The sequence below is a fragment of the Pongo abelii genome, chromosome 22 (assembly GCF_028885655.2).
Source record: "Pongo abelii isolate AG06213 chromosome 22, NHGRI_mPonAbe1-v2.0_pri, whole genome shotgun sequence".
NCBI classification, from domain to species: Eukaryota; Metazoa; Chordata; class Mammalia; order Primates; family Hominidae; genus Pongo; species Pongo abelii.
Genome location: NC_072007.2, coordinates 8,725,565 through 8,797,653, shown reverse-complemented (window position 1 = coordinate 8,797,653; position 72,089 = coordinate 8,725,565).

Genomic DNA, 72,089 nt, shown 5'->3' with positions numbered 1-72,089 from the left:
TTCCACTCCTTTCCACTCCACATTCCAATCCATTCCATGTTCCATTTCTGTTTCCATTCCACATTCTATTCCATTCCATTCCATTCCACTCCACATTCCATTTCATTCCTTTCAACACTCCATTCTATCCCATTCCACATTCCATTCCATTTCATTCCACATTCCATTCCACATTCCATTCCATTCCATTCTACATTCCATTCCACATTCTATTCCATTCCATTCCACATTCTGTTCCACATTCCATTTCACTCCATTCCACACTGCATTCCATTCCATTCCATATTCCTTTCCATTCCATTCCACTTTCCATTCCGTATTCCATTCTATTTAATTACACATTCCATTCCACATTCCATTCAATTCCATTCCACATTCCACTCCATTCCACCTTACATTCCACGTTCCATTACACGTTACATTCGACTTTCCATTCCACGTTCCATTCCATTATATTCCAAATTCCATTGCTTTCCTTTCTACATTCCATTCACTTCCATTCCATTCCATTCTACCACATTCCAATCCATTCCACATAACTTCCCATTCCATTCAACATTCCATTCCATTGCACATTACATACAATTCCATTCTATTCCTCATTCCATTCCTTTCCATTCCATATTCCATTCCATTCCATTTCACATTCCATTCCATTAAACTCCACATTCCATTCCACTCCATTCCACTTTCCATTCCACATTGCATTTCATTCCAGTACAAATTACATACCACATTCCATTCAATTCCCTTCCACATTCCATCCCATTCAATTCCACATTCCATTCCTCATCCCATTCGACATTCCATTCCACATTCCATTCCACATTCCATTCCACATTCCATTCCATTCCATTCCACTTTCCTTTCCACTTTTCATTCCATTCCATTCCACATTCCATTCCACATTCCATTCCACATTCTATTCCATGTTCAATTTCACGTTCCATTCCATTCCATTCCACGTTCCATACCACATTCCAGTAAACTCCTTTCCACTTTCCGTTCAACAATGCATTCCACATTCCATTCCTTTCCGTTCCACATTCCATTTCACTTTCCATAACACATTCAATTACACATTCCATTCCACAATCCATTCCTCATTACATTCCACATTCCATTCCACATTCCATTCCATTCCACTCCATTCCACATTCCATTACATATTTGATTCCACATTCCATTCCTCTTTAAATTCCATTCCGTTTCACATTAAATTCCACATTCCTTACCTTTCCATTCCATTCCACATTCCAATCCAAATTCTATTCCACCTTCCATTTCACCTTCTATCCCATTCCATTCCATTCCACATTGCTTTACCTATTCCATTCCATTCCTTTCCACATTCCATTCCATTCCATTCCACATTCCCCTCCACGTTCCAGTGCATTCCATTCCACATTCCATTCCATTCCATTCCATTCCACCTTCCATTCTACATTCCATTCCATTCGACTCCACATTGCATTCCGCATTCCATTGCACATTCCATTCCATTCCACTCCATTCCACATTCCATTCCACATTTCCTACCACATTCCATTCCTCATTCCATTCCACGTTCCATTCTGCATTCCATCCCATTCCACTCAATTCCACATTCCGTTTCCCATTTCATTTCACATTCCATTCATCTTTCCATTCCATTCCCTTCCACATTGCAATGCACATTCCATTGCACTCTACATTCCATTCCAATCCACATTGCATTCCTCATTTTATTCCATTCCATTCCGTTCCAATTTCCATTCAATTTTATTCCATCCCATATACCATTCAAAAGCGTTGAACTTTCCATTCCATTCCATTGCATTCCATTTCGTTCCATTCCATTCTACATTCCGTTTCATTCCATTCGTTTCCAGATTCCGTTGCATTGCATTCCATTCCACATTCAATGCCATTCCATTCCACATTCCATTCCATTACACATAACATTCCATTCCTTTCACACATTTCACTGGAATATTAAATGGATTGTGGAATTTAAGGGAATGGAATGTGCAATGGAATGGAATGGAATGGAATGTGGAGTGGAATGGAATGGAATTTGGAGTGGAATGGAGTGTAATGGAATGGAAGTGAATGTGGAATGCAATGGAATGGAATTGATTGGAATGTGGAATGGAATGGAAAGTGGAATGGAATGGAATGCAATGTGGAATGCAATGGAATGAAATATAGAATGTAATTGAATGGAAAGTGGAATGGAATGTGGAATGGAAAGGAATGGAATGTTGAATGGAATGGAATGGAATGTGGAAAGGAATGTGGAATGCAATGTGGAATGGAATGTACAATGGAATGTGGAATGGAATGGAACGTGTAATGGAAAATGGAATCGAACGTGTAATGGAACATTGAATGCAACGTGGCATGGAATGGAATGGACTGTGGATTGGAATGGAAGGGAATGTGGAATGGAATGGGACAGAATGAAATGTGGAATGGAATAGAATGGAATGTGCAATGGAATGCACTGTAATGTGGAATGGAATGTGAAATGGATTGTGGAATGGATTGTGTAATGGAATGTGGAGTGGATTGGAATGGAATGTCGAATGGAGTGTGGAAAGCAATGGAATGGAATGGAATGGAATGGAATGTGGAATGGAATGAAGTGGGATGTGGAATGGAATGGAATGGAACCGAATGCAATGTGGAACGGAATGGAATGGAATGTGGAACAGAACAGAATGAATGTGGAATGGAATGGAATGGAAAGTAGAATGGAATGTGGAATGGAATGGAATGAAATGTGGAATGGAATGGAATTGAATGGAATTGAATGTGGATTGGAATAGAATGGAATGTGAAATGGAACGTGGAATGGAATGGAATCAATTGTGGAATGGAATGTCAAACGGAATGGAATGGAATGTGGAGTAGAATGTGGAATGGAATGGAATGTGTAATAGAATGGAATGGAATATAATGTGGAATAGAATTGAATGAAATATGGAATGAAATGTGGAATTGAATGGAAAGTGGAATGGAAAGTAATGGAGTGGAGTGTGGAATGGAAGAGAATGAGGTTTCTAATGGAATGGAATGGGGAATGGAATGGAATGTGAAATGGAATGGAATGATAAGGGGAATAGATGGAATGGAATGGAATGCTGAACAAAAAGTGGAATTGAACGTGGAATGCAGTGGAATGGAATGTGGAATGGAATGTAATGGAATGTGGCATGGAATGGAATGGAAAGTGGAATGGAACGGAAGGGAAGGTGGAATGGAATGGAATCGAATGCAATGTGGAATAGAATGGAATGAAAAGGAATGTGGCAATGGAATGTGGAATGGAATGTAGTGTGGAATACAATGGGATGGAAATGAATGTGGAATGAGATTTATTTTGATGGAATATGGAAAGGAATGTGGAATGGTTTGGAATGCGATGTGCAATGGATTAGAATGGAAGGTGCTGTGGTGCGTGGAATGGAATCGAATGGAATGTGGAATGGAGTGGAATGGAACAGAACGTGGAATGGAGTGGAATGGAATGGAATGGAATGTGGAATGGAATGTGGAAAGGAAAGGAATGGAATTGAATCTGCAATGGAATGGAATGGAAGGGAATGTTTAATGGAATGGAATATGGGTTTAAATGGAGTGGAATGTCAAAAGGAAAGGAATGGAATTTAGAATGGAATGGAATGGAATGTGGAATGGAATGGAATCTAATGTGGAATGGAATAGAATGGAATGTGGAATGGAATGAAATGGAAAATGGAACAGAATGTGGAATGGAATGAAATAGAATGGAATATAGAATGGAACGGAATGGAATGTGGAATGGAATTCAATGGAATGGAATGGAATGGAATGCAATGGAATGTGGAATGGAATGGAAAGGAATGTTGAATGGAATCGATTGTGGAATGGAATCAAATGGAATGGAATGTGAAATGGAATGGAACTGAATGTGGAATGGAATGGAATGGAACATTGAATAAAATGAAATGGAATGGAATGTGGAATGGAATGGAATGTGGAATGGAATGTGGAATGGAATGGAATGTGGACTGTAATGTGGAATTTAATGCAATGATATGTGGACTGTAATGGAATGGAATGAGGAGTGGAAAGGAATGGAACGTGGAATGGAACGCTGAATGAAACGTGGAATGCAACGCGCAATGGAAAGTGGAATGGAATGGAATGGAATGTGGAATGGAAGGGAATGCAATGTGGAATGGAACATGGAATGGAACGTGAAATTCAACGAGGAATGGAATGTAGAATGGAATGTGGAATGGAATGGAATGGATTGTGGAATGGAACGTGGAATGGAATGGAATGGAACGTGGAAGGGAACGTGGAATGGATTGGAATGGAACGTGGAAGGGAACGTGGACTGGAACATGGAATTGAATGTGCGATAGAATGTGGAATGGAATGTTGAATGAAAGGCAATGGAAAATGGAATGGAACGTGGAGTGGAATGTAATGGAATGTGGATTGGAAAGTGAAATTGATTGTGGAATGGAGCGTGGAATGGAACGTGGAAGGGAATGGAATGGAATGTGGAATGGAAGGTGGAATGGAAGGTGGAATGGAATGTGGAATGCAATGGAATGGAACGTGGAAGGGAATGGAATGAAATGTGGAATGGAAAGTGGAATGGAATGTGGAATGGAACGTGGAATGCAATGTTGTATGGAATGGAATGGAATGTCAAACAGAATGGAATGGAATGTGGAATGGAATGGAATGTAGTGGAATTTGGAATGGAATGGAATTGATTGGAATGGAATGCGGAATATAATGGCATGGAATGTGGAATGGACTCCAATGTGGAATGGAATGGAATGGAATGGCATGGAATTGAATGTGGAATATAATGGAATGGAATGTGGAATGGAATGAAATGGAATGGAATGTGGAATAGAAAGGAATGGAGGGGAATGTGGAATGGAATGTGGAATGGAATGGAAAAGAATGTGGAATGGAATGCAATGGAATTTGGAATGGAATGGAATGTAAGGTGAAGTGTAATGTGGAATGGAATGTTAAAAAGAATGCGGAATGGAATGTGGAACGGAATGAAATGAAAGGTGTAATGCAATGGAATGGAATGTGGAATGGAGCATGAAGGGGAAGATAGAATGGAACGAGGAATGGAATTTGTAAAGGAATGTGGAATGGAACGCAATGGAATGGGGAATGGATTGTGGAATAGAATGTGGAATGGAATGGAAAGGAATGTGGAATGGAATGTGGAATGGAATGGAATGGAAAGTGGAATGGAATGTGGAATGGAATGGAATGGAAAGTGGAATGGAATGTGGAATGGAACGTGAAATGGAATGGAATACCACGTGGAATGGAACGTGGTTTGTATCGTGGAATAGAATGTGGAAAGATATGAGGAATAGAATGTGGAATGGAATATGGAAGGGAACGTGATATTGAATGGAATGGAATGTTGAATGGAACCTGGAATGGAATGGAATGGAACGTGGAATGGAATTTGGAATGGAATGTGGAATGGAACATGGAATAGAACGTGGAATGGAATTTAATTCAATGTGAAATGGACTGTGGAATGGAATGGAATGGTATGCAGAATGCAATGTGGAATGGAATGGAACAGAAAGTTGAATGCAATGCGGAATGGAATGGAATGGAATGTGTAATGGAAAGTGGAGTGGAATGTTGAATGGAATATGGAATGGAATTTAATCGAATGTGCTGTGGAATTAGGAATGGAATGTGGAATTGCAATAGGATGTAATGTGGAATGAAATGTGGAATGGAATGTGGAAAGGAAAGTGGAATGTAATGGAATGGAAAGTGGAATGGAACGTGGAATTGAATGGAATCGAACGTGGACAGGAACGTGGGATGGAAAGTAGAATGGAACGAGGAATGAAATGTGAAATGGAATGTGGAAAGGAATGCTGAATGGAATGTGTAAAGGATGGTAGAATGGAATGTGGAATGGAATGTGGAATGGAATGGAATGGAATGGAATGTAAAATGGAATGTGTAATAAAATGGAATGGAATGTGGAATGGAATGGAACGTGGAATGGAATGTGGAATGGAATGTGGAATGGAATGTGGAATGGAATGTAATGCAGTGTGGAATGAAATATAATGGAATGTGGAATGGAATGGAACGTGGAATGGAATGTTGAATAGAATGTAGAATACAATGTGGAATGGAATGCAATGGAAAGAGGAATTGAACGTAATTAGACGTGAAATGTAACGTTTAAAGGAATGTGGAATGGAACGTGTTATGGAACATGAAATGGAATATGGAATGGAATGTGGAATGGAACGTGGAATGGAATTGAGGGTGGAATGGAATGGAATGGAATGAGGAATGGAATGGAATGGTATGGAATGGAATGGAATGGAATGGAATGTGGAATGGAATTGAAAGGAATGTGGAATGGAATGGAAAGGAATGGAATGTGGAATGCAATGTGGAATGGAATGCAATGGAATATGAAATGTAATGTTTATTGGTATGGAATGGAATGCAATGAAATGTGGAAATGAATGGAATGGAATGTGGAATGTAATGGAGTGGAATATGGAATAGGTTGGAATGGAATGTGGAATTGAATTTAATGCAATGGAATATGGAAAGGAATGTAATGGAATGTGGAGGGAAATGCAATGGAATGTGGAATGGAATAGAATGTGGAATGGAATGAAATAGAATGGAATGTAGAATGGAATGGAATGGAATGTGGAATGGAATGTAATGCGGAATGGAATGGAATGGAATGGAATATGGAATGGAATGGAATGGAATGTGGGATTGAATGGAATGGAAGGTGGAATGGAATGAAATGGAATGGAACGTGAAGTAGAATGGAACGGAATGTGGAATGGATGGGAATGGAATGTGGAATGAATAGAATGGAAAGTTGAATAGTATGGGATGGAATGGAATGTGGAATGGAATGGAATGTGGAATGGAATGGAATGGAATTGAATATGGACTGCACTGTGGAATGGAATGGAATGAAATGTGGAATGGAATGGAGTGGAATGAGGAATGAAACATGAAACGGAATGGAATGGCATGTGGAATGGAAAGTGGAATGGATCGTGGAATGGAATAGAATGTAATGTGGAATGCTATGGAATGGAATGTGGAATGGAATGTAATGGAATGTGGAATGGAATGTTGAATGGAAAGGAATTGATTGGAATGCAGAATGGCATGTGGAATGGAATGAATTGCCGAATGGAATGGGGAATGGAATGGAATGGAATGTGGAATGTAATGTGGAATGTAATGGAATGGAATGTAAAGTGGATTTTGGAATGGAATGGAATGGAATGTGGAATACAATGTAATGGAATGTGTAATGGAATGAAATGGAATGTGGAATGCATTGGAATGGAACGTGGAATGGAAAGTGGAAGGCAATGTGAAATGGTATGTGGAATGGAATGGAATGTATAACTGAATGGAATGGAATGGAATGTGGAATGTAGTGGAATGGAATGGAATATAGGATGGATTGGTATATAATGTGGAATGGAATGGAATGTGGAATGCAGTGTGGAATGGAATGCAATGGAATATGAAATGGTATGTGGAATGCAATGGAATGGAATGCAATGAAATGTGGAAAAGAATGGAGTGGAATGTGGAATGGAATGGAATTTAATGGAATGTGGAACGGAAAGGAATGGAATGTGGAATGGAATGTGGAATAGAATGAGGATTCATAGAATCTGCAAGTCGACATTTGGAACGCTTTGAGCCCTATGCTGGAAAAGGAAATATCTTCACATAAAAACTAGATAGAAGCATTCCTAGAAACTTGCTTGTGATTTGTGCATTCAACTCAGAGAGTTGAAGCTTCCTTTTGATATAGCTGTTTTGAAACACTCTTTTAGTAGAATCTTCAAGTGGATATTTGGAGTGTTAAGAGGTCAACACTGGAAAAGAAAATATCTTCATATAAAAACTAGATGGAAGCATTCTCAGAAACTTCCCTGTGCTTTATGCATTCAAGTCACAAAGAGGAACCTTCCTTTTGAAAGCGCAGTTTTGTAACACTCTTTTTGTAGAATTTGCTAGTGGATGTTTGGAGCGATTTGAAGCCTATGCTGGAAAACGAAATATCTTCCAATAAAAACTAGACAGAAGCATTCTCAGAAACTACTTTGTGATGAGTGCATTCAACTCACAGACTTGAACCTTCATTTTGAAAGAGCAGTTTTGAAACACTCTTTTTGTAGAATCTGCAAATGGATATTTGGAGAGTTTTGAGGCCTTTGCTGGGAAATGAAATATCTTCACGTACAAATTACACAGAAGCATTCTCAGAAACTACTTTGCAAAGTGTGCATTCAACTCACAGAGTTGAACCTGCTTTTTGATAGAGCAGTTTGTAAACAGCCTTTTTGTAAAATCTGCGAGTGGATATTTGGAGTGATTTGAGGCCTATGCTGCAAAAGGAAATATCTTCACAGGAATCCTAGACAGAAGCATTCTCAGGAATTTCTGTGTGATGAGTGCATTCAACTCACGGACTTGAACCTTGCTTTTGATAGAACAGTTTTGAAACCCTCCTTTTGTAGAATCTGCAGGTGTTTATTTGGAGCGTCTTGATGCCTATGATGGAAAACGAAATATCTTCACATAAAAACGAGACAGAAGCATTCTCAGAACCTTCTTTGTGATGAGTGCATTCAACTCACACACTTGAACTTTCCTTTTGATAGAGCAGTTTTGAAACACCTTTTTAGTAGCATCTGTAAGTGGATATTTGAAGGGTTTTTATGGCAATGCTGAAAAGGAATTATCATCACATAAAAACTAGGCAGAAGCATTCTCAGAAACTTCTTCATGATGAGTGCATTCAACTCACAGAGTTGAACGTTCCTTTTGATAGAACAGTTTTGAAACACTTTTTCAGTAGAATCTTCAAGTGGATATTTGAAGTGCTAAGAGGCCAACACTGAAAAGGAAATATCTTCACATAAAAACTAGACAGAAGCATTCTCAGACACTTCTCTGTGCTTTCTGCATTCAACCCATAGTTGAACCTTCCTTTTGATAGAAAAGTTTTGAAAATCTCTTTTCGTAGAATCTGCAAGTCGACATTTGGATCGCTTTGAGGCCTATGCTGGAAAAGGAAATATCTTCACATAAAAACTAGATAGAAGCATTCTCAGAAACATGTTTGTGATGTGTGCATTGAACCCACAGAGTTGAAGCTTCCTTGTGATATAGCTGTTTTGAAACACACTTTCAGTTGAATTTTCAAGTGGATATTTGGAATGTTAAGAGGCCAACACTGGAAAAGGAATTATCTTCACATAAAAACTAGATGGAAGCATTCTCAGAAACTTCCCTGTGCTTTATGCATTCAAGTCACAGAGAGGATCCTTCCTTTTGAAAGCGCAGTTTTGAAACACTCTTTTTGTAGAATATGCTGATGGATGTTTGGAGCGATTTCAGGCCTATCCTGGAAAACGAAATATCTTCCCATAAAAACTAGACAGAAGCATTCTCAGAAACTTCTTTGTGCTGTGTGCATTCAACTAACAGATTTGAACCTGCCTTTTGATAGAGTAGTTTGGAAACATCAATTTTGTAAAATCTGCAAGTGGATATTTGGAGCGATTTGAGACCAATGCTGCAAAAAGAAATATCTCCACATAAAACCTAGACAGAAGCATTCTCAGAAACTTTCTTGTTATTTTGGGATTGACCTCACAGAGTTGAACCTTCCTTTTCATAGAGCAGTTCTGGAACACTTTTGTTGTGGAAACTGCAAGTGGATATTTGGTGTGATTGAGGCATATAGTGGAAAAGGAAATACATTCTCATGAAAACTGGATAGAACCGTTCTCAGAAACTTCTTTGTGCTCTGTGCATTCAACTCACAGACTTCAACTTTCCTTTTTAAAGAGCAGTATGGAAAACACTCTTTTTGTAGAATCTGCAAGTGGATGTTTTGAGTGTTTTGAGGTCTTTGCTGGGAAATGAAATATCTTCACCTGAAAACTAGACAGAAGCATTCTCAGAAATTTCTTTGTGATGTGGCATTCAACTCACAGAGTTGAAATTTCCTTTTGAGATAGCTGTTTTGAAACACTCTTTCAGTAGAATCTGCAAGTCGATATTTGGAGGGCTAAGAGGCCAACACTGGAAAAGGAAATATCTTCACATAAAAACAAGATGGAAGCATTCTCAGAAATTTCCCTGTGCTTTATGCATTCAAGTAACAGAGAGAAACCTTCCTTTTGAAAGCACAGTTTTGAAACACTCTTTTGTAGATTTTGCTAGTGGATGTTTGGAGCGATTTGAGGCCTATGCTGGAAAACGAAATATATTCCCATAAAAACTAGACAGAAGCATTCTCAGAAACTTCTTTGTGCTGTGTACATCCAACTCACAGACTTTACCTTTCCTTTTGAAAGAGCAGTTTTGAAAACACTCTTTTTGTAGAATCTGCAAGTGGATATTTTAAGCGTTTTGAGGCCTTTGCTGAGAAATGAAATATCTTCACCTGAAAACTAGACAGAAGCATTCTCAGAAACTTCTTTGTGATGTGGCATTCAACTCACAGAGTTGAAGCTTTCTTTTGATATAGCTGCTTTGAAACACTCTTTCAGTAGAATATGCAAGTGGATATTTGGAGGGCTAAGAGGCCAACACTGGAAAAGGAAATATCTTCACATAAAAACTAGAGGGAAGCATTCTCAGAAACTTCCCTGTGCTTTATGAATTCAAGTCACGGAGAGGAACCTTCCTTTTGAAAGCGCAGTTTTGAAACACTCTTTTTGTAGAATTTGCTAGAGGATGTTTGGAGCGGTTTGAGGCCTATGCTGGAAAACGAAATATCTTCCCATAAAAACTAGATAGAAGCATTCTCAGAAACTTCTTTGTGTTTTGTGCATTCAACTCACAGAGTTGAACCTGCCTTTTGATAGGGTAGTTTGGAAACAGCCTTTTTGTAAAATCTGCAAGTGGATATTTGGAGTGATTTGAGACCTATGCTGCAAAAAGAAATATCTCCACATAAAACCTAGACAGAAGCATTCTCAGAAACCTCTTTGTCATTTGGGGATTGAACTCACAAAGTTGAACCTTCCTTTTCATAGACCAGTTCTGCAACATTCTTGTTGTGGAAACTGCAAGTGGATATTTGGTGCGCTGTGGCATCTAGTGGAAAGGGAAATACATTCAGATGAAAACTAGATAAAACCGTTCTCAGAAACTCCTTTATGATGTGTGCATTCTACTCACAGAGTTGAACATTTCTTTTGATAGAACAGTTTTGAAACACTCTTTTTGTGGAGTCTGCAAGTGGATATTTGGAGCGCTTTGTAGCCTATGCTGGAAAAGGAAACATCTTCACATAAAAAGTAGATAGAAGCATTCTCAGAAACTTCTTTGTGATGTGTGCATTCAACTCACAGATTTGAAGCTTCCTTTTGATACAGCTGTTTTGAAACACTCTTTCAGAAGAAGCTGCAAGTGGATATTTGGAGTGCTAAGAGGCCAACACTGGAAAAGGAAATATCTTCACATAAAAAAGAGATAGAAGCATTCTCAGAACAGTCTGTGTGATGAGTGCATTCAACTCACACACTTGAACTTTCCTTTTGATAAAGCAGTTTTGAAACAGTCTTTTAGCAGCATCTGTAAGTCGATATTTGGAGGGGTCTTATGCCAATGCTGGAAAACGAAATGTCATCACATAAAAACTAGGCAGAAGAATTCTCAGAAACGACTTCATGATGAGTGCATTCAACTCACAGAGTTGAACGTTCCTTTTGATAGAACAGTTTTGAAACACTCCTTTTGTAGGATCTGCAACTGTTTATTTGGAGGGCTTTGAGGCCTATGTTGGAAAAGGAAATATCTTCACATAAAAACTAGACAGAAGCATTCTCAGAGACTTCCCCGTGCTTTCTGCATTCAACTCACATAGTTGAACCTTCCTTTTGATAGAACAGTTTTGAAAAACTCTTTTCATAAAATCTGCACGTCGACATTTGGAACGTTTTGAGGCCTATGCTGGAAAAGGAAATATCTTCACATAAAAACTGCATAGAAGCATTCTCAGAAACTTGCTTGTAATGTGCACATTCAACTCACAGAGTTTAAGCTTCCTTTTTATATAGCTTTTTTGAAGCACTCTTTTAGTAGAATCTTCAAGTGGATATTTGGAGTGTTAAGAAGTCAATACTGGAAAAGAAAATATCATCACATAAAAACTACACGGAAGAATTCTGAGAAACGTCCCTGTGCTTTATGCATTCAAGTCACAGAGAGGAACCTTCCTTTTGAAAGTGCAGTTTTGAAACACTCTTTTCGTAGAATTTGCTAGTGGATGTTTGGAGCGATTTGAGGCCTATCCTGGAAAACGAAATATCTTCCAATAAAAACTAGACAGAAGCATTCTCAGAAACTTCTTTGTGATGAGTGCATTCAAGTCACAGACTTGAACCTTCATTTTGAAAGAACAGTTTTGAAACACTCTTTTTGTAGAATTTGCAAGTGGATATTTGGAGCGTTTTGAGGCCTTTGCTGGGAAAGGAAATATCTTCACCTGCAAACTACACAGAAGCAGTCTCAGAAACTACTTTGTGATGTGTGCATTCAACTCACAGAGTTGAACCGGCTTTTTGATAGAGCAGTTTGGAAATATCCTTTTTGTAAAATCTGCAAGTGGATATTTGGAGCAATTTGAGGCCTACACTGCAAAAGGAAATATCTTCACAGGAAGCCTAGACAGAAGCATTCTCAGTAACTTGTGTGTGATGAGTGCATTCAACTCACACACTTGAACCTCCCTTTTGATAGAACAGTTTTGAAACACTCCTTTTGTACAATCTGCAGGTGTTTAATTGGAGCGCTTTGAGGCCTGTGATGGAAAACGAAATATCTTCACATAAAAACGAGACAGAAGCATTCTCAGAAACTTCTGCATGATGAGTGCATTCAACTCACACACTTGGACTTTCCTTTTGATAGAGCAGTTTTGAAACACTCTTTTAATAGCATCTGTAAGTGGATATTTAAAGGGTTTTTATGGCAATGCTGGAAAAGGAAATATCATCACATGAAAACTAGGCAGAAGCATTCTCAGAAACTTCTTTGTGTTGAGTGCTTTCAGCTCACAGAGTTGAACATTCCTTTTCATAGAGCAGTTTTGAAACACTCTTTCAATAGAATCTGCAAGTGGATATTTGGAGTGCAAAGAGGCCAACACTGGAAAAGGAAATATCTTCACATAAAAACTAGACAGAGGCATTCTCAGAAACATCCCTGTGCTTTCTGCATTCAATCCACATAGTTGAACCTTCCTTTTGATAGAAAAGTTTTGAAAATCTCTTTTCGTAGGATCTGCAAGTCGACATTTGGAACTCTTTGAGGCCTATGCTGGAAAAGGAAATATCTTCACATAAAAACTAGATAGAAGCATTCTCAGAAACTACCCTGTGCTTTATGCATTCAAGTCACAAAGAGGAACCTTAATTTTGAAAGCACAGTTTTGAAACACTCTTTTTGTAGTATTTGCTAGTGGATGTTTGGAGTGCATTGATCAGTGCATTCAACTCGAAGACTTGAACGTTCCTTTTGATAGAACAGTTTTGTAACACTCCTTTTGTACAATCTGCAAATGTTTATTCGGAGCGCTTTGAGGCCTATGTTGGAAAAGGAAATATCTTCACATAAAAACTAGACAGAAGCATTCTCGGAAACTTATTTGTGATGAGTGCATTCAACTCACAGACTTGAACCTACCAATTGATAGAGAAGTTTCAAAACACTCTTTTTGTAGAATCTGCAAGTGGATATTTGGAGTGCTTTGAGACCTATGCTGGAAAAGGAAATATCTTCACATAAAAATTAGACAGAAGCATTCTCAGACACTTCTCTGTGATGAGTGCATTCAACTCACAGAGTTCAACCTTCCTTTTGGTAGAAGAGTTTTGAATCACTCTCTTTGTAGAATCTACAATAGATTATTTGGAGCGCATTGAGGCCTATGATGGAAAAGGGAATATCTTCCCATACAAACTAAGCAGAATCATTCTCAGTAACATTTTTGTGATGAGTGCATTCAACTCAGAGACTTGAACATTCCTTTTGATACAGCAGTTTTGAAACACTCTTTTTATAGAATCTACAAGTGGATATCTAGAGCAATTTGAGGCCTATGCTGGAAAAGGGAATATCTTCACATAAAAACTAGACAGAAGCATTCCTAGAAATTTCTTTGTGACGAGTGCATTCAACTCACAGGGTTGAACTTTCCTTTTGATAGAACAATTTTGAAACACTCTGTTTGTAAAATTTGCAAGTGGATATTTGGAGCAATTTGAGGCCTATGCTGCAAAAAGGGAATATCTGAACATAAGAACTAGACAGAAGCATTCTCAGAGACTTCCTTGTGCCTTATGCATTCAACTCACAGGCTTGAACCTTCCTTTTGATAGGGCAGTTTTGAAACACCCTTTTTGTAGACTCTGCAAGTGCATATTTGGAGCGATTTGAGGCCTATGCTGCAAAAAGGGAATATCGTCACATAAAAACCAGACAGAAGAATTCTCAGAAACTTCCCCATGCTTTATGCATTCAACTCACAGACTTGAACCTTCCTTTTGATTGAGCAGTTTTGAAACACTCTTTTTGTAGTATCTGCAAGTGGATATTTGAAGAGATTTGAGGCCTATGATGAAAAAGGAAATATCTTCACCTAAAAACTAGACAGAAGCATTCTCAGAAACTTCTCTGTGATGAGTGCATTCAATTCACAGAGGTGAACCTTCCTTTTGATAGACCGGTTTTGAAACACTCTCTTTATAGAATCTGAAAGTGGATACTTGGAGTGCTTTGAGGCCTATGCTGGAAATGGAAATATGTTCTCATAAAAACTAAGCAGAAGCATTCTCACAAAGTTCTTATTGATGAGTGAATTCAATTCACAAACTTAAACCTTCCTTTTGATAGAGCAGTTTTGATACACTCTTTTTGTAGAATCTGCAAGTGGATATTTGGAGCGCTATGAGGCCTACACTGGAAAAGGAAATATTTTCGCCTAAAAACTATACAGAAGCATTCTCTGAAACATCTCTATGATGAGTGCAATGTACTCACAGACTTGAACCTTCCTTTTGACAGAGAAGTTTTGAAACACACTTTTTGTAGATCCGCAAGTGGATATTTTGTGTGCTTTGTGGCCTAAGTTGGAAAAGGAAATATCTTCAGATAAAAACTAGACAGAAGCATTCTCTGAAACTTCTTTGTGATGCGTGCATTCATCTAACAGAGCAAAACTTTCCTTTTGATAGCACAGTTTTGAAACACCCTTTTTGTAGAATCTTCAAGTGGATATTTGGAGCAATTTGAAGCCTATGCTTTAAAAGGGAATATCTTCACATAAAAACTAGACGGAAGCATTCTCAGAAACTTCCCTGTGCTTTATGCATTCAACCCACAGACTTGAACCTTCCTTTTGAAAGAGGAGATTTAAAACACTCTTTTTGTAGAAACTGCAAGTGGATATTTGGAGTGGTTTGAAAAACTGGACAGAGGCCTTCTCAGAAATTTTTTTGTGATGAATGCATTCAGCTCACAGTGTTGAACCTTCCTTTTGACAGAACAGTTGTGAAACACTATTTTTGTAGAATCTGAAAGTGGATATTTGGAGCTCTTTGAGGCTTACGATGGAAAAGGAAATATCTACACATAAAATCTAAATGGAAGTGTTCTCAGAAACTTCTTTGTGATAAGTGCATTCAATTCACAGAGTTGAAACATCCTTTTGATTGAACAGTTTTGAAACACTCTTTTTGTAGAATCTTCAAGTGGATATTTGGAAGGCTCTGAGGCCTATACTCGAAAAGGAAATATCTTCATATAAAAACTAGACGGAAGCATCCTCAGCGACTTCTTTGTGATGACTACATTAAACTAACAGAGTAGAACCTTCCTTTTGATAGAGCAGTTTTGAAACACCCTTTTTATAGAATCCGCAAGTGGACATTTGGAGAGATTTGAGGCCTATGCTGGAAAAAGGAATGTCTTCACATAAAAACTAGGCAGAAGAATTCTGAGAAACTTCCCTGCACTTTATGCATTCAACTCACAGGCTTGAACCTTCCTTTTGAAAGAGCAGATTTGAAACACTCTTTTTGCAGTATCTGCAAGTAGATATTTGGAGGGCTTTGAAGCCTATGCTGGAAAAGGAAATATCCTCATGTAAAAACTAGACAAAAGCATTCTCAGAAACTTCTTTGTGATGAGTGCATTCAACTCACAGAGATGAACTTTCCTTTTGATAGAACAGTTTTGAAACACTCTTTTTGTAGAATCTGCAAGTGGATATTTCAGCGCTTTCAGGCCTACGCTGGAAAAGGAAATATCTTCACATAAAAACTAGACGGAAGCATTCTCAGACACTTCTCTTTGATGATTGCATTCAACTCACAGGGATCAACATACTTTTTCATAGAACAGTTTTGAAGCACTCTCCTTGTAGAGTCTACAAGAGATTATTTGGAGTGCTTTGAGGCCTGTGCTGGAAAAGGAAATATCTTCCCATAAAAACTAAGCAGAACCATTCTCAGAAACATTTTGTGATGAGTGGATTCACCTCACGGACTTGAACCTTCCTTTTGAAAGAGCAGTTTTGAAACACTCTTTTTGTAGAATCTGCAAGTGGATATTTGGAGAGCTTTGAGGCCTATGATGGAAAAGAAAATATCTTTACATAAAAACTAGACAGAACCATGCTCAGAAACTTCTCTGTGATGAGTGCATTGAAGTCAAAGTGTTGAACCTTCCTTTTGATAGAGCAGTTTTGAAACACCCTTTTTGTAGAATCTGCTAGTGAATATTTGGAGCTCATTGAGGCCTATGCTGGAAAAGGAAATACCTTCACATAAAAACTAAACAAAAGGATTCTCAGAAAATTCTTTGTGATGTGTGCATTCAATTCACAGAGTTGAACAGTATTTTTGATGGAGCAGTTTTGAAACACCCTTTTTTCAGAATCAGCAAGTGGATATTTTGAGCACTTTGAGGCCTATGCTGGAAAAGAAAATATCATCTTCACATAAAAACTAGACTGAAGCATTCTCAGAAACTTCTTAGTGATGAGTGCATTCAACTCATGGATTTGAACCTTTGTTTTGATAAAGCGGTTTTGAAGCACACTTTTTGTAAAATCTGCAGGTGGATATTTGGAGTGATTTGAGGCCTTCACTGGAAAAAGGAATATCTTCACATAAGAACTTGACAGAAGCATTCTGAGAAACTTCCCCGTGCTTTATGCATTCAAATCAAAGAGTTGAACCTTACCTTTGACAGCGCAGGTTTGAAACACTCTTTTTGTAGAATCTACAGATGAATATTTTGAGCACTTTGAGGTCTATCCTGGAAAAGGAAATAACTTCACATAAAAACTAGACTGATGCATTCTCAGAAACTTCTTTGTAATGTGAGCATTCAACTCACAGAATCGACCATTCCTTTTGACAGAGCAGTTTTGAAACACCCTTTTTGTAGAAACTGCAAGTGGATATATGTAGCCCTTTGAGGCCTAGGCTGGAAAAGGAAATATCTTCACATAAAAACTAGACAGAAGCATTCTCAGAACCTTCTTTGTCATGATTGCATTGAACTCACTAAGTTGAAACTTTCTTTTGATAGGACAGTTTTGAAACACTCTTTTTTGTAGAATCTGCAAGTGGATATTTGGAGCACTTTGAGGCCTACCCTGGAAAAGGAAATATCTTCACATAAAAACTAGACAGAAGAATTCTCAGAAACATCTCTATGATGAGTGCATTCAATTCACGGAATTGAACTTTCCTTTTGATAGAGCAGTTTGAAATACTCTTTTAATGGAATCTGAAAGTGGATATTTGGAGTGCTATGAGGCATTTGCTGGAAAAGGAAATATCTTCACATAAAAACCAGACAGAAGCTTTCTCAGAAACTTGTTTATGATGGGCGCATTCAACTCACAGAGTTGAAACTTCCTTTTGAAATGGCAGTTTTGAAACACACTTTTAGTAGAATCTGCAAGGGGATATTTGGAATGCTTTGAGGTCTATGCTGGAAAAGGAAATGTCTTCACAAAAAAACTAAACAGAAGCATTCTCAGAAACTTCTTTATGATGTGGGCATTAAACTCTCAGATTTGGACCTTCCTATTGATAGGACAGTTTTGCATCACTGTTTTTACAGAATCTGCAAGTGTATATTTGGAGCGCTTTGAGGCTTATGCGGTAAAAGGAAATAACTTCACATAAAAACGAAACAGAAGCATCCTCACCAACTTCTTTGTGATGTGTGCATTCTACTCACAGAGTTGAACCATACTTTTCATAGAGCAGTTTTGAAACACCCTTTTGGTAGGCTCTGCAAGTCGGTATTTTCAGTGCTTTGAGGCCTATACTGGAAAAGTAAATATCTTCACATAAAAAATAGATGGAAGCATTCTCAGAAACTTCTTTGTGATGAGTGAGTTGAACTCACAAAGTTTAACTTTCCTTTTTAAGAGCAGTTTTGAAACACCCCTTTTATAAAATCTGCAAGTGGATATTTGGAGTGCTTTGATGCCAATGATGGAAAAGGAAATATCTTCACATAAAAATCAGACAGAAGCATTCTGATAAACTTCTATGTGATGAGTGCATTCAAATCTCAGAATTGAACCTTCCTTTTGAAAGAACAGTTTTGAAACACTCTTTTTGTAGAATCTGCAGTTGGATATTTGGAGCAATATGTGGCCTATCCTGGAAAGGGTTATATCTTTTTAAAAAACTAGACAGTAGCATGCTCAGAAACTTCTTTGTGATGAGCACATTCATCTCACAGAGGTGAGACTTCCTTTAAATAGAGCAGTTGTGAAACACTCTTTTTGTAGAATCTACAAGTGTATATTTGGAGTGCTTTGAGGCCAATGCTGGTTAAAGAAATATCTTCACACAAAAATTAGACAGAATCATTCTCAGAAACTTCTTTGTGATGAGTGCATTCACCTCACAGAGTTAAGCCTTCCTTTTGATAGAGAAATTTTGAAACACTCTTCTTGTCGGATCTGCAAGTGGATATTTGGGGCACTATCAGGCCTACACTGGAAAAGGAAATATCTTCACATAGAAACAAGACAGAAGCATTCACGAAAATTTCTTTTTTATGAGTGCATTCAACTCACAGAGTTGAACCTTCCTTTTCATAGACAGTTTTGAAACACTCTTTTTGTGGAATCTGCAAGTGGATATTAGGAGCGTTTTGAGGCCTATGATGGAAAAGGAAATATCTTCACATAATAACTAGAGAGAAGTATTCTCAGAAACTTCTCTGTGATGAGTGCACTGAACACCCTGAGATGAAACTTTCTTTTTATAGAACAGTTTAGAAACATTTTTTTGTAGAATCTACAAGTGGATATTTGGAGCCCTTTGAGGCCTATGCTGGAAAAGGAAATATCTTCACATAAAAATTAGACAGAAGAATACTCAGAAATATTTTTGTGTTGAGTGCATTCAACTCACAGACTTGAACTTTCCTTTTGACAGAGCAGTTTTGAAAAATTCTTTTGGTAGAATCTCAAAGTGGATATTTGGAGTGCTATGAGGCTTATGCCAGAAAATTGAATATCTTCACATAAAAACTAGACAGAAGCATTCTCAGAAACTTCTTTTGGATGTGTGCATTCAACTCCCAGAGTTGAACCTTACTTTTGAAACAGCCGTTTTGAAACACACTTTTAGTAGAATCTGCAAGTGGATGTTTGGAATGCTTTGAGTCCTATACTCGAAAAGTAAATATCTTCTCATAAAAAATAGACAGATGCATTCTCAGAAAGTACTCTGTGATGAGTGCTTTCAACCCACAGAGTTGAGCTTTCCTTTTGATAGAATAGTTTTCAAACACACTTTTTGTAGAATCTGCAGGTGGATATTTGGAGCGGTTTGAGGCCTATGATGGAAAAGGAAATATTTTCTCATGAAAACAAAACAGAAGCATTTCAGAAACTTCTTTGTTATATGTGCATTCAACTCACAGAGGTGAACCATACTTTTGATAGAGCAGTTTTGAAACACCCTTTTTGTTGTATCTGCTAGTGGATATTTGGAGCGCTTGGAGGCCTATACTGGAAAATTAAATATCTTCAAATAAAAACTAGACAGAAGCATTATGAGTAACTTCTTTGTGATGAGTGCATTCAACTCACAGAGTTTAAAATTCCTTTTCATAGAGCAGCTTTGAAACACCCTTTCTGTAAAATCTGCAAGTGGATATTTGGAGCTCTTTGAGGCCTATGCTGGAAATGGAAACATCTTCACATGAAAACTAAACAGAAGGATTCTGGGAAACTTCCATGTGATGAGTCCATTCAAGTCTCAGAGTTGAACCCTCCTTTTGATAGGACAGTGTTGAAACACTCTGTTTCAATAATCTTCAAGTGGATATTTGGAGCATTTTGAGGTCTATGCTGGAAAAGGAAATATCTTCACATTAAAGCTAGACAGTAGCATTCTCAGAAACTTCTTTGTGATGAGTGCATTCAACTCACCAATTTGAGTCTTCCTTTTGATAGAGCAGTTTTGAAACCCTCTTTTTGTAGAATCTGCAAGTGGATATTTGGAGCACTTTGAGGCCTATGCTGGAAACGGAAATATCTTCACATAAAAACTAGACAGAAGAATCCTCAGAAACTTCTTTGTGATGAGCACATTCAATTTACAGAGGTGAGAATTCCTTTTGAAAGAGCAGTTTTGAAACATTCTTTTTGTAGAATCTGCAGGTGGATATTTGGAGTGCTTTGAGGCCTATTCTTGAAAAGGAAATATCTTCACATAAAAACTAGACAGCAGTATTCTCAGAAACTTTTCTATGATGAGTGCATTGAACTACCTTAGTTGAACCTTTCTTTTGGTAGAACAGTTTTGAAACACTCTTTTTGTAGGATCTGCAAGTGGATATTTTGAGCGCTTTGAGACCTAAGCTGGAAAAGGAAATATGTTCACAAAAAACTAGATTGAAGAATTCACAGAAACATCTTTATGATGAATGCGTTTAACTCACAGACTTGAACTTTCTTTTAGTAGAGCAGTTTTGAAACACTCTTTTGGCAGAATCTGAAGGTGGATATTTGGAGCGCTATGAGGCCTATGCAAGAAAAGGAAATATCTTCACATAAAAAGTAGACAGAAGCATTCTCAGAAACTTCTTTGTGATGTGTGCATTCAACTCACAGAGTTGAAACTTCGTGTTGAAACAGCAGTTTTGAAACACACTTTTTATAGAATCTGCAAGTGGATATTTGGAATGTTTTGAGGCCTATGCTGGAAAAGGAAATATCTTCACATAAAAACTAAACAGAAGCATTCTAAGAAACTTCTTTGTGATGTGTGCATTCAACTCACAGGGTTGAACCTTACTTTTGATAGAGCAGTTTCGAAACACCCTTTTTGTAGTATCTGCAAGTGGATATTTGGAGCGCTTTGAGGCCTATGCTGGAAAAGGAAATATCATGACATAAAAACTAGACGGAAGCATTCTCAGAAACTTCTATGTGATGAGTGCATTCAACTAAAGGAGTTGAACTTTCCATTTGATATAGCAGTTTTGAAACACAATTTTTGTGGAATCTGCAAGTGGATATTTGGAGTGCTTTGAGACCTATGCTGGAAAAGGAAATATCTTCACATAAAAACTAGAGAGAAGCATTCTCAGAAACTTCCCTCTGCTTTATGCATTCAACTCACAGACTTGAACTTTCCTTTTGATGCAGCAGTTTTAAAACACTCTGTTTGTAGAATCTACACATGGATATTTGGAGTGCTTCGAGGCCTATGATAGAAAGGAAAATATCTTCACATAAAAACTCGATGGAAGCATTTTAAGAAACTTCTTTGTGATGACTGAATTCAATTGACAGACTTGAACCATACTTTTGATAGAGGAAATTTGAAACACTGTTTTTTTAGAATCTTCAAGTGGATACTTGGAGCACTTTGAGGCTTATGATTGAAAAGGAAATATTTTCACATAAAAACTAGACAGAAGCATTTTCAGAATCTTCTCTGTGATGAGTGCATTCACCTTACAGAGTTGTACTTTTCTTTCCATGCAACAATTTTGAAACACTCTTTTTTAGAATCTGCAAATGGACACTTTTAGTGATTTTGGGCTATGGTGGAAAAGGAAATATCATAAAATAAAAACTACACAGAAGCATACTCAGAAACTTCTTTGTGATGTGTGCATTCAACTCTTAGAATTGTACATATCTTTTCATAGAGCAGCTTTGAAACTGTCTTTTTGTGGAATCTGCAAGTGAATACTTGGAATGCTTTGTGGCCTTCTTTGGCAACGGGAGTACCTGCACATAAAAACAAGAAAGAAGAATTCTCAGAATTTTTTTGTGATGTGTGCATTCAACTGACAGAGTTGATCCTTCCTTTTGATTGAGGAGTTTTGAGACACTGTTTTTGCAGATTCTGCAAGGGGATAGACCGATTTGAGGCCTTCATTGGAATCCGGAATAGCTTCACATAAAAACTAGACAGAAGGATTCTGAGAAACGATTTTGTGATGTGTGCATTCAACTCACAGAGGTGAACCTTCCTTTTCATAGAGCAGTTTTGAAACACTCTTTTTGTAGAATCTGCAAGTGGAAATTTGTTCCGCTTTGAGGCCTTTGTTGGAAACGGGAATATCTTCACTTAAAAATTAGACAGAAGCATTCTCAGAGATTTCTTTGTGATGTGTGCTTTTAACCCACAGAGTTGAACCTTCCTCTTGATAGAACACTTTTGAAACACTCTTTTCCTAGAATCTGCAATGGGATATTTGGACCATTTTGAAGCCTTCATCAGAAACAGGATTATCTTCACATAAAAGTACACAGAAGCATTCTCAGAAACTATTTTGTTATGTGAGCGTTCAACTCACCGAGTTGAATCTTCCTTTTCATAGAAAAGTTTTAAAAAACTTTTTTTGCAAAATCTGCAAGAGGACATTTGGAGTGCTTTGAGGCCTTCAGTTTAAAAGGAAATATCTATATATAAAAACTACACAGAAGTATTCCAAGAAACTTCTTTGTGATGTGTGCATTCGACTCACAGAGTTGAACATAACGATTCATCGAGCCGTTTTGAAACACTCTTTTTGTACAATCTGCAAGTGGATATGTGGAGTGCTTTGAAGCTTTCATTGGAAACGGGTATATCTTGAAATAAAATCTAGATAGAAGAATTTTCAGAAACTAATTTTTGGTGTGTGCATTCAACTCACGGAGTTGAGCCTTCCTTTTGATAGAGCAGTTTTGAAACACTCTTTTTGTAGAATCTGCAAGTGGATATTTGCAGTGCTTTGAGGCGTATGGTAGAAAAGGAAGTATCTTCACATAAAAACTAGACAAAGCATTCTCAGAAACTTCTTTGTGATGTTTGCATTGAACTCACAGAGGTGAACAAATCTTTTCATAGAGCAGTTTGTGAAACATGCTTTCTAAGAACCTGCAAGTGGATATTTTGACCGAATTGAGGCCTTCTTTGGAAATGGGTATATCTTCACATAAAAACTAGACAGAAGCAGTGTCAGAAACATCTTTGAGATGTGTGCATTCCACTCACAGAATTGAAAATAATGTTTCATAGAGCAGTTTTGGAACACTCTTTTTCTAGGATCTGCAAGTGGATATTTGGAGTGCTTTGAGGCCTATGGAAGAAAAGGAAATATCTTCTCATAAAAACTAGACGGAAGCATTCTCAGAAACTTCTTTTTGATGTGTGCATTCAACTCACAGAATTGAAACTTCCTTCTGATAGAGCACTTTTAAAGCACTCTTTTTGTAGAATCTGCAAGTGGATATTAGGAGTGCTTTGAAGCATTCTTTGGAATCGTGAGTATTTTCAAATAAAAACTAGACAGATTCATTTTCAGAAACTACTTTGTGATGTGTGCATTCAACTCACAGTGTACAGCCTTCTTTTTGATAGAACAGTTTTAACCAATCTTTTTGTGGAATTTACAAGTGAATACTCGGAGCGTTTCGAGGATTATGGTGGAAAAGGAAATGTCTTCAAATAAAAACAAGACAGAAGCGTTCTCAGAAACTTCTTTGTGATGTGTGCATTCAACTCACAGTGTTGAACCTTCCTTTAGATACAGCAGTTTTGAAAAACTCTTTTCGTAGATTCTGCAAGGGGATATTTAGACCTATTTGAAGCCTTCCTTGGAAACGAGTAGATCTTCACATAAAAACTAGACAGAAACATTCTCAGAAACTGCTTTGTGATGTGTGCATTCAACTCATAGATTTGAACATAACTTTTCATAGAGCAGTTTTGAAACACTCTTTTTGTAGAATCTGTAAGTGGACAATTGGAGCACTTTTAGGAATTCGGTGGAATATGAAATATCCACATAAAAAGTAGACAGAAGCATTATCAGAAACTTCTTTGTGATGTGTGCATTTAACTCCCAGAGTTCAACATAATTTTTAATAGAGCAGCTTCGAAACACTCTTTTTGTAGAATCTGCAAGTGGACATTTGTAGCACTTTGAGGCGTTCAGTGGAACAGGAAATATCTTCACATAAACACTAGACAGAAGCATTCTCAGAAACCCCTTTGTGATGTGTGCATTCAATTTACTGAGCTGCAACTTTCTTTTGATAGAGCAGGCTTGAAAATCTCTGTTTGTAGAATCTGCAAGTGGTTATTTGGAGCACTTTGAATCGTTCCTTGGAAACGGGAATATCTTCAAATATAAACTAGACAGAAGCATTCTCAAAAACTGCATTGTGATGTGTGCATTCTTCTCACAGAGTTAAACTTTCCTTTTGATAGAGCAGTTATGAAACACTCTTTTTGTATAAACTGCAGGATGATGTTTGCACCATTTTGAGGCCTTCATTCGAAACGCATATACATTCACATAAAAACTAGACAGAAGCATTCTCAGAAACTTCTTTGTGATGTGTGCATTCAACTCACAGATTTTAACATTCCTTTTGATAGAGCAGTTTCAAAAAACTTCGTTTGTAGAATCTTCAAGTGGACATTTGGAGCACTTTGAGGCCTTCTGTGGAAAAGGGCATATCTTCACATAAGAACTAGACAGAAGCATTCTCAGAAACTTATTTGTGATGTGTGCATTCTGCTCACAGAGTTGAACATACCTTTTCATAGAGTAGTTTTGAAACACTCTTTTTGTAGAGTCCGCAAAGGGATATGTGGACCGATTTGAGGCCTTTTTTGGTGAAGAGAATTTCTTCACATAAAAAATTGAGGGAAGCATTCTCAGAAACTGCTGTGTGAAATGCGTATTCTACTCACAGAGTTTTACCTTCCTTTTGATACAGCAGTTTTGAAACCCCCTTTTTGTAGAATCTGCAAGTGGATATTTTGAACGCTATGGTTCCTTCGTTGGAATCCGGAATATCTTCAAATAAAAAATAGACAGAAGCATTCTCATAAACTACTTTGTGATGTCTGCATTCAACTCACAGAGTTGAACCTTTCTTTTCATAGAGCAGTTTCGAAAAACTCTTTTTACAGAATCTGCATGTGAACAATTGTAGCGCTTTGAGGGCTATGGTGGGATAGGAAATATCTTCAAATTAAAACTAGACAGAAATATTCTAAGAAACTTCTTTGTGATTTTTGCATTGAATTCACAGAGTTGAAGATTCCTCTTCATAGAGCAGTTGTGAAACACTGTTTTTGAGGAACCTGCAACTGTATACTTGGACCAATTTGAGGCCCTCATTGGAAACGCGAATATCTTCACATAAAAACTGACAGAAGCATTCTCAGAAATGTCTTTGTGATGTGGGCATTCAACTCACAGAGTTGAACCTGCCTTTTGATAGAGCAGTTTTGAGACACTGTTTTTGTAGAATCTGCAAAGCGATATTTGGACCGATTGTGTTCCTTCATTGGAAAGGGGAATATCTTCACAAAAATCTAAGCAGAAACATTCTCACGAAGTCCTTTGTGATGTGTGCATTCAACTCACAGAGTTGAGAATACCTTTTCGTGGAGCAGTTGTGAAACACGCTTTTTGAAGTACCTGAAAGTGGATATTTGGGCCAATTTGAGGCCCTCATTGGAAACGGGAATATCTTCAAACAAATACTAGACAGAAGCATTCTCAGAAATGTCTTTGTGATGTGTGCATTCAACTCACAGAGTTGAAGCTTCCTTTTGATAAATAAGTTTTGAGACACTGTTTTTGTAGAATCTGCAAAGTGATATTTGGACCGGTTGCATTCCTTCATTGGAAACGGAAATATCTTCATAAAAATCTAAGCAGAAACATTCTCACAAACTCCTTTGTGATGTGTGCATTCAACTCACAGAATTGAGAATACCTTTTCGTAGAGCAGTTGTAAAACATGCTTTTTGAAGAACCTGCAAGTGGATATTTGGGCCAATTTGAGGACTTCATTGGAAACGGGTATATCTTCACATAAAAACTAGACAGAAGCATTCTGAGAAACTTCTTTGTGATATGTGCATTCAACTCACAGAGTTGAAACTTCCGTTTGATAGAGCAGTTTTTAAACACTCTTTTTGTATAATCTGCAAGGGGATATTTGAACCGATTTGAGACCTTCGTTGAAAACGGGAATATCTGCACATAAAAACTGAACAGAAATATTCTCAGAAACATCTTTCTGATGACGTCATTCAACTCACCGATTTGAACCTTCCTTTTGATAGAGCAGTTTTGAAACAATTTTTTGTAGAACCTGCCAGTGGACATTCGGAATGCTTTGAGGACTTCAATGGAAAAAGAAATATCTTCATATAAAAATTAGACAGAAGCATTCTTTGAAACTACTTTTTGATGTGTGCATTCAACTCACAGAGTTAAACATTCCTTTTGTTACAGCAGTTTTGAAACACTCTTTTTGTACAATCTGCAAGTGGACATTTGGAGCGGTTTGAAGCCTTCTTTTGTATCACGAATATCTTCAAATAAAAAGTAGACAGAAGCATTCTCAGAAAGCCCTTTGTAGTTTGTACATTCAACTTACAGAGTTGAGCTTTCCTTTTATAGAGCAGTTTTGAAACAATGTTTTTGTAGAATCTACAAGTGGATATTTGGAGCGCTTTGAGGCCTGTGTTAGTAAAGGAAATAACTTCACATAAAAACTAGACAGAAACATTCTCAGAAACTTCGTTGAGATGTGTGCATTCAACTCACAGGGTTAAATATAACTTTTCATAGAACATTTGTGAAACACTGTTTTTGAAGGACCTGCAAGTGGATATTTGGTCCGATTTGAGGCTCTCATTGGAAACAGAAATATCTACACCTAAAAATTCCCCAAAAGCATTCTCAGAAACTTCTTTGTGATGTGTGCATTCAACTCACAGAGTTGAACATAGGTTTTCATAAAGCAGTTTTGAAACACTCTTTTTGTAGAATCTGCAAGTGGATATTTGCACTCCTTTGAGGCCTTCATTGGAGACGGGAATATGTGCACATAAAAACTAGAGAGACACATTCTCAGAAACTTCTTTGTGGTGTGTGCATTCAATTCACAGAGTTCAACCTTACTTTTGATAGAGCAGATTGAAACACTCTTTTTGTAGAATCTGCAAGGGGATATTTGGATCGTTTTGAGGCCTTTGTTGGAAAGGGGAATATCTTCACATAAGTACTAGACAGAAGCATTCTCAGAAACCTCTTTGTGATGTGCGCATTCAACTCACAGAATTGAACCTTCCATTTTATAGAGCAGTTTTGAAACACTTTTTGTGTAGAATCTGCTAGTGGATGTTTGCAGTGCTTAGAGACATTCGGTGGAAACAGAAATATCTCCACATAAAAACTACAAAATAGCATTCTCAGAAACTTCTTTGTGATGTGTGCATTGAACTCACAGAGTTGAATCTTCCTTTTGATAGAGCAGCTTTGAAACTTTCTTTTTGTAGAATCTGCAATTGGACATTTGCAGCACTTTGAAACCTTCATTGGAAACGGGAATATCTTCCACTAAAAACAAGACAGAACCATTCTCAAAAACTGCTTTTTGATGTGCTCATTCAACTTACATAGCTCAACATTACCTTTCATAGATCAGTTTTGATACACTCTTTTTGTCAAATCTGCAAATGGACATTTGTAGCGCTTCGTGGGCTATGGTGGAAAATGAAATATCTTCAAAGAAAATTAAACAGAAATATTCTCAGAAACTTCTTTGTGATATGTGCATTCAGCTCACAGAGTTGAACATAACTTTTCATAGAGCAGCTTTGAAACCATTTTTTGTAGAATCTGCAAGTGTACATTTGATCACTTTGAGGCCTTCAGTGGAAAAGGAAATATCTTCACATAAAAACTGGACTGAAGCAGTCACAGAAACTTCTTTGTGTTGTGGGCATTCAACTGACAGAGTTGAACCTTCCTTTAGATAGAGCTGTTTTGAAACACTGTTATTGTAGAATCTGCAAGTGGATATTTGGAGGACTTTGAGTCCTATGCTGGAAAAGGAAATATCCTCACATAAAAACTAGACAGAAGCATTCTCAGAAACTGCTTTGTGATGTGCGCATTCAACTCACAGAATTGAACCTTCCTTTTGATAGAGCGGTTTTGAAACACTCTTTTTGTAGAATCTGAAAGTGGATATTTGGAGAGCTTTGTGGCCTATGCTAGAAAATGAAATATGTTCACATAAAAACTAGACAGAAGTGTTCTCAGAAACTTATTTGTGATGTGTGCATTCAACTTACAGAGTTGAACTTTCCTTTAGGTAGGGTAGTTTTGAAACACTGTTTTTGTAAAATCTGCAACTGGATATTTGGCAGGCTTTGAGGCCTTTCCTGAAAAAAGAAATATCTTCACATAAAAACTGGACAGAAGGGTTCTCAGAAACTTCTTTCTGATGTGTGCATTCAACTCACGAGTTGAATCTTACTTTTGATAGAGCAGTATCAAAACACACTTTTGGTAGAATTTGCAAGTGGATTCTTAGAGCACTTTGAGTCCTGTGATAGAAAAGGAAATATCCTCACATAAAAACTAGACAGAAGCATTCTCAGAAACTTCTTTGTGATGTGTGCATTAAACTCATTGAGTTGAACTTAACGTTTCATAGAGCAGTTTTGAATCACTCTTTTTGTAGAATCTTCAAGTGGACATTTAGATGACTTTGAGGCCTTCGTTGGAAAAGGGAATATCTGCAGATAAAAACTTGACAGAAGCATTCTCAGAAACTTCTTTTTGATGTGTGCATTCAACTCACAGATTTGAAGCTTCCTTTTGATAGAGCAGTTTTGAAACACTCTTTTTGTCTAATCTGCATGGGGATATTTTGACCGTTTTGAGGCTTTCAATTTAAACGGGAATACCTTCACATAAAAACTAGAGAGAAGCATTCTTAGAAACATCTTTGTGATGTGTGTATTCAACTCACAGAGTTGAACTTTTGTTTTGATAGAGCAATTTTGTAACACATTTTTGGTAGAATCTGCAAGAGGACATTTCGAGCCCTTTGAGACCTTTGGTACAAAAGGAAATATCTTCACACAAATACTAGACAGAAGCATTGTCAGAAACTTTTTTGTGATGTGTGCATTCAAACTCACAGTGATGAGCCTTCCTTTTGATAGAGCAGCTTTGAAAGACTCTTATTGTAGAATCTCCAAGTGGATATTTGGAGCACTTTGAATCCTTCATTGGAAACGGGAATATCTTCAAATAAAAACTAGACAGAAGCATTCTCCAAAACTACTTTGTGATGTACACATTCAATTCATGGAGTTGAGCCTTTCTTTTGATAGAGCAGTTTTGAAAACTTTTTTTGTAGAATCTGCAAATGGATATTTGGACTGCTTTGGGGCCTATGGTAGAAAAGGGAATACCTTCCCATACAAACTAGACAGAAGCAGTCTCAGAAACATTTTTGTGATGTCCGCCTTCAACTTATAGAGTTGAACATTTGTTTTGATACAGCACGTTTGAAACACTTTTTTTGCAGAATCTGCAATTGGACATTTGGAGTGCTTTGTGACCATTGGTGGAAAAGGAAACATCTTCACATAAAAAGTAGATAGAAGCATTCTCAGAAACTTCTTTGTTATGTGTACATTCAACTCATGGAGTTGAACCTTCCTTTTGATAGAGCAGTTTTTTAACACTTTTTTTTTAGAATCTGCCAGTGGACATTTGGAGTGCTTTGAGGCCCTTGGTGGTGAGGGAAATCTCTTCACATAAAAACTACTCAGAAGCATTCTCAGAAACTTCTTTGTGATGTGTGCCTTCAACTCACAGAGTTGAACTTTCCTTTTGGTAGAGCAGTTTTGAAACACTCTTTTTGTACAATCTGCAAATGGCTATTTTGAGCGCTTTGAAGCCTTTCTTGCAAATGGGAATTTCTTCAAAAAAAACTCGACAGAAGCATTCTCAGAAACTGTTTTGTGTTGTGTGCATTCAACTCACAGTGTTGAATATTTCTTTTGACAGGGAAGTTTTGAAACAGTTTTTGTAGAATCTGCATATAGAGATTTGTAACGCTTTGAGAGCTATGGTGGAAAAGTAAATATCTTCAAATAAAAACTACAGAGAAGCATTATCTGAAACTTCTTTGTGATGTGTGTATTCAACTCACAGAATTTAAACTTTCTTTTGATGGAGCAGGTTTGAAACACTCATTCTGTAGTATCTGCAAGTGTATATTTGGAGTGCTTTGAAGACTTCATTGGAAATGGGAATATCTTCAAATAAAAACTAGACAGAAGCATTCTCAGCAACAAGTTTGTGATGTGTGTATTCAACTCACAGAGTTGAACATAACTTTTTATAGAGGAGATTTGAAAATCTCTATTTGCACTATCTGAAAGGGGATATTTGGACCATATTGAGGCCTTCATTGGAAACAGGAATCTCTTCCCATAAAAACTAGACAGAAGCATTCTCAGAAACTACTTCGTGATGTGTACATTCAACTCACACAGTTGAAGCTTCCTTTTGATACAGCAGTTTTGAAACCGTCTTTTTGAAGAATCGGCAAGTGGATATTTGGAGCACTTTGAATCCTTCATTGGAAACGGGAATATCTTCAAATAAAAACCAGACAGAAGCATTCTCAGAAACTTCTTGTGATGGGTGCATTCAACTCACAGAATTGAACTTTCCTTTTGATAGAGCAGTTTAGAAACACTCTTTGTGTAGAATTCAAAGGTAGATATTTGAACCGATTTGAGGCCTTGGTTGGAAACGGGATTAAATTCACATAAAAACTAGACAGAAGCATTCTCAGAAACTTCTTTGTGATGAGTGGATTCAACTCACAGAGATGAAACTTCCTTTTGGTAGAGCAGTATTGAAACACTCTTTTGTAGAATCTGCAAGTGGACATTTGGAGCACTTTGAGGCCTTTGGCAAAAAAGGAAATATCTTCACATAAAAACAAGACAGAAACTCTCAGAAACTTCTTTGTGATGTGTGCATTCAACTCACAGAGATAAACCTTACTTTTGATAGTGCAGATTTGAAACACTCTTTTTTTAGGATCTGCAATTGGATAATTGGAGCGCTTTGAAGCCTTTGTTGGAAACGGGAATACCATCAACTAAAAAATAGAAAGTAGCATTCCAAGAATCTACTTTGTGATGTGTGCATCCAACTCATAGAGTTGAATACACCTTTTCATAGAGAAGTTGTGCATCATTCTATTTGAAAAACATGCAAGTGGATATTCCTGGAATTAAATGTGGAATGCAATGGAATGTAGAATGGAATGTGTAATGCAATGGAATGGACCATGGAATGGAACGTGGAATGGAACGTGGAATGGAACGTGGAACGGAATGGATTGGAATGTGGATTGGAAATGAATGGAACATGGAATGGAATGGAATGGAATATTGAATGGAATGGAACGGAATGTAAAATGGAATGGAATGGAACTTGGAAGGGAATGGGATGGAATTTAATGTGAACTGGAAAGGAATGGAATGGAATGGAAAGTGGAATGGAATGGAATTTAATGTGGAATGAAATGTGGAAAGGCATGGAATGGAATATGGAATGGAGTGGAATGGAATGTGGAATGCAATGAAAAGGAATGTGGAATGAATCGGAAGGGAATGTGGGAATGGAAAGTGGAATGGAATGGAACATAATGGAAAGTGGAATGGAATGGAATGGAATGTGCAACGGGATGGAATGGAATGGAACATGGAATATAATGAAATGGAAAGCAGAATGGAATGAAATGCAACGTGGAATGTAATGAAATGGAATTTGGAATGGAATGTAACGAATGTGGAATGGAATGGAATGGAATGCGGAATGGAATGCAATGGAATGTGTAATGGAATGTGGAATGGAAAGGAATGTAATATGAAACGGAATGGAATGGAATGGAAGGAGGAATATAATGGAATGGAATCTGGAATGGAAAGGAATGGAAAGTGGAATGTAATGGAATGGTACTTGTACAGGAATGCAATGGAATGTGGAATTGGAATGGAATGGAAAGTGGAATGGAATGGAATGGAATGTGGAGTGGAATGGAATGTAATGTGGAATGGAATGGAATGGAATGTGGAATGGAATGGAATGGAATTTGGAATGGAAAAGAATGAGTAATGGAATGGAATAGTATGCGTAATGAAATGGAATGGAAGAAAATGTGGAACGGAACACAACGGAATGGTGTGTGGACTGGAATTGAATGGAATGGAATGTGGAATGGAATTTAGAATGGAATGGAGAGGAAAGGGTAATGGAATGTGGAATGAAATGGAATGGAATGTGGAAGGGAATGGAATGGAAAGTGGAATGGAATGGGATGGATGGTGCAATGGAATGGAATGGAACGTGGAATGGAATGGAATGGAACGTGGAACGGAACGTGGAATGGAATGTGGCATGCAACGTGGATTGGCACATGGAAGGAAATGCAATGTAAAGTGGAAGAGAATGGAATGGAACGTGGAATGGAATGGAATGGTACGTGAAATGGAATGGAGTGTAATGTGGAATGGAATGGAATGGAAAGAAATGTGGATTGGAATGGAATAGAATGTGGAATGGAATGTGAAATAGCATGGAATGGAATGTGGAAAGCAATGTGCAAAGGAATGGAAAGGAATGTGAAATGGAATGTCAGGTGGAATGGAATGAGGAATGGAATGTGGAATGGAATGGAATGGAATGTGGGATGAAAGGATACCAGAGTGGAATAGAATGTGGAAAGGAATGGAATGTAACATTGAATGGATTTTGTAATGGAATGGAAAGTAATGTGGAATGGAAAGTGGAATGGAATGTGGAATGGATTGCAATGTAATGTGGAGTGGAATGGAATGGAAATGGAATCGAATTGAATGGATTGTGCAATGGAATTGAATGGATTTTGGAAAGGAATTGAATCGAATGTGGAATGGAATGACGAATGGAAAAAAATGGAATGTAGACAAGAATGTGGAAAGGAATGGAAAAGAATGGAATGGAATAGAAGGTGAATAGAGTGGAATGGAATGGAATGGGGAATGGAATGGAACGGAATGTGGAATGCAATGGAATGGAATGTGGAATGGAATGGAATGGAATGTGGAATGGAATGGAATGAAAGGTGGAATGGAATGGGATTGAATGAAAGTTGGAATGGAATGGAATGGAATTTGGAATGGAATGGAAGGAAAAGTGGAATGGAATGGGATTGAACGAAAGTTGTAATGGAATGGAGTGAAATATGGAATGGAATGGGGAATGGAATGGAATGGAATCTGGAATGGAATGGAACAGAATGCAATAGAATGCAATGTGGAATGAAATGGAATGGAATGTCGAATGGAATGTATTGGAAATTGGAATAGAATTTTGATTGGAATGGAATGGAATCTGGAATCGAATGGAATGGAATGGATTGTGTAATAGAACATGGAATGGCACGTGGAATTGAACCTGTTATGGAAAGTGGTATGGAAAGTGAAATGGAATGTGGAATGGAATGTGGAATGGAATGGAATGGAAAGTGGAATGGAATGGAATGGAATTTGGAATGGAATGGAATGTGTAATGGAATTGAATAGTACGTGTAATGAAATTGATTGGAAGGAAATGTGGAATGGAATGGAATGGAATGGTGTGTGGACTGAAATGGAATGGAAAGGAATGTGGAATGGAAATTAGAATGGAAAGGAAAGGAAAGGGGAATGGAATGTGGAATGAAATGGAATGGAATGTGGAATGGAATGTGGAATGGAATGCAGTGGAAAGTGGAATGGAATGTGGAATGGAATGGAATGGAATGTGGAATGGAATGGAATGGAAGGTGGAATGGAATAGAATGCAACGTCGAATGAATTGGAAGGGAATGTGGGAATGGAACGTGGAGTGTAATGGATTGGAATGGAATGGAATGTGGAATGGAATGGAATCTGGAATGGAGTAGAATGTGGAATGGAAAGGAATGGAATGTGGAATGCAATGAGGAATGGAATGGAACGGAATTTGGAATGGAATGTTGAATGGAATGGAATGTGGAGTGGAATGGAATGGAAAGTGGAATGGAATGTAGAATGGAATGTGGAATGGAATGTGGAATGGAATGCAATGGAATTGAACGGAATGTGGAATGGAATGGAACGGAATGTGGAAAACAATAGAATTGAATGGAGTGTGAAATTGAATGGAAAAGAATGTGGAATGGAATGGAGTATGGAATACAATGTGGAATGGTGTGGAATGGAAAGTCGAATGGAAGGGAAGGGAATGTGCAATGCGAAGTAGAAAGGAATGGAATGGAATGTGGAACGGAATGTGAAAGGGAATATAATGGAATGTGGAATGGAATGGAATGGAATGGAATGTGGAATGGAATGGAATGGAATGTAACAGCATGTGGAACGGAATGGAATGAAAGGGAAAGCGGAATGGAATGGAATGGAATTGAAAGTGGAATTCAATGGAAAGGAATGTGGAAAGCAATGGATTGGAAATTGGAACGCAATGTGGAATGGAATGGAATGGAATGTGGAATGGAATTCAATGTGGAATTGAATGGAACAGAATGTGGAATAGAATGGAATGGAATGGAATGGGAAATGGAAATAGAATGGAATGTTTAAATGAATGGAAGGGAATGTGGAATGGAATGGAACGGAATGTGGAATGGAATGGAATGGAATCTGGAATAGAATGTGGAATGTAGAGGAATGCAATGTGGAATGGATTGGAATGGAATGAGTAATGTAAAGTGAAATGGATTCTGCAAAGCAATGGAATGTGGAATGGAATGGAATTGAAGGGAATGGAACGTAGAATTGAACGGAATGGTATGTAATGTTGAATGTAATGGAAAGTGGAATCGAATGGAATGCAATTTGGATTGAGACGGATTTCAATGTGGAATGGAATGGAACGGAAAGTGGAATGGAATTGTATAGAATGTGGAATCAAATGTGGAATGGAATGGAATGGAATATGGAAAAGAATTTGGATTGGAATGTGGAATGGAATTTGGAATGGAACGTGATATGGAATGGAATGTGGAATGTAATGTGGAATGGAAATGAATGGAATGTGGACTGGTATGTGGAATGAATTGGAATGGAATGTGGAATGGAATGTGGAATGGAATGGAATAGAATTTTGGACTGTAATGTGGAATGGAATGGAATGGAATGGAATCGAATGGAATGTGGAATGGAAAGGAATAAAATATGGAATGGAAAGGAATGGAATGCAATGTGGAATGGAATGTGGAATGGAATGTAATGGAACATGGAATGGAATGGAAAGAAATGAGGACAGGAACGTGGTATGGAATGGAATGTGGAACGCAATGTGGAATGGAATGGAAAGGAATGTGGTATGGAATGTAATGGAATGTGGAATGGAACGTGGAATGGAATGTGGAATGGAAATTGTAACGGAATGGAATGGAATGTGGAATGGAATGCGGAATGGAACGTGGTATGGAATGGAACGTGGAATGGAGTGGAATGGAATGCAATCTGTAATGGAATGGAATGGAATGTGGGGATGGAATGAAATGGAATAGAATGGAATGTGGAATGGAATGGAATGGAATGTGGACTGTAACGTGGAATGGAATGGAATGGAATGTGGATAGGAATGGAATGGAATGTGGAATTGAATGTTATGGAATGTGGAATGGAATGGAATGAAATATGCAATGGAACGGAATGCAATGTGGAATGGAACGTGGAATGGAATGGAATGGAATGTGGAATGGAATGTAAGGGAATAGAATGTTGAATGGAGTAGAACCGAATGTGGAATGGAATAGAATGTTATGTGGAAATGAATGGAATGGAATAGAATGTTATGTGGAAATGAATGGAATAGAATGGAATGGAATGTGGAATGGAATGTAAAATGGAATATCAAATGCAATGTGGACTTGAATGGAATGGAATTTGGAATTGAATGAGCAATTGAATGGAAAGCGAAGTGGAATGCAATGTTGAATGGTATGGAATGGAATATGGAAAAGAATGTGCAGTCAAATGGAATGGAACGTGGAATGGAATGGAATGGAAAGGAATGTGGAATTGAATGTGGAATGCAATGGAATGTAATGTGGAACAGAATGGAATGGAATTGAATAGAATGTGGAATAGAATGGAATGTGGAATGGAATGTGGAATGGATTGGAGTGGAATGTGGAATGGAAGGTGTAGCGGAATGGAATGCATTGTGCAAAGGAATGGAATATAATGGTAAGCAACGTGGAATGGAATGGAATGGAATGCTGTGTGGAAAGCAAATTGGAATGGAATGGAATGGAATGTGGAATGGAATGTGGAATGGAAAGGAATGGAATGCCAAATGGAATGTGGAATGGAATGGAATATAATGTGGAATGGAATAGAAGGGAAAGTGGAATGGAATGGAATGGAATGTGCAATGGAAAGTGGAAATTAATGGAATGGAATGTGCAATGGAATGTGGAATTGAACGGAATGTAATGTTTAAAGGAAAGTGGATTGGAAGGTGGAATGAAATCTAATGCAAAGTGGAATGGAACACGCAATGGAACGTAGAATGTAATGGAAAGTAACATGAAATAGAAAGTGGAATGTAACGTGTAATTTAATGGAATGGAATGTGGAATGGCATGGAATGTAGAATGAACTGAGGAATGGAATGGAATGGAATGGAATGGAATGGAATGGAATGTGGAATGGAATGGAATGGAATGTGCAATGGTATAGAATGGAATGTGGAATGGAATGTGGAATGGAATGTGGAATGGAACGGAATGGAATGGAATGAAATGCAATGTGGAATGCAAGGGAAAGGAATATGGAATGGAATGTGGAATGGACTAGAATAGAATGTTGAATGCAATGGATTGGAATGTGGAATGGGATGACTAATACAATGTGGAATGGAATGTGGAATGGAATGGAATGGAATGGAATGGAATGTGGAATGGAATGGAATGAAATGTAGAATGGAATGTGGAATGCAATGTGGAATGGAATGTCGAATGTAATTTGCAATGGAAAGTGGAATGGAATGTGGAATTTAATGGAATGGAATTTGGAATGGAATGTGGAAATACATGGAATGTAATGTGGAATGGAATGTGGAATGGAATGCAATGGAATGTGGAAAGCAATACAATGCAATGTGGAATGGAATGGAATGGCATATGGAATTGAATGGAATGGAACGTGGAATGGACTGGAATTTAACACGGAATGGAACGTGGGATGAAACGTGGAATGGAATGTGGAATGGAAAATGGAACGGAACTTGGAATGGAAAGTGGGATGGAACTTGGAATGGAACGTCGAATAGAACGTCGAAGGAAATGGAATGGAATGTGGAATGGAATGGAACGGAATGTGGAATGGAATTGATTTGAATGCAATGGAATGTGGAATGAAGGGGATTGGAAAAGAGGGTGGAATGTGGAATGGAAAGGAATGGAATGTGGAATGGAATGTGGAATGGAAAGTGGAATGGAATGGAGTGGTATGGAATGGAATGTGTAATGGACTTTAATGGAATGTGGAAAGGAATGGAATGGAATGGAAAGTGGAATGGAATGGAGTTGAATACAGAATGGATTGGAAAGGAATGTGGAATAGAATTGAATGGAATGAGGAATGGAAAGGAATGGAATGGAATGGAATGGAAAGGAACGTGGAATGGAATGTGGAACGGAAAGTGGAATGTAATGAAGTGGAATTAAATGGAATGTGAAATGGAATGGAATGGAATGTGGAATGGTATGGAATGGAATGTGGAATGGAATGGAAAGTGGAATGGAATGGATTGTGGAATGGAATGAAATGGAATGGAATTTGAAATGGAATGGTATAGAATGTGGATCGGAATGGAACGGAATGTGGAATGGAAAGTGAAATGGAATATAATGGAATGTGGAATGGAATACGAAATGGAATGGAATGAATGCAATCTTGAATGGAATGTGGAATAGAATTTGGAATGGAATTTGGAATGGAATGTGGAATGGAATGTGAATGGAATGGAATTTAATTTGGAATGGAATGTTTAATGGAATGGAATGGAAAGTGGAATAGAATGTTGAATGGAATGGAATGGAATGGGATGTGGAAAGCAATGCAATGCAATGTGGAATGGAGTGGAATGGAATATTGAATGGAATGGAGTGGAATACGGAATGGACTGGAATTGAACATGGAATGGATCATGGGATGGAACTTGGAATGGAATGGGGAAAGGAAACTGGAATGTAAAGTGGAATGGAAGGTGGGATGGAACGTGGAATGGAACGTGGAAAAGAACGTGGAATGGAACGTTGAAGGGAATGGAATGGAAGGTGCAATAGAATGAAATGGAATGTGGAATGAAATTGAAATGAAAGTAATGGAAATTGGAATGGAATGGACTGGAAAGTAGGGTGGAATGTGGAATGGAAAGGAATGGAATGTGGAATGGAATGTGGAATGGAAAGTGGAATGGAATGGAGTGGTATGGAATGGAATGTGTAATGGACTTTAATGGAATGTGGAAAGGAATGGAATGGAATGGAAAGTGGAATGGAATGGAGTTGAATACAGAATGGATTGGGAAGGAATGTGGAATAGAATTGAATGGAATGAGGAATGGAAAGGAATGGAATGGAATGGAATGGAATGGAATGGAATGGAAAGGAACGTGAAATGGAATGGAATGTGGAACGGAAAGTGGAATGTAATGAAGTGGAAATAAATGGAATGTGAAATGGAATGGAATGGAATGTGGAATGGTATGGAATGGAATGTGGAATGGAATGGAAAGTGGAATGGAATGGATTGTGGAATGGAATGAAATGGAATGGAATTTGAAATGGAATGGAATAGAAGGTGGATCGGAATGGAACGGAATGTGGAATGGAAAGTGAAATGGAATATAATGGAATGTGGAATGGAATACGAAATGGAATGGAATGAATGCAATCTGGAATGGAATGTGGAATAGAATTTGGAAAGGAATTTGGAATGGAATGTGGAATGGAATGTGAATGGAATGTAATGGAATTTGGAATGGAATGTTTAATGGAATGGAATGGAAAGTGGAATGGAATGTTGAATGGAATGGAATGGAATGGGATGTGGAAAGCAATGCAATGTAATGTGGAATGGAGTGGAATGGAATATTGAATGGAATGGAGTGGAATATGGAATGGACTGGAATTGAACATGGAATGGATCATGGGATGGAACTTGGAATGGAATGGGGAAAGGAAACTGGAATGTAAAGTGGAATGGAAGGTGGGATGGAACGTGGAATGGAACGTGGAATGGAACGTGGAATGGAACGTTGAAGGGAATGGAATGGAAGGTGCAATAGAATGAAATGGAATGTGGAATGAAATTGAAATGAAAGTAATGGAAACTGGAATGGAATGGACTGGAATGTAGGGTGGAATGTGGAATGGAATGGAATGGAATGCGGAATGGAATGTGGAATGGAATCTGGAATGGAATGGGATGGTATGGAATGGAATGTGGAATGGAAAGGAATGGAGTGAATGCAATCTGGAATGGAATGAGGAATGGAATTTGGAATGGAGTGTGGAATGGAATGCGGAATGGAATGGAATGGAATTTGGATTGGAATGCGGAATGGAATGGAATGGAATGTGGAATGGAATGTGGAATGGACTGGAATGGAATGGAATGTGGAAAGCAATGCAATCCTATGTGGAATGGAGTGGAATGGGATATGGAATGGAACAGAATGGAATGTGGAATGGACTGGATTTGAACATGGAATGGAAAATGGGATGGAACTTGGAATGGAATGGGGAAAGGGAAATGTAATGCAAAGTGGAATCGAAAGTGGGATGGGAAGTGGAATGGAACGTGGAATGGAACGTGGAAGGGAAGGGAATCAATGGTGGAATGGAATGGAAAGGAATGTGGAATGGAATGGAAATGAATGGAATGGAAATTGGAATTGAATGGACTGGAATGTAGGGTGGAATGTGTAATGGAAAGGAATGAAATGTGGAATGGAATGTGGAAGGGAATCTGGAATGGAATGGAATTGTATGGAATGGAATGTGGAATGGAATGAAATGGAATGTGGAAAGAAATGGCATAGAATGGAATGTGGAATCGAATGTAATGGAATTTGGAACAGAATGGAAAGGAACGTGGAATAGAATGGAATGGATTGTGGCATGGAATGGAATGGAATGGAATGGAACGGAATCGAACGTGAAATGGAATGCAATGGAATGTGGAATGGAATGTGGAATGGAATGGATTGGAGTGGAATGGAATGGATTGGAATGGAATGGAATAGATTGGAAAGGAATGTGGAAGGGAATGGAATGGAATGGAATGGAATGGAAGGGAATATGAAATGGTATGGAATGGAATGGAACGGAATGGAACGAAATGGAATGGAAAGGAATGGAATGGGGAATGGAACGAAATGGTATTTGGAATGGAATGAAATGGAATATGGAATGGAATGTGGAATTGAATGGAAAGGAATGTGAAATGGAATGGAATGGAATGCAGTGGAATGTGTAATAGAATGGAATGGATTGTGGAATGGAATGAAATGGAATGTGGAATGGAATGTGGAATGGAATGGATTGTTAAACGGAATGGAATGGAATGTGGAATGGAATGGAATGGATTGTGGAATGGAATGAAATGGAATGTGGATTGGAAAGTCGAATGGAAAGGAATGTGCAATGGAATGGAATGGAATCTAGAATGGAATGCAGAATGGAATGGAATTGAATGTGGAATGGCATGTGGAATGGAATGGAATGGAATATGCAATGGAACAGAATGGATTGTGGAATGGAATTGAATGGAATGGTTTAGAATGTGGATGGAATGTGGAATGGAATGTGGAATGCACTGGAATTGAACATGGAATGGAACGCGGGGTGGAAGGTGGAATGGGACTTGGAATGGAAAGTGCAATGGAAAGTGAAAAGGAACGTGGGATGGAAGCTGGAATGGAACGTGGAAGAGAATGGAATGGAAGGTGGAATGGAATGGAATGGAATGTGGAATGGAATGGAATGGCATTTGGAATGGAATGTGGAATGGAATGAAGTGGAATGTGGAATGGAAAGTGGTTTGGAATGGAATGGAAAGTGGAAAGCAATGCAATACAATGTGGAATGGAATAGAAAGGAATATGGAATGGAGAGGAATGGAATGTGGAATGGACTGGAATTGAACATGAAGTGGAACGTGGGAGTGAATGTGGAATGGAACGTGGAACGCAACATGTAATGGAACGTGGAAGAGAATGGAATGGAGCGTGGAATGAAATGGAATGGAGTTTGGAATGGAAGGGAAAGGAATGGAATGGAATGTGGAATGGAGTGGAATGCGGAATGGAATGGATTGCAATGTAGAGTGGAATGTGGAATTTAATGGAATGGAATGTGGAATGGAATGTGGAATGGAATGGAGTTGTCTGCAATGGAATGTTTAATGAAAAGAAATGGAATGTGGAAAGGAATGGAACGGAATGGAATGCTGTATGGATTGGAATGGAATACTGAATGGAATGGAACGGAATGGAATGGAATGTGAAATGGAATACAATGGAATTTGGAACGGAATGTAGAATGGAATGGAATGGAATGGAATGGAATGGAATGGAATGTGGAATGGAATGGAATGGAATGGGGAATGGTATGTGGAATGGAATGGAATGGAATGTGGAATGGCCCAGAATTGAAAATGGATTGGAATGTGGGAGGGAATGTGGAATGCAACGAGGAATGGAAAATGGAATGGAAAGTGTAATGGATAGTGGCATGGAACTTGGAATGGAACGTGGAACGGAAGGTGGAAGAGAATGAAATGGAAGGTGGAAAGAAACTGTATGGAATGTGGAATGGAATGGAAAGGAATGCAATGGAATGTGGAATGTAATGGATTGGAATGTAGAGTGGATTGTGAAATGCAATCGAATGGAAAATGGAATGCAATGTGGAAAGGAATGTTTAATGGAAAGGAATCGTCCGCAATGGATTGTGGAATGGAAAGTAGTGGAATGTGAAAAGGAATGGAGTAGAATGGAATGTGGAAAGAAATGGAGTGGATTGTGGAATGAAATGGAATGGAATGTAAAATGGAATGGAAAGGAATGTGGAACAGAATGTAAAATGGAATGGAATGGGATGTGGAATGCAATGTGGAATGGAATGGAATGGAATCTGGAATGGAAAGGAATGGAATGTTGAAAGGTATGGAATGTAATGTGGAATGCAATGGAATGTGGAATGGAATGCAAAGGAATGTGGAATGGAATGCCGAATGGAATGTGGAATGGAATGTAATGGAATTAGGAATGCAATGTGGAATCAAAAGTGAAACGGAATGTAATGGAATTTGTAATGGCATATGCAATGTAATAGAATGGAATGTGGAATGCAATGGAATGGAATGTATAATGGAATGAGTAATAGAATGTGGAATGGAATGTGGAATGGAATGGAATGGCAATGAATGTGGAATGGAATGGAATGGAATGTAGAATGGAATGTGGAATGGAAATTGGAATGGAATGTGAAATGGAATCTGCAATGGAATGGAAAGGAATGTGGAATGGAAAGGGAATGGAATGTAATGGAATGTGGAAAGCAATGCAATGCAAAGCGGAATGGAATGGAATGGGATATGGAATGGAATGGAGTGGAATGTGGAATGGACTGGAATTGGAATTGGAATGGAACGTGGGATGCAACGTGGACAGGAATGTGGAATGGAAAATGGAATGTAACGTGGAATGGAAAGTGGGATGGAACGTGGAATGGAACGTGGAATGGAAAATCGAAGCGGATGGAATGGAAGGAGGACAGGAATGGAATGGAATGTGGAAAGGAATGGAAATGAATGGAATGGAATGTGTAATGGAATGGATTGGAATATATGGTGGAATGTGTAATGGAATGTAATGGAATCTGGAATAGAATGTGGATTGGAAAATGGAATTGAATGGAGTGGTATAGAATGGAATGTGGAATGGAATGAAATGGAATGTGTAAAGTAATGGAATTGAATAGAATGTGGAATGCAACGGAATTGAATTCGGAATGGAATGTAATGGAATGTGGAATAGAATGGAATGGAATGGAATGTGGAATAGAATGGAATGGATTGTGGAATGGAATGGAATGAAATGGAAAGGAACGTGAAATGGAAAGGAATGGAATGGGGAACGGAGTGTGGAATGTAATGAAATGGAATGAAATGGAATGTGGAATGGAAAGGAATGGAATGCAGAATGGAATGGAATGGAATTTGGATTGGAATGCGGAATGGAATGGAATGGAATGTGGAATGCAATGTGGAATGGACTGGAATGGAATGGAATGTGGAAAGCAATGCAATCCTATGTGGAATGGAGTGGAATGGAATATGGAATGAAACGGAATGGAATGTGGAATGGACTGGATTTGAACATGGAATGGAAAATGGGATGGAACTTGGAATGGAATGGGGAAAGGGAAATGTAATGCAACGTGGAATGGAAAGTGGGATGGGAAGTGGAATGGAACATGGAATGGAACGTGGAAGGGAATGGAATGGATGGTGGAATGGAATGGAAAGGAATGTGGAATGGAAGGGAAATGAATGGAATGGAAATTGGAACTGAATGGACTGGAATGTAGGGTGGAATGTGTAATGGAATGGAATGGAATGTGGAATGGAATGTGGAATGGAATGTGGAATGGAATCTGGAATGGAATGGAATGGTATGGAATGGAATGTGGAATGGAATGAAATGGAATGTGGAAAGAAATGGCATAGAATGGAATGTGGACTCGAATGTAATGGAATTTGGAACAGAATGGAATGGAACGTGGAATAGAATGGAATGGATTGTGGAATGGAATGGAATGGAATGGAATGGAATCGAACGTGAAATGGAATGGAATGGAATGTGGAATGGAATGTGGAATGGAATGGAATGGAATCGAACGTGAAATGGAATGGAATGGAATGTGGAATGGAATGTGGAATGGAAAGGATTGGAATGGAATGGAATGGAATGGAAAGGAATGTGGAATGGAATGGAATGGAAAGGAATGGAAGGGAATAAGAAATGGTATGGAATGGAACGGAACGGAATGGAACGAAATGGAATGGAAAGTAATGGAATGTGGAATGGAACGAAATGGTATTTGGAATGGAATGAAATGGAATATGGAATGGAATGTGGAATTGAATGGAAAGGAATGTGAAATGGAATGGAATGGAATGGAATGGAATGCAGTGGAATGTGAAATAGAATGGAATGGATTGTGGAATGGAATGAAATGGAATGTGGAATGGAATGCGGAATGGAATGGATTGTTAAACGGAATGGAATGGAATGTGGAATGGAATGAAATGGAATGTGGATTGGAAAGTCGAATGGAAAGGAATGTGCAATGGAATGGAATGGAATCTAGAATGGAATGCAGAATGGAATGGAATTGAAAGTGGAATGGCATGTGGTATGGAATGGAATGGAATATGCAACGGAACGGAATGGATTGTGGAATGGAATTGAATGGAATGGTTTAGAATGTGGATGGAATGTGGAATGGAATGTGGAATGGACTGGAATTGAACATGGAATGGAACGTGGAGTCGAACGTGGAATGGGACTTGGAATGGAAAGTGCAATGGAAAGTGAAATGGAACGTGGGATGGAAGCTGGAATGGAACGTGGAAGGGAATGGAATGGAAGGCGGAATGGAATGGAATGGAATGTGGAATGGAATGGAATGGCATTTGGAATGGAATATGGAATGGAATGAATTGGAATGTGGAACAGATAGTGGTTTGGAATGGAATGGAAAGTGGAAAGCAATGCAATGCAATGTGGAATGGAATCGAATGGAATATGGAATGGAGAGGAATGGAATGTGGAATGGACTGGAATTGAACAGGAAGTGGAATGTGGGAGTGAATGTGGAATGGAACGTGGAACGGAACGTGTAATGGAACGTGGAAAAGAATGGAATGGAGGGTGGAATGGAATGGAATGGAGTTTGGAATGGAAGGGAAAGGAATGGAATGGAATGTGGAATGGAATGGAAAACGGAATGGAAAGGATTGCAATGTAGAGTGGAATGTGGAATGGAATGGAATGGAATGTGGAATGAAAAGAAATGGAATGTGGAAAGGAATGGAACGGAATGGAATTTTGAATGGATTGGAATGGAATACTGAATGGAATGGAATGGAATGGAATGGAATGTGAAATGGAATACAATGGAATTTGGAACGGAATGTAGAATGGAATGGAATGGAATGGAATGGAATGCGGAATGGAATGTGGAATGGAATGTGGAATGGAATGGAATGGAATGGAATGTGGAATGGACCAGAATTGAAAATGGATTGGAATGTGGGAGGGAATGTGGAATGCAACGAGGAATGGAAAAGGGAATGGAAAGTGTAATGGAAAGTCGCATGGAACTTGGAGTGCAACATGGAACGGAACGTGCAAGAGAATGAAACGGAAGGTGGAAAGAAATTGTATGGAATGTGGAATGGAATGGAAAGAAATGCAATGGAATGTGGAATGTAATGGATTGGAATGTAGAGTGGATTGTGAAATGCAATCGAATGGAAAGTGGAATGCAATGTGGAAAGGAATGTTTAATGGAATGGAATGGTCCGCAATGGATTGTGGAATGGAAAGTAATGGAATGTGAAAAGGAATGGAATAGAATGGAATGTGGAAAGAAATGGAATGGATTGTGGAATGAAATGGAATGGAATGTAAAATGGAATGGAAAGGAATGTGGAACAGAATGTGAAATGGAATGGAATGGGATGTGGAATGCAATGTGGAATGGAATGGAATGGAAACTGGAATGGAAAGGAATGGAATGTTGAAAGGTATGGAATGTAATGTGGAATGCAAAGGAATGTGGAATGGAATGCAAAGGAATGTGGAATGGAATGCCGAATGGAATGTGGAATGGAATGTAATGGAATTAGGAATACAATGTGGAATCGAAAGTGAAACGGAATGTAATGGAATTTGTAATGGAATATGGAATGTAATAGAATGGAATGTGGAATGCAATGGAATGGAATGTATAATGGAATGAGTAATGGAATGTGGAATGGAATGTGGAATGGAATGGAATGGCATTGAATGTGGAAAGGAATGGAATGGAATGTAGAATGGAATGTAGAATGGAAAGTGGAATGGAAATTGGAATGGAATGTGGAATGGAATCTGCAACGGAATGGAAAGGAATGTGAAATGGAAAGGGGAATGGAATGTAATGGAATGTGGAAAGCAATGCAATGCAATGCGGAATGGAATGGAATGGGATATGGAATGGAAAGGAGTGGAATGTGGAATGGACTGGAATTGAAATTGGAATGGAATGTGGGATGCAACGTGGACAGGAATGTGGAATGGAAAATGGAATGGAACGTGGAATGGAAAGTGGGATGGAACGTGGAATGGAACATCGAAGGGGATGGAATGGAAGGAGGACAGGAATGGAATGGAATGTGGAATGGAATGGAAATGAATGGAATGGAATGTGGAATGGAATGGATTGGAATATATGGTGGAATGTGTAATGGAATCTAATGGAATGTGGAAGAGAATGTGGATTGGAAAGTGGAATTGAATGGAGTGGTATAGAAAGGAATGTGGAACGGAATGAAATGGAATGTGTAAAGTAATGGAATGGAATAGAATGTGGAATGCAACGGGATTGAATTCGGAATGGAAAGGAATGGAATGTGGAATAGAATGGAATGGATTGTGGAATGGAACGGAATGGAATGGAAAGGAACGTGAAATGGAAAGGAATGGAATGTGGAACGGAGTGTGGAATGTAATGAAATGGAATGAAATAGAATGTGGAATGGAAAGGAATGGAATGTGGAATGGTATGGAATGGAATGTGGAATGGAATGGAAAGTGAAATGGAATGGAATGTGGAATGGAATGAAATGGAACGGAATTTGAAATGGAGTAGAATAGAACATGGAAAGGAATGGAATGGAATGTGGAATGGAAAGTGAAATGGAATATAATGGAATGTGGAATGGAATATGAAATGGAATGGAATGAATGTATTCGGAAATGGAATGTGGAATGGAATTTGGAACGGAATGTTGAATGGAATGTGGAATGGAATGGAATGGAATTTGGAATAGAATGTGGAATGGAATGGAATGAAATGTGGAATGGAAAGTTGAATGGAATGGAATGGAATGGAATGTGGAAGGCAATGCAATGCAATGTGGAATAGAGTGGAATGGAATATGGAATCGAATGGAATGGAATGTGGAATGGACTGGAATTGAACATGGAATGGGACGTGTGATGGAATGTGGAATGGAATGGGGAATGGAAAATTGAATGGAAAGTGGAATGGAAAGTGGGATGGAAAGTGGAATGGAACGTGGAATGGAACATGGAAGGGAATGTAATGAAAGGTGCAATGGAATGGAATGGAATGTGGAATGGAACGCAAATGAATGAAATGGAATGTGGAATGGAATGGATTGGAATGTAGGGTGGAATGTTGAATGGAATGTAAAGGAATGTGGAATGGCATTTGGAATGTAATGTGGAATGCAATGGAATGGTATGGAATAGAATGTGGAATGGAATAAAATGGAATGTGAAAGGAATGGCATAGAATTGAATGTGGAATGGAACGGAATGGAATTTGGAATAGAATGGAATGGAATGTGAAATAGAATGGAATGGATTTTGGAATGGGATGGAATGGAATGGAACTTGGAATGGGATGGAATGGAACGTGAAAGTGAATGGAATGGAAATTGGAATGGAATAGAATGGAACGTGGAATGGAATGGAATAGAATGGAACGTGGAATGGAATGGAAGGCAATGGAATGTGGAATGTGATGGAATTGAAAGAGGAATGCAAGGGAATGGAATGAGGAATGGAATGGAATGGCATGGAATCTGAAATGGAATGTGCAATGGATTGGCATGCAATGCGGAATGGAATGGAATGGAATGTGGAATGGAATGGAAACGATTGTGGAATCAAATGTGGAATGGAATGGAATGGAATTTGGAATGGAAAGTGGAATGGAATGCAATGGAATGTAGAATGGAATAGATTGGAATTTGGAATGGAAAGTGGATTGGAATGGAATGGAATGTGGAATGGAATGGAATGGAACGGAACGTGAAATGGAATGTGGAATTTAACGTGGAATGGAAACTGAAATGGAACGTGCAATGGAAAGCTGAATGGAATGGAATGGAATCTGGAATGAAATGTGTAATATAATGGATTGGAATGTGGAATGCAATGTGGAATGGAATGGAATGGAACGTGGAATGGAACGGAAAGGAATGTGGAATGGAATGGAAGGGAATGTGGAATGGAATTTGGAATGGAAAGGAATGGAATGTGGAATTGAATGTGGAATGGAAAGGAATGGAACGTGGAATGCAATGAAATGGAATGTGGAATGAGATGGAACGGAAAGTGGAATGGAATGTGGAACGGAATGGAATGGTATGTGGAGTGCAATGTGGAATGGAATGGAATTTGAAATAGAATCGAATGGAATGTTAAACGCAATGGAATGGAAAGTGGAATGGAATGGTAAGGAATGTGGAATGGAATAGAATGTAATATGGGATGGAACGTGGAAAGGAATGGAATGTGGAATGGAAAGGAATGGAATGGAATACGCAATGGAATTGAATATGGAATGGAAGGCAATGGAATGTGGAATGAAATGTGGAATAGAATGGAATGGAATGTGAACTGCAATGGAATGGAATGTCGAAAGGAATTGAATGCAATGTAGAATGGAATGTGGAATGGAATGTAAAGGATTGTGCAATGGAATGGAATGGAATGTGGAATGGAATGTAGAATGGAATTGAATGGAATGCGGAAAGGAATGGAAAGGAATCTGGAATGGAATGGAATGGAATGTGGAATGGAACGTGGAATGAAATCGAATGGAATATGGAATGGAATTTGGAATGGAAAAGAATGGAATGTGGAATTGAATGTGGAATGGAAAGGAATGGTATTTGGAACGGAATGTGGAATGTAATGAAATGGAATGTGGAATGAGATGCAGTGGAATGTGGAATGGAATGTGGAACGGAATGCAGTGGCATGTGGAATGGAATGTGGAATACTTGGAATTTAATGTGGAATGGAATGGAATGTAATTAGAATGGAATGTGGAATGCAAAGTAATGGAAAGTGTAATGGAATATGGAATGGGATGGAATGGAATGTGGAATGGAAAGTGGAATGGAATGGAATGGAATGCAAAATGGAATGTGGAATTGAATGGAATGGAATTTGGAATGGAATGTGTTATGGAATGGAATGGAATGTTGAATGGTATGTGGAATGGAACGTGAAATGCAACGGAATGGAATGTGGAATGGAATGGAATGGAATATGTAATGGTATAGAATGGAATGTGGAATGGAACGTGTACTGGAATGGAATGTGGAATGGAATGGAATGGAATGGAATGGTATACGGAATGGAATTGAATGGTATACGGAATGGAATTGAATGTGGAATGGAATGGAATGGAATGTGGAATGGAATGTGGAATTGAATGGAATGCAATATGTACTGCAAAGGAATGGAATGTCGAAAGGAATGGAATGGAATGTGGGATGGAATGTGAAATGGGATGGAAAGGAATGGGTAATGGAATGTTGAATGGAATGGAATGGACTGCAGAATGGAATGTGGAATTGAATGTAATGGAATGTGGAATGGAATGTGGAAGTGGATGGAATGGAATGTGGAATGGTATGTGGAAGGGAACGTGGAATGAAGTGGAATGGAATGAGGAATGGAATGGAATGGAAAGCTGAATGGAATGTGGAATGGAAAGGAATGGAATGCAATGTGGAATGGGATGGAATGGAATGGAATGAAATGTGAAATGGAACGTGGAATGGAATGGAATGGAACATGGAATAGAATGGAATGGAAGGTGAAATGGAATGGAATGGAACGTCGAATGGAATGGAACGGAATTTGGAATTGAATGCAATGGAATGGGGAATGTAATGGAAATGAAAGTAGAATTCAAAGGAATAGAATGTGGAATGGAATTGAATGGAATGTGGATTGGAATGTAATGGAATGCGGAAAGGAATGTGGAATGAAATGGAATGGAATGTTGATGCAATGGAAAGAATGTGGAATGGAATGTGGAATGTGATGAATTGGAATGTGGAATGGAATGGAATGGAATGTGTAATTGAATGTGGAAAGGAAAGGAATGGAATATGGAATGGAATGTGTAAAGCTTGGAAAAGAATGTGGAATGGAATGGAATGGAATGTGGAATAGAATGTGGAATGGAATGGAATATAGTGTGGAATGGAATCTCGAATGCCTTGTAATGGAATGTGGAATTGAATATGGAATGGAATGGAGTGTAATGGAATGGAATGTGGAATGGAATGCAGCGGAATTGAATGGAAGCAAATGTGGAATGGAACATGGAATGGAATGGAGTGGAATGGAATGGAATCAAATATGCAATGGAACGTGGAATGGAATGGAGTGCAATGGAACGCAATGTGGAATGGAAAGGAATGGACTGTGGAATGGAATATAATGTGAAATGTGATGTGGAATGCAATGGAATAAAATGTGGAAAGGAATGTGGAATGGAATGTGGAATGGAATGTGGAATGGAATGGAATGGAATGTGGATTGGAATATGGAATGGAATGGAATGTGGAATGGAATGGAATGGAATGGAATGCAATGTGGAATGGAATGGAATGGAATGTGGAAAGGAATGGAATTGAAAGTGGAATGGAATGGAATGGAACGTAGAATGGAATGGAATGGAACACGGAATGGAATTGAATGGAATCGAATGTGGAATAGAATGGAGTGGAAGTTGGAATGGAAGGGAATGGAATTGAATGGAATGTGAAATGGAATTAAATTGAATGTGGAATGGAAGAGAATGGAATGGAAAGGTATGTGGAAAGGAACGGAATAGAATATGGAATGGAATGTGGAAACGAATGGAATGGTATTTGCAATGAAATGTGGAATGGAAGAGAATGGAATGGAAAGATATGTGGAAAGGAACGGAATGGAATATGGAATGGAATGTGGAAACGAATGGAATGGTATTTGGAATGCAATGTGGAATGGAATGGAAAGACACGTGGAATGAAATGGAACAGAATGTGTAATGAAATGAGGAATGGAACGTGGAATAGAATGGAATGGAATGTGGAATATAATGGAATGGAATGTGGAATGGAAAGGAATGGAATGGAATTTGGAATGGAAGGGTATGAAACGTGGAATGGTATGGAATGCAATGTGGAATGGAATGGAATGAGGAATGGAATTGAATGGAATGGAATGTGAAATGGAATGTAATGGAATGTGAAACGTAATGGAATGGAATACAATGTAGAATGGAATAGAATGGAATGTAAAGGAATGTAGAAAGGAAAGGAATGTAAAGTGGAATGGAATGTGTAATGGAAAGTGGAATGGAATAGAATGGAACGTGGAATGGAAAGTGGAATAGAATGGAGTGGATTCTGGAGTGGAATTGAATGGCTTGTGGAATGGAATGGAATGGAAAGGAATGTCTAAAGGAAAGCATAATTAAATGGAATGGAATATGGATTAGAATGGAATGGAATATGGAATTGAACGTGGAATGGAATGGAAAGGAAATGAATGGAATCTGGAACGGAATGTGGAATGCAATGGAAAGGAATGGAATGGAATCTGGAAAGGAAGGTGGAATGGAATGGAATGGAATGTGGAATGGAATGTGGAATGCAATGCGGAATGGAATGGAATGGAATGTGGAATGGAATGGAATGGAACGTGGAATGGAATGTGGAGTGGAATGGAATGGAATTTGGAATGGATTGTAATGGAATGTGGAATGGAATGTGTTATGTAATGGAATAGAATATGAAATGGAGTGGAATGGAAAGTGGGATGGAATGCAGAATGGAATGGAGAGGAATGTGGAATGCAATGGAATGTAATGGACTGTGAAATGGAAACAGAATGGATTGTTTAATTGAATGGAATGGAACGTGGAATGGAAAGGAATGGAAAGGAATGGAATGGAATGTGGAATGCAATGTGGAATGGATGGTGGAATGGAACGTGGGATAGAACGTGGAATGGAACGTGGAAAGGAATGTGGAATGGAATGTGGAATGGAATGGAATGGAATGGGTAATGGAATCCAATGGAATGGAATGTGGAATGGAATGGAATGGAATGGAATGTGGAATGGAATGGAAAGGAACCTCGGATTGAATGTGGAATAGAATGGAATGGAACGCAGAATGGTATATGAAAAGGAATGGAATAAAATGTTGAATAGAAGATGGAATGGAACGTGGAATGGAAAGTGGAATGCAACGTAGAGTGGCACGTGGAATGGAATGTGGAATGGAATGGAATGGAATGTTAATGGAATGTGGAATGGAATTGAATGGAATGTGGAATGGAATGGATTGCAACGTTGAATTGAATGTGGATAGGAATGGAGTGGACTGTGGAATTGATTGGAATTGAATGTGGAATGGAATGTGGAATGGTATGGAATGTGGGATGGTAAGTGGAATGGAATGCAATGGAATGTGGAATGGAATGGAATGGAATGGAATGTGGAATGGAAAGATGAATGGAATGGAATGGAATGGAATGTGCAATGGAATGTGGAATGGAATGGAATGGAATGGAAAGTGGAATGGAATGTGGAATAGAATGGAAAGGAATGGAATGTGGAATGGAATGGAATGGAATTTGGAATGGAATGTGGAATCTAAGAGAATGGAATGTGGAATGAAAAGCAAAGGAATGTTTAATGGAATGGAAAGGAATGTGGAATGCGCTCTGGAATGGAATGGAATGGAATGTGGAATGAAACGTGGAATGGAATGGAATGGAATGTAATATGGATTTGAATGTGGAACAGAAAGGAGTGGAATGTGGAAAGGAATGGATTGGAATCGAATAGAATTTGAAATCGACTGGAATGGAATGTGGAATGGAATCAATAGAATTTGGAATTGAATGTGGAATGGAATGGAGTGGAATGTGGAATGCTATATCAAATGGAATGGAATGGAATGTGGAATGGAATGGAATTTGGAATGGAATGGAATGGAATGTGGAATGCAATGTGGAATGCAATGTAGTGGAACGTGGAATGGAATGTGTAATGGAATGGAGTGGAATGTGTAAAGGAACGTGGAATATAGCCTGGCATGGAACGGGGAATGGAATGTGGAATGTAATGGAATGGAATGTGAAATGGAACGTTAAATGGAACGTGGAATGGAACCTGGAATGGAATGGAATGTGCAATGGAATGTGGAATGGAACGTGGAATGGAACGTGGAATGGAACCTGGAACGGAATGTGGAATGGAACGTGGAATGGAATGTGGAATGGATGGTGGAATGAAACATTGGATGGAACTTGGAATGGAATGTGGAAAGGAATGTGGAATGGAATGTGGAATGGAATGGAATGGAATGTGGAATGCAATGGAATGGAATATGGAATGGAATGTGGAAAGGGATGGAATGGAATGTGGTATTGATTGGAACGGAATGGAATGTGGAATGGAATGGAATATAATGTGTAACGGAATGTGGAATGGAAAGGAATGAAACGTGGAATGGAGGGTGGAATTGAATGAGAACTGGAACTTGGAAAGGATCGTGGAATGGAAAGAGGAATGGAACATGGAATGGAATGTGGAATGGAATGTGGAATGGAATGCAATGGATCGTGGAATGGAATGGAATGGAATGTGCCGTGGAATGTGGAAAGGAATGGAATGGAATGTGCAATGCTATGTGGAATGGGGTGGAATGGAACCTGGAAAGGAACGTGGAATGGCACGTGGAAAGGAATGGAATGGCATGGAATGGAATGTGGAATGGAATGATATCGAATGGAACGAGGAATGAAATGGAATGGAAAGTGGAATGGAATGGAATGGAACCTGGTATTGAAAGTGGAATGGAACGGAATGGAACGTGGAAAAGTATGTGAAATGGAATGGAATAAAATATGGAATAGAACGTGGAATGGAACGTGGAATGAAAGTGGAATGGAACGTGGAGTGGCACGTGGATTGGAATGGAACGTGGAATAGAATGTGGAATGGAAAGTGTAATGGAATAGAATGGAATGTGGAATGAGATGGAATGGATAGTGGAGTGGAATTGCATGGCTTGTGGAAAGGAATGGAATGGAAAGGAATGTGGAATGGAAAGCGGAATGAAATGCAATGGAATGTGGAATCGAAAAGAATGGAAGGTGGAATACAACGTGGAATGGAATGGAACAGAATATGGAATGGAACTTGGAATGGAATGGCGAATGTGTCGTGGAATGGAATGGAATGTTGAACGGAATGTGGACCAGAATGTGGAATGGAATGGAATGGAATGTGGAATGGAAAGTGGAATGAAATGGAATGCAATGTGGAAAGGAAAGGAAAGGAATGTGGAATTGATTGGAATGAAATGTGGAATGGAAAGGAATACAAAGTGGAATGGAAAGTGGAATGGCACATGGAATGGAAAGTGCAGTGGAACGAGGAGTGGAACATGGAAAGAACTGTGGAATGGAATTGAATGGAATGTGGAATGGAATGTTAAATGGAATGTGGATTGGAATAGAATGGAATGTGGAATGGAATGTGAAATGGAATGGAAGAGAATGTGGAGTGGAATGGAATGGATTGTGGAATGGAATGGAATGTAGAATGGAATGGAATGTGGAATGGAAGGGAATGCAATGTGGAAACCAATGTATTGGAATGTGGAACGCAATGTGGAATGGAATGGAATGGAATGTGGAACGAAATGTGGAATGGAATGCAATGTGGAATGGAATGGAATGGAATGAAATGAAATGTGGAAAGGAGTGGAATGCAATGGAATATGAAATGGAAATTGAATGGAAAGTTTAATGGAATGGAATGGAATGTGGAATGAAATGGAATGGAATGTGGAATGGAAAGGAATGTGGAATGGAATGTGGAATGGATTGTGGAATGGAATGGAATGGAATTTGGAATGGATTGTAATGGAATATATAATGGAATGTGTCATGTAATGGAATGGAATGTGAAATGGAATAGAATGGAAAGTGGGATTGAATGCAGAAAGGAATGGAACGGAATGGAGTGGAACGTGGAATGCAATGGAATGTAATGGAATGTGAAATGGAAATAGAATGAAATATTTAATGAAATGGAATGGAACGTGGATTGGAATGTGGAAAGGAATGGAATGGAATGGAATGGAATGGAATGCGGATTTCAAAGGAATGGAACGGAATGCGGAATGCAATGGAATGGAACCGAATGAAATGTGGAATGCAATGGAAAGTGGAAAGTAATGTAATGAAACAAGGAATCGAATGGAATGGAATGTGGAATGGAATGTGGAATGGAAGTGAGTGTGTAATGGAATGTGGAATGGAACGTGCAATGGAATGTAGTGGAATGGAATGTGGAATGCAATGCAATGGAATGGAAGATTTAATAGATTGGAATGGAATGGAATCGAATACGGTATGGAATGGAATGGAATTCAATGTGGTATGAAATGTAATGGAATGTATAATGGAACGCGGAATGGAATGGAAAAGACTGTGGAATGGAATGGATTGGAATGTGAAATGGAACGTGGAATGGAATGTAATGGAATGCGAAATGGAATGGAATGGAACTTGGAATGGATTGCAATGGAAAGTGGAATGGATTGGAAAGGATTGTGGAATGCAATGGAATGGAATGCGGAATGGAATGGAACTGACCCTGGAATTCAATGGAATTAAATGTGGAATGGAATGGAATGGCACAGAATGCGGAATGGAATGTGGAATGGAATGGCATGGAATGTGCAATGCATTGTGGAAAGGAATGGAATGGAAAGTGGAATAGAATGGAATGGAACGTGGAATGGAATGGAATGGAATGGAATGTGCAATGGAAAGGAATGGAATGGCGAATTGAATGGAATGGAATGTGGAATGGAATGAAATGGAATGGAATGTTTAATGGAATGGAATGGAATGTGGAGTGGAATGGATTATGGAATGGAATTTGCAGTGGAATGTGGAATGGAATGGAATGGAATGCAGAATGGAATGTAATGGAATTTGGAAATGATTGGAATGGAATTGAATGAGGAAAGGAATGTGAAATGAAATGTGGAATGTAATGGAATGGAATGTGTAATGGAATGGAAAGGAATGTGGAATGGAACGTGGAATGGAATGTGGAATGGAATGTGGAATGGAATGTGGAATGGAAAGGAATGGAATGTGGATTGGAATGCAACGGAATGTGGAATAAAATGAATTGGAATGGAATGTGGAATGGAATGTGGAATGGAATGGAATAGAATGTGGAACAGAAAGGAGTGGAATGGAATGTGGAATGGAATGTCGAATGGAATGGAATAAAATGTGGAATAGAGCAGAATGGAGTGGAATGTGGAATGGAATGTGAAATGGAGTGGAATAGAATGTGAAATGGAATGTGGATTGGAATTTGGAAGGGTAAGTGGAATGCAACGTGGAATGGGAAGTGGAATGGAATGGAATGGAACGTGTAATGGAATGTGGAATAGAATAGAAAGAAATGTGGAATGGAATGGAATGCAATGCGGAATGGAATGGAATTTAATGTGGAATGGAATGTGGAAAGGAAACTGGAATGGAAAGGAATGGAATGTGGAATGGAACGTGGAATGTAATTGATTGGACCTTGGAATGGATCATTGAATGGAACGTGGAATGGAATGGAAAGTAATAGGGAATGGAATGGAACGGAATGTGGAATGGAATGGAAAGAGGAATTGAATGGAATGGAATGTGAAATGGAATGTGGAACAGAATGTGAAACTGAATGGAATGGAATGTGGAATGGAATGTTGTAAGAAATGAGGAATGGAATATGGAAAGGAATGGGGAAAGAAAAGTGAAATGGAACGGAATGGAATGTGAAATGGAATGTGGAATGCAATGGAATGGAATGTGAGATGGATTGGAATGGAATGTGGAACGGAATGTAGAACCGAATGTGAAAAGGAATGTTCAATGGAATGTGGAAAGGAATCTGGAATTTAACGGAATGGAATGTGAAATGGAATGTAATGTGAAACGGAATGGAATGGAATGTTTAATGGAATGTATAATGAAATGCAATGGAATGTGGAATGGAATGTGGAAAGGAATGTGGAACGAAACCGAAAGGAATGTGGAATCGGATGTGGAATGGAGTGTGGAATGGAATGGAACGGAATGTGGAATGGAATGGATTATAATGTTGATTGGAATGGGGAATGGAATGTGGAAGGGAATGTGGAATGGAATGTGGAAGGGAATGAGGAATGGAATGGAACGGAATGTGAAATGGAATGGAATGGAATTTGGAATGGTATGTGGTATGGAATGGAATGGAATGTGGAATGGAATATGGAAAGGAATGTGAAATGGAACGGAATGGAATGTGGAATGGAATGTGGAATGCAGTGTGGAATGGAATGTGGAATGGAGTGTGGAATGCAATGTTGAAAGGAATGGAATGGATTGTGGAAGAGAAGGTGGAATGGAATATGGAATGGAATGAAATGGAATGCAGAATGGAATGGAATGGAATGTGGAATGGAATTGAATGGAATGGTGAAAAGAATGGAATGGAAAGAAGTGTGGAATAGAATGGAATGGAATGTGGAATGGAACGGAAAGGAGTGTGGAATGGAATGGAATGGAATGGAATGTGAATTGAAATGTGGAATGTAAAGTGGAACGGCATGAAATGGAACCTGGAACGGAATGGAATCGAACGTGGAATAGAATGGAATGGAACGTGGAATGGAATGCAGAATGGAATGGAATGTAACGTGGAATATAACATGGAATGGAATAGAATGGAACGTGGAATGAATGTGGAATGGAACTTGGAATGGAATGGAATGGAACGTGGAATGGAACGTGGAATGGTATGGAATGGAAAGTGGAATGGAACGTGGAATGGAACGGTTATTGGAAAGTGGAATGGAACGGAATGGAATGTGGAATTCAATGTAGAATGGAATGGAATGGAATGTTGAATGGATGGTGGAATGGAATGGAATGGAATGTGGCATGAAATTTGGAATGGACTGTGGAATAGAATGTGGAATGAAATGAATGTAATGTGGAATGGAATGTGAAATGAAACGTGGAAGGGAATGGAATGGAATGTGGAATGGAATGAAATGTAATGTGGAACGGAATGGAATGGAATACGGAATGGAATGGAATGGAATGGAATGTGGAATGGAAAGGAATGGAATTGAATGGAAAGGAAAGTGGAATTGAATGGAAAGGAAAGTGGAATGGAATGCAATGTAACGTGGAAAGGAATGGATTGGAATGTGGAATGGAATGTGGTATGGAATGGAATGGAATGGAATGTGGAATGGAAGGAACGAAATGAAATGGAATGTGGAATGGAACGTAATGGAATGGAATGGAATGTTTAATTGATTGGAAAGGAATGTGGAATGGAATGTGGAATGGAATGGGATGGAATGTGGAATGGAATCTGGAATGTAATGGAATGAAATGGAATATGGAATGGAATGGAATGGAGTGGAATGGAAAGTCGAACGGAATGGAATGGAATGTGGAACGGAATGGAATGGAATGTAGAATGGAATGGAATCTGCTATGGAATGTGGATTGGTATGGAATGGAATGTTGAATGGAATGTGAAATGGAATGGGATGGAATGTAGAATGGAATGTGGAATGCGATGGAATTGAATGGAATGTGGAATGCTATATAATGTGGAACGGAATGGATTGGAATGTGGAAAGGGGTGTGGAGTGGAAAGGGGTGTGGAATGGAAAGGAATGGAACGTGAAATGGATTGTGGAACGGAACGTGGAACGGAACGTGTAAGGGAATGCAATGGAATACAACGTGGAATTGAATGCAATGTTATGTGGAGTGGAATGGATTGGAATGTGGAACGGACTGTGAAATGGAATGGAATGGCACGTGAAATGGATAGTGGAACGGAACGTGGAACGGAATGTGTAATGGAATGCAACGTGGAATGGTATGGAATGTGCAATGGATAGGAATGGAATCTTGAATGGAAAAGAATGGAATCGAATGGAATTTGGAATGGAATCGAATGGAATGGAATGTGGAATGGAATGGAAGGGAATGTGGAATGGAATATGGAATGGATTGGGATGAAAAGTTGAATGGAATGTTGAATGGAATGGAATGCAATGTGGAATGGAATGTCGAATGTAAGGTAATGTAATGGGGAATGGATTGTTGAATGGAATGGAATGGAATGTGTAAAGGAATAGTATGGAAAGTGGAATGGACTGCAATGGAATTGAATGGAATGTGAAATGCAATATGGAATGGAATGGAATGGAATGCGGAATGGAATGGAATGTAAAGTGGAATGGAAAGGAATGGAATGGAATGGAATTTGGCATTGAATGTAATGGAATGTAGAAAGGAATGGAATGGAAAATGGAACAGAATGTATAATGGAATGGAATAGAATGTGGAATGGAATGTGGAGTGGAATGGAATGGAATGCAGAATGGAATGTGGAATGGAATGGAATGGAATGTTTAATGGCGTGGAATGGAATGTGGTATGGAAGTCAATGAAATTTGTAATGGAATAGAGTGGAATGTGGAATGTAATGTAATGGAAGGGAATGGAATGTGGAATGGAATATGCAATAGAAAGCGGAATAGAATGGAATGGAATGTGGAATGCAATGGGATGGAATGTGGAATGGAATGGAATTGAATGGAATACGGAATGGAAAGTGGAATGGAATGGAATGGAATGTGGAATTGAATGGAACGGAATGTCGAGTGTAATTTGGAATGGAATGGAAAGGAATTCAGAACGGAATGGAAAGGAATGGAATGGAATGTAGTGGAAAAGATCGTGGAATGGAACCTGCAGAGGAACGTGGAATGGAATGTGGAATAGAATCGTATGCAATGTGGAATGGAATGTGGAATGGAATGGAATGGAATTTGGAATGGAATGTGGAATGGAATTGAATGGAACGTGGAATGGAATGGAATGCAGAGGAATGTGGAATGGAATGGAGAGGAATGGAATGGAATGGAATGTGCAATGGAATGGAATGGAATAGAATGGAATGTGGAATGGAATGGAATGGAATTTAGAATGGAATGTGGAATGGAATGGGATGTAGAATGGAAAGTGGAATGGAAAGGGATGGAAAGTGGAATGGAATCTGAATGTAATGGAATGGAATGGAATGTGGAATGGAATGGAATGGAATTGAATTTGGGTCGGAATGGAATGGAATTTGGAATGGAATGGAATGGAATGTGGAATGGAATATGGAATTGAATGGAATGTGGAATGTAACATAATGGAATGTGTAATGGAATGGAATGGAATGCGGAATGGTGAGGAATGGAATGTGGAATGGTGAGGAATGGAATATGGAATGGAATGGAATGCAATGTGGAATGCAATTGAATGGGTTGAAATGGAAAGAGGAATGGAATTGAATGGAATGTGGAATGGAATGTGGAATGGAAAGTGGAACAATGTTGAATGCAATGTGGAATCGAATGTGGTAAACAATGGAGTGGAATGTGGAATGGCATGGAATGGAATGTGAAATGGAATGGAATTGAAGGGAATGAAATGTGGAATGGAGTGGGATGGAATGTGGAATGGAATGGAATGCAATACGGAATGGAATGAAAAGGAATGGAATGTGGAATAAAATGGAATGTAATGGAATGGACTGGAATGGGGAATGGAATGGAAATTAATGCGGAATGGAATGGAATGAAATGTTGATGAAATTTGGAATGGAAAGTGATGGAATGTGGAATGGAATGTGGAATGGAAACGAATAGTATGGAATGTGGAATGGAGTGGAATATAATGGAATATGGAACCGAATGGAATTGAATGTGGAACGGAATGGAATGGAATGTGGAATGGAATTGAATGTGGAACGCAATGGAATGGAATGTGGAATGGAATGGAATCTGGATTGGAAAGTGAAATTGAATGTGTAATTCAATGGAATGTAATGGAGTGTGGAGTGGAATGGAATGTGGAATGCAATGGAATGGAATGCGGAATGGAGTTGAATGGAATGTGGAGTGGAATGGAATTCATTGTTAAATGGAAAGGAATGCGGAATGCAGTGGAATGGAATGGAACGATAATGGAATGGAATGGAAGGGAATGTGGAATGGAATATGGAACAGAATGTGGAATGGAATGTAGAATGGAATATGGAAAGGAATGTGGAATGTAATGGAATGGAATGTGAAATGGAATGGAATGAAATGTGGAATGGAATGTGGAATGGAATGGGATCGAATGTGGAATAGAATGGAATCTAATGTTGAATAGAATGGAATATGGAATGGAATGGAATGGAATGTGGAATGAAATATGGAAAGGAATGTGGAATGGAATGAGGAAAGGAATGTGGAATGTAACTTAATGGAATGTGAAATGGAATGGAATGAAATGTGGAATGGAATGTGCAATGAAACTTGGAGTTTAACGGAATGGAATGTGGAAGGGAATGTGGAGTAAAATGTGGAATGGATTGTGGAAAGGAACGGAATGGAAAGTGCAATGGAAAGTGGAAAGTATTGTGGAATGGAACGTAAAATGGAAAGTATTGTGGAATGGAACGTAAAATGGAACATTCCATTCCTTTCCATTCCATTCCATTACACATTCCATTCCACATTCCATTCTCGTCCATTCCTCATTGCATTATATTCTATTCCACATTAAATTCTATTCAATTCCATTGCACTTGCCTTTCCAATCCATTCCAAGTTCCATTCCAGTACATTCCACATTCCTTTCCATTCCATTCCACATTCCATTCCACATTCCAGTCCTCTCCATTCCACATTATATTCCATTCCATTCCTCTTTCAATTCCACTTTCTATTCCACGTTCAATTGCACGTTCCATACACGTTCCATTCCACATTCCATGCCACGTTCCATTCCAGGTTCCATTCCATTCCATTAAACATTCCATTCCATTCCATTCCACATTCCATTCCATTCCTTTCCAATCCATTCCACATTCCATACCTTTCCATTCCACATTGTATTACACATTAAATTCCACATTCCAATCCACATTCCATTCCACATTCCATTCCCTACCGTTGCACATTCCATTCCATTCAACGTTCCATTCCAAATTCCGTTATATACCATTCCACATTCCATTCCACATTGCATTCCATTCCATTCCACACTCCATTCAACATTCCATCCAATTCCATTCCATATTCTGTTTCATTCCATTCCACATTCCATTCCATTCCAGTCCACATTCCATCCCATTGCATTACACATTGCATTTCATATTCCATCCCATTCCATTACATATTCCATTCCATTCCACATTCCATTCCATTCCATTACATATTCCATTCCATTCCACATTCCGCTCCCTCCCATTAAACCTTCCCTTCCATTCCGTTTCACATGGCATTCTATTCCATTCCATTCCACATTCCATTCTAATCCATTCCACTTTCTATTCCATTCAACTCCAGTCTATTCCAGTCCACATTCCATTCCATTCCATTCCATTCCATATTCCATTCAATTACATTTAACATTCCTTTCCATTCCATTCTACATTCCATTATATTCCATTCCACATACCATTACATTCCATTCCACATTCCATTCCACGTCCCGTTCCATTCCATTCCATTCCATTCCACGTCCCGTTCCATTCCATTCCATTCCATTCCACCTCCCATTCCATTCCATTCCATTCCATTCCACGTTCCGTTCCATTCCATTCCACATTCCATACCACATTCCTTTCCATTACTTTCCACATTACATTCTATTCCATTCCACATTCCATTCTATTCCATTAAACATTCCATTCTATTTCCATTTCACATTCCATTCCATTCCATTCCATTCCACATTAAACTCCATTCTGTTACATTAAATTCCACATTCCATCCCAATTTCCATTCCATTCCATTCCATTTCACATTCAATTCCAATCGATTCCACATTCCATTTCACATTCCATTCCATTCCATTCCATTCCACATTCCATTCCATTCCATTAAACATTCCATTCTATTTCCATTTCACATTCCTTTCCATTCCATTCCACATTCCATTACATTCCATCCCATTCCACTCCACATTCCACTCCATTCAATTCAATTCCACATTCCATTCCGTACCATTCCATGTTCCATTCCACATTCCATTCCACGTTCCATTCCACGTTTCTTTCCATGTTCCATTCCACATTCCATTCCATGTTCCATTCCACATTCCATTCCATTCCATTTCACGTTCCATTCCTCATTCCTTTCCAAGTTCCATTGCAAGTTCCATTCCACATTCCACTCCACGTTCCATTCCTTTCCATTCCACGATAAATTCCACGTTCCATTCTACATTCCATTCATTTCCATTCCACCTTCCCTTCCACATTCCATTCCATTCCATCACACTTTCCATTCCATTCCATTCCCTGTTCCATTCCACATTCCAATACACATTCCATTCCACCTTCCATTCCACGTTCCATACCATTAGATTCTGCATTCCATTCCATTCCATTCCACATTCCAATCAGTTCCATTCCATTCCATATTGAATTCCACATTCCATTCCATTACATTACACGTTCCATTCCACGTTCCATTCCATTCCATTCCTCGCTCCATTCCATCTTACATTCCAAGTTCCTTTCCACCTTCCATTCCGTGATCCATTCCATTCCATTCCACGTTCCATTCCACGTTCCACTCCTCATTTCATTCCACATTCCATTAAACATTCAATTCCACATTCCATTCCATTCCATTCCACATTGCATTCCATTGCAGTCCACCATCCTTATAACATTCCATTCCATTCCATTTAAACGTTCCGTTCCATGCCATTCTGCATTCCATTCCACCTACCATTCCATTCAACTTTCCCTTTAAACATTCCATTCCATGCCATTCCACATTCCATTCCAACTTCCGTTCCATTCCACATTCAATTCCACATTCAATTCCACCCTCGATTCCATAGCATTCCACATTCCATTCCATATTCAGTTACATTCCATTGTACGTTCCATTCCACTTTCCATTCCACGTTCAATTCCACATTCTATTCCACATTCCATACCATTCCATTCCATTCCACATTCCATTCCACATACGATTCCATTGCATTCCACATTCCATTCCACATTCTATTCCACATTCCATTCCACATTCCATTCCATTCCATTCCACGTTCCATTACACGATACTTTCCACATTCCCTTCCACGTTCCATTCCACGTTCCATACCATTCCCTTCCACGATCCATTCCACTTTCCATTCCATTCCATTCCACGTTCAATTCCACATTGCATTGCACATTCCATTCCACATTCCATTCCACTTTCCCTTACACGTTTCATTCCACATACTATTCCATTTTCCATTCCATTCAATTCCACGTTCCATTCCACATTCCTTTCCAATCCATTCCATGTTCCGTTCCATGTTCCATCCCTCATTCCATTCCACATTGCATTCCATTGCATTCCACATTCCACTCCACATTTCATCCCATTCCATTCCACATTCCATTCTACATTCCTTTCCACATCCCATTGCACTGCATTCCAAAATTTATTCCACATTCCATTCCATTCCAGTCCACATTCTATTCCACATTCCATTCCCAATTCCATTCAATTCATTTCCACATTCCATTACACATTGCATTCCATTGCATTCCACATTAAATTCCACATTCCAATCCATTTTATTCCACATTTCATTCCAAATTGTATTCCAAATTCCCTTTCACATTCCATTCCGTTCCATTCCACATTGCATTCCACATTCCATTCCATTCCATTACACATCCAATACCACATAACGTTACACATTCCATTCCATTCCATTCCACATTGCATTCCACATTCGATTCCATTCCATTACATGTTCCATTCCATTCCATTCCGCATTCCATTCCACATTACATTCCACGTTCCATTCCATTCCATTCCATTTTCCTTTGCACTTTCCATTCCACATTCCATTCCATTCCATTCCACGTTCCATTCCACATTCCATTCCTTTTTCCAGTCCAAGTTCCATTCCACGTTCCATCCCACGTTCCATTCCTTTCCATTCCACTTTAAATTCCACTTTCCATTCCACATTCCGTTACATTTCATTCCACATTTCATTCCAATCAATTACACGTTAAATTACATTCCATTCCAGGTTCCATTCCACATTTCTTTCCACATTCCATTCTACATTCCATTCCACATTCCATTCCATTCCATTCCACTTTCCATTCTACATTCCGTTCAATTCCATTCCCTTCCACATTCCATTCCATATTCCATTCCATTCCACTCCACATTCCTCTCCACGTTCCATTCAATTCCATTCCTCTCTCCATTCCAACTTCCATTCCACGTTCCATTCCACGTTCCATTCCACGATCCATTCCATTCCATTCAACGTTCCATTAAATATTTCCCTCTGCATTTCATTCCACATTCCATTAAACATTCAATTCCACATTCCCTTACCTTGCATTCCACTTTGCATTCCATTGCATTCCACATTCCATTACACATTCCATTCCATTCCATTTACACCTTCCATTCCATGCCATTCCACCTCCCATTCCACATTCCATTCCATTCCACATTCCATTGAACATTCCATTCCAAACTCTATTCCACAACATTCGACATTCCATTCCACATTCCTTTACATTGCATTGCACGTTCCATTCCACTTTCCATTGCACCTTGAATTCCACATTCCAATCCATTCCATTCCATTCCACATTCCATTCCACATACCATTCCATTGCCTTCCACATTCCATTCCACATTCAATTCCACATTCCCTTCCACATTCCATTCCATTCCATTCCACGTTCCATTCCACGATTCATTCCACATTGCATTCCATGTTCCATTCCACTTTCCATTGCATTCCATTCCAAGTTCCATTCCACTTTCCATTGCATTCCATTCCACGTTCCATTCCACATTCCATTGCACATTCCATTCCACAGTCCATTCCACATTCCCTTACATGTTTCATTCCACGTACCATTCCATGTTCCATTCTGTTCCATTCCACATTCCATTCCACATTCCATTCCATTTCATTCCACATTCCATTTCACATTTCATTCCACATTGCTTTCCACATTCCCTTTCACATTCCATTCCATTCCATTCCACATTCCATTCCATTCCATTCCACATTCCATTCCATTCAATTCCATATCCCATACCACATTCCATTCCACATTCCATTCCATTCCATTCCACATTACATACCACATTCCATTTGACGTTCCATTTCATTACATTCCACATTCCTTTCCACATTCCATTTCACATTCTATTCCACATTCCTATCCACATCCCATTTCACATTCCTTTCCACATTCCATTTGACATTCGATTACATTCCATTGCATTCCACATTCCATTCCACTTTCCATTCCATTCCATTCCATATTCCCCACCACTTTCCATTCCATTCCACGTTCCGTTGCGCATTGCAATCCACATTCCATTCCACGTTCCATTCTACGTTCCATTGCAAGTTGCCTTCCATTCCATTCCACGTTCCATTCCATTCCATTCCATGTTGCATTTCATTCCATTCTACATTGCACTCCACATTCCGTTTCACATTCCAATCCAAATTCCATGTCACATTCCATTTCATATTCCATTCCATTACATTCCATTACAATCCATATTCCATTCCATTCCAATCCACATTCCATTCCTTTCCATTCCTCGTTACATTCCATTCCACATTCCATTTCTTTCCATTCCACATTGCGTTCCTTAACATACCACATTTCTTTCCACATTTCATTCCACAGTCTCTTCCACGTTCCATTCCATTCCATTCCACATTCCATTGTTTTCAATTCCACATTCCATTCCATTCAATTCCACTTTCCATTCCATTCCGCGTTCCATTCCGTCTTCCATTCCACTTTCCTTTCCATTCCATTCCACGTTCCATTCCATGTTCCATTCCATGATCCTTTCCATTGAATTCCACATTCCATTCCATTCCATTCCACATTCATTTCCATTTCGTTCCACATTCCGTTCCATTCCATTCCATATTCCATTCCATTCCATTCCTCATTACACTCCATTCCATTCCACTTTCCATTCCACATTCCATTCCGTTCCATTCCACATTCCATTCCACATTGCATTCTATTCCATTCCAAATTCCATTCCATTCAACTACACGATCTGTTCCATTCCACATTTCATTGCATATTCCATTCAATTTCATTCCATTAAACTTTTCATTCCACTCCATTCCACGTTCCATTCGACTTTCCATTCCACGTTCCATTTCAATTTCCATTCCACATTCCATTCCATTCTAATCCAGATTCCATTCCACGTTCCATTCCATGTTCCATTGCACGTTCGATTCCAAGTTCCATTTCGCTTTCCATTCCACATGCCTTTCCACTTCCCATACCATTCCATTCAACATTGCATTCCACGTTTCATTCCACTTTCCATTCCACGTTTCATTCCACTTTCCATTGCCCATTCCATTTCACTTTCCATTCCATGTTCCATTCCACGTCCCATTCCATGTCCAATTCCAATACATTCCATAATCCATTCTATTCAATTCCACATTCCTTTCCTTTCCATACAATTCCATTCCACATTGCATTGCATTCCATTAAACATTCAATTCCATTCCATTCCACATTACATTACACATCACATTCCCTTCTATTCCGCATTCCATTCCATTCCATTCCACGTTCCATTACACTTTCCATTACACGTTAAATTGCACGTTCCATTGCACGTTCCATTGCACATTCCATTCCATTCCATCCCACATTCCATACAGTTATATTTCATATTCCATTCCATGTTCCATTGCATTCCATTCAACATTCCATTGCAACTTCCATTCCACATTCTATTTCATATTCCATTCAATTCCATTCCGCATTCCATTCCATTCTATTCCATATTCCATTCTTCGTTCCATTCCATTCCATGCCACATTCCATTCCACCTTCCATTCCATATTCCAATTCACATTCCATTCTATTCCATTCCACATTCCATTCCCTTCCATTCCACATTACTTTACACATTCCATTCCATTCATTTCGGCATTCCATTCCACATTCCATTCCACATTCCATTCCATTCCATTTCACATACCCATCAATTCCTTTCCACATTGCTTTCCATTCCATTCCATTCCAAATTCCATTCCACATTCCATTCCATTCCATTTCACATACCCATCAATTCCTTTCCACATTCCTTTCCATTCCATTCCATTCCACATTCCATTCCATTCCATTCCACATTCCATTCCATTCCATTGCACATTCTATTCCATTCCAATCCACATGGCATTGCATTCCATTCCATTCAATTCCACATTATATTCCACATTCCATTGCATTCCTTTCCATATTCCATTCCATATTACATTCCATTACATTCCACATTCCATTCCATTCCATTCCCCATTCCTTGCAGATTACATTCCATGTTCCATTCCAAGTTCCATTCCACATTCCATTCCACGTTCCACTCCATTGCATTCCATGTTCCATTCCGTTCCATTCCATGTTAAATTCATTCCTTTTCTCATTCCATTCCACATTCCATTTGAATTTCCTTTCCACATTCCATTGCACATTCCGTTCCATTCCACTCCGTCCATTCCACATTCTATTGCATTCCAATCAACATTCCATTCCATTCCATTCCTCATTCCATTCCATTCCATTCCACATTCCATTCCATTCCATTATACATTCCATTCCATTCCCGTACACATTCCAATTCATGCCATTCCATTCCATTCTACATTCCAAAACTTTCCATTCGATTCTACATTCCATATGATTCCATTCCATTCCACATTCCATTTTTTCAATTCCACATTCCATTCCATTACGCATTCCATTGCAAACCATTGCATTCCACATTCTATTCCACATTCCTTTCCTTTCCATTCCACATTCTATTCCATTCCATTCGATTGCATTCCACGTTCCATTCCACATTCCATTCCTTTCCATTCCACATTCCATTCCACATTCAATTCCATTCCATTACATTACACTTTCCATTCCACATTCCATTCCGTATTACACTCTGTTCCATTCCACATTGCATTCCACATTCCATTCCACATTCCATTCCATTCCATTCCACATTCCATTCCATATTCCATTCCACATTCTATTCCATTGCATTCCACTTTCCATTCCACATTCCATTCCATGGGATTCCCCATTCCATTCCAAATTCCATTCCATTTTATTCCACATTCCATTCCATTCCATTCCACGTTCCGTTCCATTCAATTGCATTCCACATAACATTTCTTTCCATTCCGCATTCCATTCCATTGCATTCCATTCCTTTCCACATTCCATTCCAATCCATTCCACGTTCCCTTTCATTCCACACCACATTCCATACCATTCTATTCCAAGTTCAATTCCATCCCATTCCACATTCAATTCCATTCCATTCCAATCCATTCCACAATCCATTCCACATTCCATTCCATTCCATTCCACATTCCATTCCACATTCCATTCCACATTCCATTCCATTCCATTCCACATTCCATTCCATTCCATTCCACATTCCATTCCATTCCATTCCACATTCTATTCCATATTCCATTGAATTCCATTCCCTATTTAATTCCACATTCCATTCCACGTTCTGTTCCACCTTCCATTCCACGTGCGATTCCATACCATTCCACTTTCCATTCCATTCCATTCCACGTTCCATTTCATTCTATTCCACTTTCCATTCCCCCTTCCATTCCACATTCCATTTCGCATTCCATTTCACATTCCATTGCATTCCATTCCATTTAATTCCACATTCCATTCCTTTCCATTCCACATTCCATTCTATTCCATTCTACATTCCATTCCATTCCACATTCCTTTCCATTCCACATTCCATTCAACATTCCATTCCATTCCATTACACAATACATTCCACATTCTAATCCATTGCATTCCACATTCCATTCCAAAATACTTTCCACAATCCATTGCATTACATTCCAAATTCCATTCAACATTCCATTCCACTCAATTCCACATTCCATTCCATTCTATTCAACATTCCATTCCAGATTCCATTACACATTCCTTTCCTCATTCCATTTCATTCCATTACTCATTCCATTACACATTCCATTCCACATTCCAATCAACATTCCATTCCATTCCATTCCACATAAGATTCCACATTCCTTTCAGCATTCCATTCCACACTCCATTCCATTCAACTCCGCATTCCATTCCTTTCCATTCCATTGCATTCCATATTCCATTCCTTTGCCTTCCACATTCCATTCCATTCAACTCCACATTCCATTCCATTCCCTTCCACATTCCATTCCTTTCCAATCCACATTCCATTCCATTCCACATTCCATTACGTTCCATTCCATTCCAGATTCCGTTTTATTTCATTCCTCATTCCATTTCACATTCCATTCCATTCCATTCCACATTCCATTAAAATCCATTCCATTTCAAATTCCATTATATTCCATTCCACATTGCATTATACATTCCGTTCAAATGCATTACACATTCCATTCCACATTCCATTCCATTCCCATCCACATTCCATTCCATTCCATTCTACTTTCCTTTCCAGATTGCATTCTACGTTCCTGTCCATGTTCCGTTCGAAGTTCCATCAGATGTTGCCTTCCACGTTCCATTCCATTCCATTGCACATTCCATTCCACATTCCATTCCACTCCATTCCTCATTCAATTCCACATTCCATTCCATCTTCCAAACCATTCCATTCCACAATCCATTCCATTCAATTCCACATTCCCTTCCACATTCTATTCCACTTTCCATTCGGTTCCATTCCACATTCCCTTCCACACTACATTCTACATTCCATTCCACATTCCATTCCGTTACATCCACATTCCATTCCACATTGCATTCCTTTCCATTCCACACTCCATTCAACATTCCATTCCACAATCTATTCCATTCCATTCAACATTCCGTTCCACACTCCATTCCACATTCCATTCCAGAATCCTTTCCAGATCCCATTCCTCATTCCATTCCGTTCCATTCCACATTCCATTCCACAACACATTGCGCTTTCTATTCCACATTCCATTCCATTCCATTCCGCATTCCATTACTTTCCGTTACGCATTCCTTTCCATTCAACATTCCTTTCTATTCCATTAAATTGCATTCCATTCCAAATTCCATTTCATTCCGTTCCATTCCATTCCACATTCCCTTCCACTTTCCATTCCATTCCAGACCACATTCCATTCCACTTTCCATTCCATTCAAGTAAACATTTCATTCCACTTTCCATTCCATACCATTCCACATTCCATTCCATTCCATTCCACATTCCATTCCATTCCATTGCACATTCCATTCCACATTCCATTGCACATTCCATTCCACATTCCATTTC